This window comes from Anomaloglossus baeobatrachus, chromosome 5 (assembly GCF_048569485.1).
Source record: "Anomaloglossus baeobatrachus isolate aAnoBae1 chromosome 5, aAnoBae1.hap1, whole genome shotgun sequence".
Taxonomy (NCBI): Eukaryota; Metazoa; Chordata; class Amphibia; order Anura; family Aromobatidae; genus Anomaloglossus; species Anomaloglossus baeobatrachus.
In genome coordinates, this window is record NC_134357.1 from 332,546,495 (window position 1) to 332,607,442 (window position 60,948).

General features: G+C 45.3%; 1 protein-coding gene across 1 annotated transcript; it reads right to left on the reverse strand.

Annotated features, from left to right (window-relative positions):
- Positions 1-32,997: 32,997 nt before the first annotated feature.
- On the reverse strand, positions 32,998-60,284 carry MANBAL (mannosidase beta like). Its single transcript, XM_075349815.1, has 3 exons — positions 60,179-60,284; positions 51,818-51,983; positions 32,998-36,266 (listed from the first exon to the last, which is right to left on the reverse strand). The coding sequence occupies exons 2-3, from the start codon at positions 51,965-51,967 to the stop codon at positions 36,159-36,161; spliced, it is 258 nt and encodes an 85-aa protein (XP_075205930.1). The 5' UTR covers positions 51,968-51,983; positions 60,179-60,284; the 3' UTR covers positions 32,998-36,158.
- Between the last annotated feature and the right edge of the window lie 664 nt (positions 60,285-60,948).

Here is a 60,948-nt window from a genome sequence, read left to right on the forward strand (position 1 = left end):
GGGTAAAGAACGTGCAGTACCCTGTGACGCCCTGACTAGTCCAGGAGTGTCACATATATAACATATATGATATACAACTAAAAAAACCTGACAGACTAGTACAGAGGTAGAGAGGACCCTGGGCTTACAATCTACAGGGAAGTGGAGCCAGTAGGTCGGAGGATGAGACTGAACAATGTTCAGAACAAGAATTTTCCACATTCATATAAGTATCTAGCTAAAAAATATATGTTTTATAGTTTTACATGATGAAGGCTCTCACAAAATATCGACACTTTGGGCACAATTTGGCCTGTTTCACTTAGGGGTGTGTTCACTTTTTTTGACAGCGGTTTTGATATTAATAACGGTATGTTGTTATTTAGAGGGTACAACAAATTTACAGTTATATAAGCTATTCACTGACTACATTGTATCAAAGTATCACGTTTTTAGTGTTATCCCATGAAGAGATATAGTAAAAATGTGAGGGTTTACTCACTTTTGTGATATACTGTATGCGTGCCTTGCTCAACTTGTAATAAATCTGCAGTGAGATTAAAGCAGTGTCATAACATCTCACACAGTAGTAAAGAGCAGGCAGATTACACTTAAGTGAGATCTAATGGTCCTGTTATTTCTGCAGGGCGATTTACAAGTTGCCTGAGCCCTAGAAGACATACAGTTAGGTCCAGAAATATTTGGACAGTGACACAATTTTCGCGAGTTGGGCTCTGCATGCCACCACATTGGATCTGAAATTAAACCTCTACAACAGAATTCAAGTGCAGATTGTAACGTTTAATTTGAAGGTTTGAACAAAAATATCTGATAGAAATTGTAGGAATTGTACACATTTCTTTACAAAGACTCCACATTTTAGGAGGTCAAAAGTAATTGGACAAATAAACCAAACCCAAACAAAATATTTTTATTTTCAATATTTTGTTGCGAATCCTTTGGAGGCAATCACTGCCTTAAGTCTGGAACCCATGGACATCACCAAACGCTGGGTTTCCTTCTTCTTAATGCTTTGCCAGGCCTTTACAGCCGCAGCCTTCAGGTCTTGCTTGTTTGTGGGTCTTTCCGTCTTAAGTCTGGATTTGAGAAAGTGAAATGCATGCTCAATTGGGTTAAGATCTGGTGATTGACTTGGCCATTGCAGAATGTTCCACTTTTTTGCACTCATGAACTCCTGGGTAGCTTTGGCTGTATGCTTTGGGTCATTGTCCATCTGTACTATGAAGCGCCGTCCGATCAACTTTGCGGCATTTGGCTGAATCTGGGCTGAAAGTATATCCCGGTACACTTCAGAATTCATCCGGCTACTCTTGTCTGCTGTTATGTCATCAATAAACACAAGTGACCCAGTGCCATTGAAAGCCATGCAGGCCCATGCCATCACGTTGCCTCCACCATGTTTTACAGAGGATGTGGTGTGCCTTGGATCATGTGCCGTTCCCTTTCTTCTCCAAACTCTTTTCTTCCCATCATACTTTTCCAGAACTGAGCTGGCTTCATGAGGTGTTTTTCAGCAAATTTAACTCTGGCCTGTCTATTTTTGGAATTGATGAATGGTTTGCATCTAGATGTGAACCCTTTGTATTTACTTTCATGGAGTCTTCTCTTTACTGTTGACTTAGAGACAGATACACCTACTTCACTGAGAGTGTTCTGGACTTCAGTTGATGTTGTGAACGGGTTCTTCTTCACCAAAGAAAGTATGCGGCGATCATCCACCACTGTTGTCATTCGTGGACGCCCAGGCCTTTTTGAGTTCCCAAGCTCACCAGTAAATTCCTTTTTTCTCAGAATGTACCCGACTGTTGATTTTGCTACTCCAAGCATGTCTGCTATCTCTCTGATGGATTTTTTCTTTTTTTTCAGCCTCAGGATGTTCTGCTTCACCTCAATTGAGAGTTCCTTAGACCGCATGTTGTCTGGTCACAGCAACAACTTCCAAATGCAAAACCACACACCTGTAATCAACCCCAGACCTTTTAACTACTTCATTGATTACAAGTTAACGAGGGAGACGCCTTCAGAGTTAATTGCAGCCCTTAGAGTCCCTTGTCCAATTACTTTTGGTCCCTTGAAAAAGAGGTGGCTATGCATTACAGAGCTATGATTCCTAAACCCTTTCTCCGATTTGGATGTGAAAACTCTCATATTGCAGCTGGGAGTGTGCACTTTCAGCCCATATTATATATATAATTGTATTTCTGAACATGTTTTTGTAAACAGCTAAAATAACAAAACTTGTGTCACTGTCCAAATATTTCTGGACCTAACTGTAAGTATTATCACTAACACATCTCTAGATAGGCAGTATGGGGTCAAAACAGTACAGAAGAAATGAACATGCTGTGAGAGGAGGAGTGATGGAAGGATTTGTAATGTGACACAGCTAAACTCAGCTGTACTGTGTCATTATATTTCACGCAAAGAGACTTGTTGTTTGTTAGCTATGGGGCTCATGTTCTATGTTTTTCTGCTCTGCAGCCACTATTACTTCATGTGTCCAGCTGAACATAAAACATTTGGTAAAAGCTCTTCTTTAATTTACCCATGTGGGTCCGTGTCAAATGCATTTGTAAAATCCCAAATCGCTGTATCCACAACTACTCCTCTGTAAAGGCTTTTGCTCACATCTTTGTAAAAGACAGCTTTACCATATACCCATATTTAGTAATATAATAATAATAATAATAATAAAAAAATAATATATTTATTAATTTATATAGCACTATTAATTCCACATCGCTTTACATACATAGGCAACACTGTCCCCATTGGGGCTCACAATCTAGAGTCCCTATCTGTATGTCTTTATATTATTATTATTATTATTATTATTATTATTTAGTAGTAATAGCACACTATCAAAATAAAGAAGTTCATATCAAATACTTATGATAAAACCATATCTTTATTATATATTAAAAAAATAAATAGACGGTATAAGTATAGAAATAACATGTTAACAGAAATACAGAAAAATAGGATGGGAAAACACCGGAACTAAAAATATACACCTGCACTTTATATGTCCACCACAAGATGGCAGTGTATAACCACAAGTGAAAATAATATAAATATTTGCTTAATGTCAAGGAGAAACTATATAGAAATTGGGGTAATAAAGCAAAGCCAAGGGATTGATAAAGGACACTTTTCGACTTGACAAACATGTAAGGTTCCAAGACAATTCTCCCCTAAATGCTGATAACTATAGTAAAAAAGTAGTAACCACCCCTTTAAAGATGCACATGACCAGGTGTGACCACAGTAATATAGTCATCGTGGCTTGAAATGCGTTTCACTTGGAAATTGTTTTTTTGCACTTCAGATTATACACTGCCATCTCGTGGTAGACTTTGAAATTGCCGGGTTTATATTTTTATCAAGGTGTTTTACCATGTTATTTTTCTGTATTCTTGTGATACTGTGTGGTCTCTATAGGTTGTCAAGGGCAGACACTGACATTGGAAGGTCCCTGCAGTACTTTTGTCTGGGCTCCCCTATGTCAGGACTCACCTACATATACACACATTTACTATAATTTTCCCATTAGGCACACATATATAAAATTTTCACATCCTAATACATTATATAAGCATTAACATATTAAGTAAACATACATAATTGAAACATTTACACAAGCATACATAAAATACACACGTACACGTAACACAAGAATATAGTCATGGTCGAAAGTGTTGGCACCCTTGAAATTGTTCTAGAAAATGAGTATTTCTCCCAGAAGATTATTGCAATTACACATGTTTTGTTATACGAAAGTGTATTTCTGTTGTGTGTTTGGAACAACACAAAGAAAAACAGAGGAAAAAAAGGCAAATTGGACAAAATTTCACACAGAAGCCCAAAAATAGTCAGGACAAAATTGTTGGCACCATTTTCAAAATTGTGGGGAAACAACTTTGTTTCAATCATCTGTGTTACCGGATTTGTCACGCCTGAGCATATGGATAAGTGTGGAACCACTGGACCACAGGCGGAGCCAGGCTCACCCTTATGTAGAAGGGGATTAACTAAGCACGTACCAGGTGCTCACCAGAGCCTATGATGTTGAGGTTGGGCTTGGCTGCTGGTAGACGCCAGGGGCCACTCTCAGGACAGTAGTGATGGGCAGTCCGGCTCTTTTTAGTGATCCGGTTCTTATGGCTCCGTTCACCAAAAAGAGCCTGATCTTTCAGCTCGTTCTCGGCTCCTTCTTAAATATGTGTTCACCTGGGGTGAACACATATTTAAGATTACAGTAACGCCGCCAAAGCCCCGCCCACCCTGACTAAGCCCCACCCACTAGCAAGCGGCCAATTAGATTGCTGAGTAGGCGTGGTTTAGACGCGGGTGGGCGGGGTTTTGACGGCGAAAAGAGCCATTTAGATATTTTAGTGGCTTACACTAGTGATCCGGCTCCTGTCGTTCACAGCAGGGAGCCGGATCTTTGTGTCGGATCGTTCGCGACCGACACATCACTACAGGACAGGGTCTGGGACTGTGGTAGCTGGGCAGAGCTTGATTGACAGCAGCAAAGAAATGGAGACACAGGCAGGACGGGTACTAGGACTCAGGAAAACAGGATAAAGACTGGTACTGGGACACACAGTGGACTCTGGAACTTGGGCAGGATTGGAACTGGTATAAAGGCAGGATACAGGAGATGTTGGACCATTGATATTCCAGTCCCTTGATACGCCAGACACAGTCCAAGCGGAATTCAGGCAGGATACACACTGGTGCCAGGAGTCATGAGAGAACTCAGGAAACAGGCTGGTCAGTTTTTTCAGGAATAGACTTCAGGAACACAGGCAGGACTGGAACAGGTGCACTGACAGGACACATGAGACACTGGACTCTGGATATGCCAGAGCCTGGATATGCCAGGCTCTGGACTCAGGCAGGGCTCCGAATTCAGGCAGGGCACCAGATCCTGGATATGTCGGTCTCTGGATATGCCATACACTGGATTCGCCGGACGCAGGACACACCGGATTCAGGCAGGACTCCGGACTCAGGCGGCATACCGGACTCAGGCAGGACTGGCACAGAAACATAGGCACAGGAACATAGCCTGGTACTAAAACAAGGGAATGGACACAGGTGTGGCTATAGGTCAGGTAAAGAAACACAGGCTGGACAGATTCAGGTACAGGAATACAGGTTTTAAAGGTCCAGGATCATGGACAGGGACACAGGCTGGGTGAGTCCAGGAACACAAAGCAGGTCAAGTACAAAAACACAGACTGGAAGGGTTCAGGAATAGGAACAGGTCATGTACAGGAACACAGGCTGGACAGATCCAGGAACACAGACAGGACAGGTACAGGAACACAGGCTAGACGGATTCAGGAACATAGAATAGAATACAGGCTGGATGGGTCCGGGAACATGAAATGAGTCAGGTAAAGGAGCAAAGGCTAGACTGTTTCAAGAACATAAAAACAAAAAAAAAAAAAAAAAAGTGAGCCGGAGTATGAGATGGTATACATGGAACTTGTGAGACCATGTTCACACTGGCCATGAGACAAAGAGAAACCAAGGAACCAAGAAACCAACCACAGTCCCCCTGACTGTGTGTGTCCTGTTGGGACCCGGTCACTCTCAGCCCTTAGCCACATTGAGGCCTATTTTAGACCCATGGTAAGGTTTTAATATTAGAGAGTGTAGGTACTATCCCAACTGGGTACACCTTGACGTTTGGTGGGATAGCTTTATGCTTTTTTTGATCAAAAACAGTGTTTACTAAGTACCCTATGTTTATATGCACTATGCTTTTATTTAGTTACAGCAGGGTATGTTTTCACAATTTTTTCCTTGGTTTCTCTTTGTTTCAAGAACATAGCAGGCATAGAACTGATTACAGGCAAGACTGGAGCTGAATACAAATAAGGAATAACGTTTGGAACTCCATTCTATGTCTGAACTGGGTGCAAAAACCTAAAAAACATCACTATGGGGAGATAAGGTATGCACACCAGTGACTATGTAAGGGGAATACATGTAATAGCAGAAACTGCTGTGTGAATACTGACATGAAAAATTCAATAGCTGTATGTGAGAAAGAAATGTGAAAAATGGATCTGCATTACTGCCATGAACATATGAACAAAGAGAAATTTAGCTACTGAATTGATCAATGCAATAGAGCCCCAACACTACAGCAAAGTATTTCTCTACGTTGGGGTCCCTAGCTTGTGTGTGTCCTCTCATGCAGTTAAAAAACTTACCGTGTATGGGAAGCTGAGACCAAGGCTATATATACGTATCATGTAGATTGGCAATAGGTGTGAGTGGGGTGGGTTCACAAACGAAAAACTACTACCAAATAAGGAAGCCTGATGAAATGTGGTTGCTTCACAGCTAAAGGCATTCTACTCACCTCAGTTGCTGCCTGGAGCTGACCGGAGCGGCGGTGAGTAGCGCGATCAGCTGAGCTGTCACTGAGGTTACCCGCGGCCACCGCTGCATCCACCGCTGGATCCAGTGACAGCGGGTAACCTCAGTGACAGCTCAGCTGATCGCGCAGCTGTCTTCAGTTGCTGTGTGGAGGTGACCGGAGCGGCGGTGTATTCTGCAGCTCCGGTCACCTCCATGCAGCAGCGCTGGAAGCGACGCTGGAGCATCCTGGCTTCCGCCGGACATGGAGGGCTTTTTGGGGCTGATTAAAGTGGTTAACCAGGGTATATGTTTGTGTTTTTTATTTCAAATAAATGATTTTTTCGGGTGTGTGTGTTTATTTACTGTAATTTACAGATTAATCATGGAAGGTGTCTCATAGACGCTTAACATGATTAATCTAGGACTTATTGGCAGCTATGGGCTGCCATTAACTCCTTATTACCCCGATTTGCCAACGCACCAGGGCAAATCGGGAAGAGCCGGGTACAGTCCCAGAACTGTCGCATCTAATGTATGCGGCAATTCTGGGTGGCTGTTGGCTGATATTGTTAGGCTGGGGGGCTCCCCATAATGTGGAGCTCCCCATCCTGAGAATACCAGCCTTCAGCCGTATGGCTTTATCTGGCTGGTTTTAAAATTAGGGGGGACCGCACGCCGTTTTTTTTAATTATTTAATTATTTATTTCACTACACAGTATAGACACGCCCACCGGCTGCTGTGATTGGGTGCAGTGTGACACCTGTCACTCAGCGTGGGGGGCGTGTCTCACTGAAACCAATCATAGGCGCCGGTGGGCGGGGTAAGCAGGGAATACGAGATTGTTTAATGGGCGGCCAGCTTTTTCAAAACAGTAAAAGCCGCCGGAGCAGTGTGAATGCCGTGCAGTGCCGGAGATCGGGGATCGGTGAGTATATGAGAGAGGGCTGCTCAATTCAGTTACTCAGGAGTTTAGCGGTCACCGGTGAGTCCTTTAATGGTGACCGCTAATCAGGACGTGACACAGACAGAGCCGCAGCATGTCAATGAAGTCGGGTGAGGTTAACCCGAGTTCATTCTGATCGTGCGGCTCTGTCTGTGTCTGCTGTCATCTGCCATTCACCGCTGCTACATGGCTGTCTATGTCTGCTGTCAGCGGCCATGTAGCAGAGCTGAATGGCAGATGACATAGTAAAAACGCATCCCTACACATTACACGTGCTTGTCAAGTCAATAAATAAAAAAAAAAAAGGTGCCCAATGCATACGTCACAGAACACATGATCTAAAGGATGGCACACAAAATTGATCAATTTAACATAGACTACTAACGCACGTGTGACAGCAAATGAACGACCTACGTGCAATCTCATAAGATCGCATATGCGACCTGGGCGTGTCACATCGCATACGAGATCGCACACCTAATTGTAAGGTGTAAAGCTGGCTTTAGACCTCATTCAGACATATTTGCAAGGTTCCAGAAAAAATGGTACTGGTGTCAGTGTGTCATTAATGTTTTTCATATATGGGTAAATAAATTACAAAGCTTCTCCTATCCTTTGCAATGTTAAACATGGACAGCAGACAGATTCCATCCATGAGCTGTAAATGTTTTTCACAGACCCGTATACTTGTATTGGCACTTTTGCTGCTGTAAAAAAAGATGGTCATGTGAGCAGCTCCATAGTTTATAATGAGTACGTGTTATATCTGTGAAAAAGAACAGCGACATCTATCTTGTTAAACAGCAGCAACACAAGTTTGTGTAATCCCTTTCTAATTCAACTTTTTGTTTTTGCATTTTCTTTAGTTTCTTCCCTTATTCCTAGAGCTTTACTATTAATTATTTTTATAATTTAATAGTTTTAAGAAATGTAAACCTTTTCAAATATATATATATATATATATATATATTAAAAACATTTTTGCTTGTGTCACCATTTTTGTGAGGCCCATAACTTTTTCATTTTTCAGTTGATAGAGCCTTTTTGGATCCTTTTCTGTGTGGCACACTGTAGTTTTGATTGCTTTTTACTGCATTTTTTTTATGAGAGCAGTTCAGACCTAAAAAAAATTATTCGAGTGTCCCTATTATTTCTATTTACAGTATTTACCATATGAAAAATTTAAATTTATATGAACGTAACGATTTTCAGTTTGGGAAAAGGGGGTGATTTTAATTTTTGTATTATTTTTACATTTTTTACACTCTTTACATTCTCCTGTGGCAAATAAACCTGTCAATACTTGTAAATTTGCTATTTACAATGAAACCCAGCCTATAGGAGTACCAAGATAGCAGTAATGGTACCGTCTGTAGGTACAACCAACAAACCCACAACAGTCAAAGAACTGTGGAAGAGATTGCAAGAAGGGTGGACCAAAATCCCACCAGAGCAGTGTGAGAGACTAGTGATGTCCTGTGGACAGACACGTGCTGAAGTCATTCAAAGCAAAGGCCTGTACACTTACTATTGATTGGTGATTGTTGTCATCTTCAGAAAACATATTTATAATCTTTCTCTGTGCTACTGTCATTGCTTTTCTCTAATTATGATCATCACATTTTGGGCAAAATAAAGGTTTTATGTTGATAAACTTTGGATCTTTTGTAAAACACTATTCTAGTAGCATGGTGTACCCCTTACAAAAAAAACTTTCAAATGTTGATCAATGTAGAAGATTACATTATTTCTGGGGAAAAAAGCAAGTGATCATACATTGTTCTCTAATAATCTAAGTGATCATAATTATGATCTCCAGTGTATATTAATGAATTTTTTTTTTTACAAAACTAAGAAGGTTAAAGCTGTCCAACGTCCTTGTTATACACCCAAGTCCTTTTATCATAAGGTAAAGTAGCCTCTTGTTCATATAGAAAAGTTTGTGTCATATCACATTCCTCAATGGAGGTTATGTACTTTTACCATTATGTTTATGATCATCTTAACTAATGTTACTAGTAGGCTTTAATGTCTACATAGAAACAAACATGTTAACATTTAGCCATGATAAAATATACTTGAAAACTAAAAATAGGAACTTCCAAGAAAAATATACCTAAAACCGCACAGAGCATTAGCGCAGAACAGAAAAATTAACATGACAATTTCTCAAAGAATCCTTTAAGTTCCTAAGTGGTTTGCTGCATACAACTATTGTTGCTCTACATAAAACATGGAATGAAGTCTTCAGTGTTAGATAATTCTAGCTTATCCATTTATTTCTTATTTTCATCCACATAGCAACCCTAAATGCTTGACATAATGATCTTAATTAACGTATTTGGGGAATGTGATCATTGTCTCTAGACCATCTTGTGAGTAGGGCAATTGGCATCCAAAATACATAGAGAATGATAATACAATAGGCATTTTTTTTTTTTAAATCAAAAAAGCACTAGTAGTAAGTAGTAACAAGCCTGATGTATTTTGGAAACAAGTCATGTGGACCGATGAGGTTAAAATAGAACTCTTTGGCCACAATGATTAAATGTATGAGTGGAGAAAAAAAAGGGCACAGAATTTCAGGAAAAGAACATCTCGCCAACCAAAAGGCATGAGGGTGGATCAATCATGCTTTGGGGTTGTGGTGCAGCCAATTACACGGGAAACATTTCACAGATCGAGGAAAGAATGGGTTCAATGAAATTTCAACAAATTCTTTATGCAAACATGGCACCATCTGTAAAAAAAAAGAACTTGAAAAGAGGATGGTTACTACTAATGGATAATGATCAAAAACACACATCAAAAGCCAAAATAGACTTCCTCAAAAGGCACAGGCTAAAGGTTTTACAATAACCCTCACAATCCCTTGATCTGAACATCACTGAAAATATGTGGCTAGACCTCAAAAGAGCATTGTATGCAAGATGACCCAGGAATCTCACAGAACTGGAAGGTTTTCCCCCCAAACAAAAATTAAAAGACCCTTAGCTGGCTACAAAAATCATTAGGAGCTGTGATACTTGCCAAAAGGTGGTTATACTAGGTACTACTAACCATGCGAGATGCCCAAACTTTTGTATTGACCCATTTTCTTTTTTTATTAATTTTAAAATATAAAAAATGAATTTTTTTTTGATGTTGCCTAAAATACAAAGGAAATGTATCATCTTTACCTTTACACCTTTTAGACATCACTCCATCTTGAACTTGCCTAACTGTTCACAATAACAGTAATTTTGACCATGGGTGCCAATATTTATACATACCACTGTATATATCTCTAGCGCATTTAAAACTTGCACAACAACATTTAGATGAGCCTGTGAAATACTGGGACAATGTAGTCTGGTTAGATGAAACCAAATTTGAACTCTTTGGATGGTGTGTACATACACAGTGGCTAAAATAAGTATTGAATATATCACCAATTTTCTAAGTAAATATATTTGTAAAGGTGCTGTTGAAATGAATTTCTCACTAGATGTCGGTAATAACCCATCCAATCCACACAGGCAAAGAGATGAAATCATAGATGTCCATAAACGTAGCGATGTATAATAATGAGAAATAACACAAGGAAAAAGTATTGAACACGCTTACTGAAATTTAATTAATACTTCACACAAAAGCACTTGTTGGTGATGATAGCTTCAAGATGCCTCCTGTATGGAGAAACTAGTCGCATGTATTGCTCAGATCTGATTTTGACCCATTCTTCCACACTGTCTTCAGATCCTGAAGGTTCTGTGCGCTCCTTCTATAAACTCCGAGCTTTAGTTCCTTACATACATTTTCAATTGGATTCAGGTCACGTGATCCGCTTGGCCATTCTAGCAGCTTTATGTTTTTTTTCTGAAGTTATTTAACAGTTTCCTTGGCTGTGTGTTTATGATCATTGTCTTGCTGAAATGTCCAGCCTTGTGTTATCTTCATCATCCTGGTACATGGCAGATTTGACTCAGTACATTTGTCCATTCATCCTTCTTTTCTGAATTACATGAAGTTTGCCAGTTCCATATGCTGAAAAACAGCCCCAAACCATGTTGGTCCCACCTCGAAACTTCACTGTTAGGTGATTTTGGGGTGATATGCAGTGTGTATTATGGCATCTAAAGAGTTCAACTTTGGTCTAATGTAACTAGACTATATTCTCCTAGCATTTCACAGGCTTGTCTATATGTTGTTGAGCAAACTTTAAGAGCACTTGATACTGCTTTTTGATAAACAAGGGAGTCTTGCGTGGTGTGCATGCATATTGGTTATGGAGGTGAAGTGTGTAACGTCCCACAGGGTGGTAGCCATGGGCAAGGAACTGGTTTGAGAAAGCTCACTGGTTTTACCCATCATGAGATGTTTCATTTTTGACATGTTGGTAATAAGACATCTTATTGTAGGTCATCAGTTGAACCAGCTGATATTTTTCACAAAGTGGCAGGATTACTAGGATTACTTGCTTTCTAGTTACTGATGGATTTCAGGACTTTCCATTGCTTTTTACAACTTTCTTTCTTTGTGTTCAATTATTATTACACATTACTAAATAGATAAACATCTATGGTTTGAATTCTTTGCCTCTGTGGATTGGATGAGATGTCATCTACATCTGATGAGAAGTTCACGTCAATAGCACCTTTTAGAAATAGATTTACTAAGAAAATTGGTGACGTGTTTAATATTTTTCCCCTGTTGTGTGTGTGTGTATATATATATATATATATATATATATATATATATATATATATATATATATATATATATATAGCGTGTGTTCATGTAGTTCATCATCCAATTTTTTCCCCTTTACCCTCCATCTTGATTCGTAGAGCTGTTCCTACATTTTATTTCTATAGAAACCTATGATGCATTAGCACAGCATCGCATGACTAGCTAAAGCCAGTACCAACTATGAATATCCCACTTTCCATACCCTCGTGAATAAGCAAATAGATTATAAGTAAACAGGATCTCCTACATTATAACTGTGTCAGGCACGTGCATTCATCATCATTATCTGTGATAGGAGCGTTTGTCTTCACTCTGTGGTATGGTCCATGAAGTTTCATTATACAGGAACTTCTATTGACAGATATTATGATCAGTTCAGAGTAGATAAAACCATGTAATTCCCAGAGTTGTCATGTGATCACATAACCTAACTGAAGAGAAATGTACATTGATTTTCCAGATCAACTAAGGAACAACTAAATAAGGTAACCCTTGAAGGCTAATGAGAAGATGAATTAAGAAAGTAAAATAAATTGCAACTTAGCTAAAGCCAAAACAGTGATATCAAATGACTGTTTCTGACTCAAGATTGCTTACGTGCAACAAAAAAATTAAAGTGTAATCCTCATTTTAATTTTCACTTCATAAATCAATAGTACACATGAAAATAAGCAACTCTGTAATACATCTTATCTGAGAAATCTGCTTCTTTCTCTGCCAGAATTGATCAGTCATTATCAAAATATTCATTTCTGAGATAAAATGTATTTTCAGTGAAGACTTTCCCATTACTGAGATAGAAGATGGCAGCTGTTACTGATGAGAGTTTATGATGGTGGGAGGAGCTACAGGCAGAATGAGGAGCTAGAGACAGAGGGAGGTGCTATAGGTAGAGCTCCCCTCCTCCTCCCTATATAGAATCTCATCAGAGAACAGGAGAAGTGGACAACTGTTGCAAAATATCAAAAGCATTTTATTAATTCAAGTGAATAAAAGTGAGATAAAGACTTCAAGCTTCCTGAAAACATCCGTCTGGAGGTGATCGGTATGGGCCACCTCCATCAGGATGTCCATTCTTTTAGAGTCAAACTTTTAGCTTAATTTGAGGTTTTTATCATTATGTCTAAGCTGATCCATGAATACCCCGAGCTGCTCCGTTGTGCCCTGCCACAAAATAAAGAGGACATCTATGTACCTGAGCTAGCATTGCACATGGGCATCGGCCTGGGCACCTCTGCTGCCAAAGATATCCTTCTCCCAGAAGCCAAGGAACAAATTAGTGTATGAAGGCACACAGGTTTATACTCCTTTCTGAAGAAGTGTGAGTACCAAGCGAAACGAGCGTCATTGGTGGGGGGCTCCCCTGCCTTTTTGCCTGCACTCAATAACCTTTATACTTTTGATACGTTTCATTTATTGAGACCTTGTCCAAAGCTAAACTATCTGCATTATTGTACACTGTGGCCATTGTGCCTACTGTATATGCTTGCTGTATGATTTATGTCATCACTTATGCCTATTTATATGTATTGAACATGCTGTATATTCTGGTCTGCTGTGTCTAAGTTGCCAGCAGTTGTGCTGTCCTACTCTTTGTCTCACTTTTATTCACCTGAATTAATAAAATGCTTTTGCAACAGTTGTCCACTTCTCCTGTTCTCTTGTGAGTTCTTTCTGTGGGAGTTTCTACATCTTTAGGAATCACGAATTGGGTGCTATATATATTCTGTCTGTATGGATTTTGTTTTATAGAATCTCATCAGTAACATCAGCCATTTCCTATTTCAGTAATGGGAAAGCATTCACTGTATACAGATTTTAACTCTGAATTCAGAATTTTGATCATGTCTGATCAATTCTGGCAGAGAAAGAAGCAGATTTGTCTGATAAGATATATTACAAACTTACTTATTTTCATCTGTACTTTTTATTTATGAAATAAAAATGTAAACGAGCGTTACGCTACAAGTATGCTCCTGATTATGTATATGAAATGTTCCTCTTACATGTTCAGCAATTTGTGCTACAGACTCCTACATTTTTCTCTTCTAAATATGCTTTTTATTCTAAAGGCCCAGTCACACTAAACAACTTACCAGCGATCCCAACAATGATACAACCTGATAGGGATCGCTGGTAAGTTGCTAGGAGGTCGCTGGTGAGATGTCACACTAAGCGACGCTCCAGCGATCCCACCAGCAACCTGACCTGGCAGGGATCGCTGGAGCGTTGCTACACGGGTTGCTGGTGAGCTGTCACACAGGCAGATCTCACCAGCAACCAGTGACCAGCCCCCAGCGCCGCATGGAAGCGATGCTGCGCTTGGTAACTAAGGTAAATATCGGGTAACCAACCCGATATTTACCTTGGTTACCAGCGCACACCGCTTAGCGCTGGCTCCCTGCACACCTAGCAACAGTACACATCGGGTTAATTACCCGATGTGTACTCTGCTACGTGTGCAGGCAGCAGGAGCCGGCTTCTGCGGACGCTGGTAACCACAGTAAACATCGGGTAACCAAGAAGCCCTTACCTTGGTTACCCGATATTTACCTTCGTTACCAGCGTCCGCCACTCTCAGCTGTCAGTGCCGGCTCCTGTTCTCTGCACTCCTAGCCACAGTACACATCGGGTTAATTACCCGATGTGTACTCCAGCTACGTGTGCAGGGAGCAGGAGCCGCCACTGGCAGCTGAGAGCGACGGACGCTGGAATGAAGGTAAACATCGGGTAACCAAGGTAAGGGCTTCTTGGTTACTCGATGTTTACTGTGGTTACCAGCGTCCGCAGAAGCCGGCTCCTGCTGCCTGCACATTTAGTTGTTGCTCTGTCGCTGTCACACACAGCGATGTGTGCTTCACAGCGGGAGAGCAACAACTAAAAAATGGCCCAGGACATTCAGCAACAACCAACGACCTCACAGCAGGGGCCAGGTTGTTGCTGGATGTCACACACAGCAACATCACTAGCAACATCGCTGCTACGTCACAAAAGTTCTTCCTTAGCAGCGATGTTGCTAGCGATGTTGCTTAGTGTGACGTGGCCTTAAGAGAGGGAACAATAGGTGACAAGCTTCTCTGGTCCCACTTCTCTACAGGTATAGGATATGTACACATGACATTAATCACACGGTTTTCAAGAAAAGCTGGCATCTTTTTTTTTTTCCTTACACAGCTTCGCTGGCGGTTTTGGCAGCATATTTTGTGGTGTTTTTTTTATATACTTTTTGTTTAACGGCTTTCATCTTGACCTCGAACCATGAAAACTTGATGAATGAACGATCTGTAGGAAGGTCAATCTCGTGCAAGTCTATATAGGTCAACTAGGGTCTTCTCTGCCGTTAATTTGATTGTAACTAGCCATCGAGTTTCTGGTCTTCCTCTTCTTCTATTCTTCCGACAATTATGTTCTCCAGTGACTGCTCACTTTGTATGATGTGGCCAAGGTACGCAAGTTGTAGATGGGTGATCCTTGCTTCGACTGACATGTCTGGCTTGATTTGTTCCAAAATTGCCTACACTAGCAACTATAAAAAGTAAAAGTGTGGGCGGCTTCTAAATGAAGCTGCGAATAACAATTATATTACTTCTTTATACCACTTCACGGTTTCTGAACCTTGATGTCGTTTTACAATGCTGTGCATTATATTCTTTTTTTTTTTTTCGGCTCAATTATCCTGCACTTTATCAGGCAGAATCCGCCTGAAAAAGACGTCACAACATCTTCTACGGAAACAAAATCCATCCCACCCTGCATGCAAGTATAGTCATGGTTATGGGTAACTATTCAGAAATACACACAGAAAAGTATGTCTATATGGGTTCAAGACTTTGGACCTCAGTTTGGCTGATTAATACCTATAGAGCATAGTATTAGACTAGTAAGTATCAAGTAATAAAAAAGTAGACAAGGCAGAATGCATTTTTTTTTTTTTTAACATGAGGGCTTATGCAAGATGTGTCTTGATTCAAGGTTGAGAAAAGGAAACTGGTTGTAGTGCCGCGCTATTCACCACTCCAGAATTTATGATTCATTAATGCCTTTATTTTCATGCACATGTCAACGCGTTTCAGGAGTACTCAGCTCCCTTCATCAGGACAACAGGCAAAAGAACATCAAATCTTTTGATGTTCTTTTGGCTGATGTCCTGATGAAGAGAGCCGAGTACTCCTGAAACGCATTGACCTGTGCATGAAAATAAAGACATTAATAAATCATAAATTCTGGAGTGGTGAATAGCGCTGCACTACAACCTGTTTCCTTTTCTCAATCTTGAATCACTACACCCAGGGCTGCAGCTTTTCCACCTGTGGCTACATACGAGTATAGGGGTTGTGACTGGCACAACTCCTATAGGTGACTTCTTTACTTTTATTACCTTAAGGTTTTGTTGGATAAGACCCTATTGCGCTTCTCTTCCAAAGCCCATACTGCAAGATATGTCTTAGAACAGCACTGTGTCTGAGAAGCCCAGAGACTAAACTACACAAATGAAACAAGATGTGTCCTAGAACAGCACTGTGTCTGAGAAGCCCAGAGACTAAACTACACAAATGAAACAAGATGTGTCCTAGAACAGCACTGTGTCTGAGAAGCCCAGAGACTAAACTACACAAATGAAACAAGATGTGTCTTAGAACAGCACTGTGTCTGAGAAGCCCAGAGACTAAAGTACAGTCATGGCCAAAAGTTTTGAGAATGACACCAAAATTATATTTTCACATGATCTGTTGCCCTCTGGTTTTTAATTGTGTTTGTCTGATGTTTACATCACATACAGAAATATAATTGCAATCATATCATGAGTACCAAAAGGTTATATTGACAGAATGAGTTAATGCAGCAAGTCAATATTTGCAGTGTTGACTAGAGATGAGCGAACCGGTCGCGGTTCGGCTCGAGGTTGGTTCGCCGAACGGACCTCCCGTTCGAGTTCGGTTCGTCGAACGTTCGACGAACCGAACTCGAACTGCATAGGAAACAATGGCAGGCAATCACAAACACAGAAAAACACCTAGAAAACACCCTCAAAGGTGTCCAAAAGGTCACAAACAACTCACAACACATGGGAAAGTGACAAGGACATATACTCATGCGAAAACAAAAGAGCTGGACAAGGAAAAAGAGTAGGACACACAGATATATGAGTATATGCAAGGAAACATCGATTCCATTATTGTGCAACTTGAGCCCTGCTCATTTTAGGCTTCCAATGTTGATAAATTGCCTGAGCTCGCCACGTACGTCTTGGGGATCTTGTCGTGTCCTGCAGCCAGCGTTCTCTCGGAACCTGTCTTCAGTGCTGCTGTGGGTCTGCTGGCAGATAAGCACACGTGTCTGTCCACTGACAATGTGGACATGGCTCTCAGAGGACTTTTCTTCCCCTGGGTCAGCCAGGGGACGGGAAAGGCACGCGTATTTTTGAGAGTGCTTCATGCAAAGCATCTTTTTCTTTTTCAAAAGGGGGCTCAACCGATGCCAGTCAAGTGGGGTGTGTGTGGCCCAGTTAGTGGCAACGAGGGAGACTGTGGTTGGAGTCCCCTCGCTGTGTTTCTAAAAGAACCAAGATGAACAAGTCATGGCTCTCAGAGGACTTTTCTTCCCCTGGGTCAGCCAGGGGACGGGAAAGGCACGTGTATTTTTGAGAGTGCTTCATGCAAAGCATCTTTTTCTTTTTCAAAAGGGGGCTCAACCGATGCCAGTCAAGTGGGGTGTGTGTGGCCCAGTTAGTGGCAACGAGGGAGACTGTGGTTGGAGTCCCCTCGCTGTGTTTCTAAAAGAACCAAGATGAACAAGTCATGGCTCTCAGAGGACTTTTCTTCCCCTGGGTCAGCCAGGGGACGGGAAAGGCACGCGTATTTTTGAGAGTGCTTCATGCAAAGCATCTTTTTCTTTTTCAAAAGGGGGCTCAACCGATGCCAGTCAAGTGGGGTGTGTGTGGCCCAGTTAGTGGCAACGAGGGAGACTGTGGTTGGAGTCCCCTCGCTGTGTTTCTAAAAGAACCAAGATGAACAAGTCATGGCTCTCAGAGGACTTTTCTTCCCCTGGGTCAGCCAGGGGACGGGAAAGGCACGCGTATTTTTGAGAGTGCTTCATGCAAAGCATCTTTTTCTTTTTCAAAAGGGGGCTCAACCGATGCCAGTCAAGTGGGGTGTGTGTGGCCCAGTTAGTGGCAACGAGGGAGACTGTGGTTGGAGTCCCCTCGCTGTGTTTCTAAAAGAACCAAGATGAACAAGTCATGGCTCTCAGAGGACTTTTCTTCCCCTGGGTCAGCCAGGGGACGGGAAAGGCACGCGTATTTTTGAGAGTGCTTCATGCAAAGCATCTTTTTCTTTTTCAAAAGGGGGCTCAACCGATGCCAGTCAAGTGGGGTGTGTGTGGCCCAGTTAGTGGCAACGAGGGAGACTGTGGTTGGAGTCCCCTCGCTGTGTTTCTAAAAGAACCAAGATGAACAAGTCATGGCTCTCAGAGGACTTTTCTTCCCCTGGGTCAGCCAGGGGACGGGAAAGGCACGCGTATTTTTGAGAGTGCTTCATGCAAAGCATCTTTTTCTTTTTCAAAAGGGGGCTCAACCGATGCCAGTCAAGTGGGGTGTGTGTGGCCCAGTTAGTGGCAACGAGGGAGACTGTGGTTGGAGTCCCCTCGCTGTGTTTCTAAAAGAACCAAGATGAACAAGTCATGGCTCTCAGAGGACTTTTCTTCCCCTGGGTCAGCCAGGGGACGGGAAAGGCACGCGTATTTTTGAGAGTGCTTCATGCAAAGCATCTTTTTCTTTTTCAAAAGGGGGCTCAACCGATGCCAGTCAAGTGGGGTGTGTGTGGCCCAGTTAGTGGCAACGAGGGAGACTGTGGTTGGAGTCCCCTCGCTGTGTTTCTAAAAGAACCAAGATGAACAAGTCATGGCTCTCAGAGGACTTTTCTTCCCCTGGGTCAGCCAGGGGACGGGAAAGGCACGCGTATTTTTGAGAGTGCTTCATGCAAAGCATCTTTTTCTTTTTCAAAAGGGGGCTCAACCGATGCCAGTCAAGTGGGGTGTGTGTGGCCCAGTTAGTGGCAACGAGGGAGACTGTGGTTGGAGTCCCCTCGCTGTGTTTCTAAAAGAACCAAGATGAACAAGTCATGGCTCTCAGAGGACTTTTCTTCCCCTGGGTCAGCCAGGGGACGGGAAAGGCACGCGTATTTTTGAGAGTGCTTCATGCAAAGCATCTTTTTCTTTTTCAAAAGGGGGCTCAACCGATGCCAGTCAAGTGGGGTGTGTGTGGCCCAGTTAGTGGCAACGAGGGAGACTGTGGTTGGAGTCCCCTCGCTGTGTTTCTAAAAGAACCAAGATGAACAAGTCATGGCTCTCAGAGGACTTTTCTTCCCCTGGGTCAGCCAGGGGACGGGAAAGGCACGCGTATTTTTGAGAGTGCTTCATGCAAAGCATCTTTTTCTTTTTCAAAAGGGGGCTCAACCGATGCCAGTCAAGTGGGGTGTGTGTGGCCCAGTTAGTGGCAACGAGGGAGACTGTGGTTGGAGTCCCCTCGCTGTGTTTCTAAAAGAACCAAGATGAACAAGTCATGGCTCTCAGAGGACTTTTCTTCCCCTGGGTCAGCCAGGGGACGGGAAAGGCACGCGTATTTTTGAGAGTGCTTCATGCAAAGCATCTTTTTCTTTTTCAAAAGGGGGCTCAACCGATGCCAGTCAAGTGGGGTGTGTGTGGCCCAGTTAGTGGCAACGAGGGAGACTGTGGTTGGAGTCCCCTCGCTGTGTTTCTAAAAGAACCAAGATGAACAAGTCATGGCTCTCAGAGGACTTTTCTTCCCCTGGGTCAGCCAGGGGACGGGAAAGGCACGCGTATTTTTGAGAGTGCTTCATGCAAAGCATCTTTTTCTTTTTCAAAAGGGGGCTCAACCGATGCCAGTCAAGTGGGGTGTGTGTGGCCCAGTTAGTGGCAACGAGGGAGACTGTGGTTGGAGTCCCCTCGCTGTGTTTCTAAAAGAACCAAGATGAACAAGTCATGGCTCTCAGAGGACTTTTCTTCCCCTGGGTCAGCCAGGGGACGGGAAAGGCACGCGTATTTTTGAGAGTGCTTCATGCAAAGCATCTTTTTCTTTTTCAAAAGGGGGCTCAACCGATGCCAGTCAAGTGGGGTGTGTGTGGCCCAGTTAGTGGCAACGAGGGAGACTGTGGTTGGAGTCCCCTCGCTGTGTTTCTAAAAGAACCAAGATGAACAAGTCATGGCTCTCAGAGGACTTTTCTTCCCCTGGGTCAGCCAGGGGACGGGAAAGGCACGCGTATTTTTGAGAGTGCTTCATGCAAAGCATCTTTTTCTTTTTCAAAAGGGGGCTCAACCGATGCCAGTCAAGTGGGGTGTGTGTGGCCCAGTTAGTGGCAACGAGGGAGACTGTGGTTGGAGTCCCCTCGCTGTGTTTCTAAAAGAACCAAGATGAACAAGTCATGGCTCTCAGAGGACTTTTCTTCCCCTGGGTCAGCCAGGGGACGGGAAAGGCACGCGTATTTTTGAGAGTGCTTCATGCAAAGCATCTTTTTCTTTTTCAAAAGGGGGCTCAACCGATGCCAGTCAAGTGGGGTGTGTGTGGCCCAGTTAGTGGCAACGAGGGAGACTGTGGTTGGAGTCCCCTCGCTGTGTTTCTAAAAGAACCAAGATGAACAAGTCATGGCTCTCAGAGGACTTTTCTTCCCCTGGGTCAGCCAGGGGACGGGAAAGGCACGCGTATTTTTGAGAGTGCTTCATGCAAAGCATCTTTTTCTTTTTCAAAAGGGGGCTCAACCGATGCCAGTCAAGTGGGGTGTGTGTGGCCCAGTTAGTGGCAACGAGGGAGACTGTGGTTGGAGTCCCCTCGCTGTGTTTCTAAAAGAACCAAGATGAACAAGTCATGGCTCTCAGAGGACTTTTCTTCCCCTGGGTCAGCCAGGGGACGGGAAAGGCACGCGTATTTTTGAGAGTGCTTCATGCAAAGCATCTTTTTCTTTTTCAAAAGGGGGCTCAACCGATGCCAGTCAAGTGGGGTGTGTGTGGCCAAGTTAGTGGCAACGAGGGAGACTGTGGTTGGAGTCCCCTCGCTGTGTTTCTAAAAGAACCAAGATGAACAAGTCATGGCTCTCAGAGGACTTTTCTTCCCCTGGGTCAGCCAGGGGACGGGAAAGGCACGCGTATTTTTGAGAGTGCTTCATGCAAAGCATCTTTTTCTTTTTCAAAAGGGGGCTCAACCGATGCCAGTCAAGTGGGGTGTGTGTGGCCCAGTTAGTGGCAACGAGGGAGACTGTGGTTGGAGTCCCCTCGCTGTGTTTCTAAAAGAACCAAGATGAACAAGTCATGGCTCTCAGAGGACTTTTCTTCCCCTGGGTCAGCCAGGGGACGGGAAAGGCACGCGTATTTTTGAGAGTGCTTCATGCAAAGCATCTTTTTCTTTTTCAAAAGGGGGCTCAACCGATGCCAGTCAAGTGGGGTGTGTGTGGCCCAGTTAGTGGCAACGAGGGAGACTGTGGTTGGAGTCCCCTCGCTGTGTTTTACATGCTTTTAGAAGGGCATGACATGGCTTGGAGGTTGACTTTCATCATATGCAAACTGTTGGCTACCAAAATGCTGCCTTTCCAACAACTGTGGTTATAGGCAATGAGGAACATACTGATGAAGATGAGACGCAGATACCCGATTGGGATGACAACTTAAATATTCGGTCAGGGCAAGAAGAAACTCGGTCTGAGGGGGAGGGGAGTGCAAACACAACAATTGATGATGAAGTTCTAGATCCCACCTACTGTCAACCCACAGTCAGACACTCGAGGAGGTCAATAGAGGCGGTGGAGGAGGATGCAACCGACGTCGAAGTAACCTGGCGCCTTCCTGGACACAGTCGGAGCACTGGTAGCACGTCTACAACTGCATCCTCAGCCACCACTCTGCCTCTGAGCATTATTCGGGGTGGATCAACAGGTCGCATGGCCTCTAAGCCTTGCCTAGCCTGGTCCTTTTTTGACATAAAAAAAGATCGGCCAAATTATGTGATCTGTAACATTTGGCATGGTTATCTTAGTAGAGGTCAAAACCTCAGCAGTTTGACAACTTCTTCCATGAATCGTCACATGAATAAATATCATATGGCCTGGTGGGAAGCTCACCGTGCTGCAATGCGGCCTAGTGGAGCCAACCATCCACCGCCTGCCCCTTCCAGGGCATCCGCGCGCTCGTCATCTTCTAGGACTGTGGGGACAGCTGTCACACCTGTTTTTCCACCCACAACTTCCACCACTGTAACCGCAACAGGCAGTTTGCTTGGTAGGTCGTCAGTTGGTTTGGAAGGGGAAACAAGTGAGTGTGTACAGCTCTCTCAGACATCGATAGCACCAACTTTGGATGAAGGCAACATCATGTCTCCGCCTGCACTTTCCTCACAAAGCTTCATTTTTCCAGGGACACCCTACTCAACACCGTCTACACACAGCAGCCAGATCTCTGTCCCTCAGATGTGGTCAAATAAAAGGCCACTTCCTGCGACCCATGACAAAGCGAAGAGGTTGACTCTATCCCTCTGTAAGCTGTTGGCTACAGAAATGCTGCCTTTCCGCCTAGTGGACACACAGGATTTTAGAGACCTTATATCTGTCGCTGTGCCCCAGTACCAGATGCCTAGTCGCCACTACTTCTCTAAGAAACGTGTGCCCGCGCTACACCAGCATGTCGCACACAACATCACCGCTTCCTTGAGAAACTCTGTGTGTGAACGGGTGCATTTCACCACCGATACTTGGACCAGTAAGCATGGACAGGGACGTTACATGTCGCTGACTGGGCACTGGGTAACTATGGTGATAGATGGTGAAGGGTCTGCTGCACAAGTCTTGCCGTCCCCACGACTTGTGTGTCAATTCTATGTCTGTCCAAGTTCCGCCACAGCTTCTGCATCCTCCACCTCATCTGTGTCCTCCACCTCCGCCCCAAGCCTGCCTGGTCAGGCCACCAGCGTTCTCACTGCGCAGAAGGAATCACGCACCCCTCATTACTATGCTGGCAGCAGAGCGCAACGGCATCAGGCGGTCTTTAGCTTGACATGTCTTGGGAATAAGAGTCACACAGCTGAGGAGTTGTGGTCAGCTCTGCGGTCCGAGTTTAATAAATGGTTGTCTCCACTCAACCTGCAGCCTGGTAAGGCCGTGTGCGACAATGCTGCAAACCTGGGTGCGGCCCTTCGCCTGGGCAAGGTGACACACGTACCTTGTATGGCTCACGTGTTGAACCTTGTCGTCCAGCAATTTTTAACACACTATCCCGGCCTAGATGGCCTTCTGAACAGGGCACGAAAACTGTCAGCTCACTTCCGCCGTTCAAGCGCCGCAGCAGAGCGACTTGCATCGCTCCAGAAGTCTTTCGGCCTGCCGGTTCATCGCCTGAAATGCGATGTGGCGACACGCTGGAATTCAACTCTCCACATGTTACAGCGACTGTGGCAGCACCGGCGAGCCCTGGTGCAATACGTCATGATGTATAGCCTGGGCCAACGAGATGCAGAAGTGGGGCAGATCACCCTGATGGAGTGATCTCAGATCAAGGACCTATGCACCCTTCTGCACAGTTTCGACATGGCGACGAATATGTTTAGCGCTGACAATGCCATTATCAGCATGACGATTACAGTCATTTACATGCTGGAGCACACGCTAAACACTATTCGTAGTCAGGGGGTGGGACAACAGGAAGGGGAGGAACTACAGGAGGATTCATATGCGCAAGACACAACAACATCACCAAGGTCCAGACGTTCATCATCACCAACGCGGCAGGCATGGGACCATGGGGGACAGGGATCAACAAGGGTGCATGGTAGCAGGCGACATGTTGAGGAAGGTGCAGGAGGACATGAAGATATGGAGGACGAACTGTCCATGGACATGGAAGACTCAGCAGATGAGGGGGACCTTGGTCAAATTTCAGTTGAAAGAGGTTGGGGGGAGATGACAGAGGAAGAAAGAACGGTTAGCACCTCTATGCCACAAACACAGCGTGGACTTGGTCCGCATGGCTGCGCAAGACACATGAGTGCCTTCTTGTTGCACTACCTCCAACATGACCCTCGTATTGTCAAAATTAGAAGTGATGATGACTACTGGCTTGCCACACTATTAGATCCCCGGGACAAGTCCAAATTTTGTGACATAATTCCACCCATAGAAAGGGACGCACGTATGCAGGAGTATCAGCATAAGCTGTTACTCGATCTTAGCTCGGCTTTTCCACCAAACAACCGTGCAGGTGAAGGGAGTGATTCTCCCAGTTGTAACTTGACAAACATGGGACGGCCTCGTCATCTTCAACAGTCTACCCGTACCAGTAGGACCGTATCTGGTGCTGGTAACAGCAATTTTATGGAATCTTTTCATAATTTTTTTAGACCCTCCTTTGCAAGGCCACCAGAGACAACAAGTCTGACACATAGTCAACGGATGGAGAGGATGATACAGGAGTATCTCCAAATGAACATCGATGCAATGACTTTGCAAATGGAGCCTTGCTCCTTTTGGGCTTCAAATCTAGAAAAATTGACAGAGCTCTCCAGTTACGCCTTGGAGATTTTGTCGTGTCCAGCTGCCAGCGTTGTCTCTGAACGTGTCTTCAGTGCTGCTGGGTGTGTGCTGACAGATAAGCGCACGCGTCTGTCCAGTGACAATGTGGACAGACTGACGTTCATCAAAATGAACAAGTCATGGATCCAGAAGGAATTTACTACCCCTGTGTCATCCTGGGGAGAGTAAATGCTTGTGGATTTGGAATGTGCTTGATGCAAATCAAAACATCCTGTTTGCAACTAGGGCACAACTGCTGCCACTGATGGGGTGTCTGTGTGCCCAATTTTGGGAAAAAAGGTAGACTCCGCTTGGAGTAACCCTTGCTTGCTGTGTTTTTTAAAAATGATACAAGATGAACAGATCTGAAGGCAAGATGAAGGCAACATCATGTCTCCGCCTGCACTTTTCTCACAAACCTGCATTTTTCCAGGGACACCCTACTCAACACCGTCTACAGACAGCAGCCAGATCTCTGTCCCTCAGATGTGGTCAAATAAAAGGCCACTTACTGCGACCCATGACAAAGCTAAGTGGTTGACTCTATCCCTCTGTAAGCTGTTGGCTACCGAAATGCTGCCTTTACGCGTAGTGGACACACAGGATTTTACAGACCTTATGTCTGTCGCTGTGCCCCAGTACCAGATGCCCAATCACCACTGCTTCTCCAAGAAAAGCATGCCCGCGCTACACCAGCATGTCGCACACAACATCATCACCACTTCCTTGAGAAAATCTGTGTGCGACAGGGTGCATTTCAACACAGATACTTGGACCAGTAAGCATAGACAGGGTCATTACATGTCACTGACTGGGCACTGGCAAACTATGGTGAGAGATGGAGAAGGGTCTGCTGTACAAGTCTTGCCGTCCCCACGAGTTGTTTCAATCCTTGTTCTGTATGTAGAAGTTAATACACTGCTTCTGCCTCTTCAACCTCGTGTGGGTCCTCTACCTTGGCGCAAACCCTGTGTGGTCAGGCCACCCTTCCTTGCAACTGCGCACAAGGACTACCACACACCTCCTTACTATGCTGGCAGCAGAGCTCAATGCCATCAGGCAGTCAAAGTTTTACTTTGAAATGTATGGGAAATGTGAGTCACACCGCTATTCCAGAGAATAGTAGTCAGGCAGGGTCAAAACATTAATTGAGGAACAGGAACAGAATGGGACGGCCAGGACTTAATCAGAAAACAAGCAGAGGTGAAATGCGTATCGGCAAACAAGGTACATAAACAGCAAGCAGGAAAAGTAGTCAGGTAACAAGCACACAAAATCATAAAACTGAACTGGGGGTAAAATTAACCAGAGGTTCATAGCTATGTCTGGCAGTGGTCTGCAGACAGGATGGGCATAAAAAAGGGTGTGGTGTCTTCCCATTGGTTGTAGCTGAATGATGGTATTTCATCTGTGAGATACCCACCAGCTACATTCAGCCAGAGATTCTGCATCTGTCAAGGTAATGCAGCCCAGTGGGTGAGCATAACCTGCGTCCACCTGCGCCGCTGGCATCGACTACTCTCCCATCATCAGCACTATTCCTGAAAGGAACACGTTGTCACCTGGCAACCGGAGTACAAATTGACGGAGCGGAGTACATTGGTGACTTAACAGCCGTGTGCGGCAATGATGCAAACCTGGCTGTGGGCCATCGTCAGGGCAATGTGACACACGTGCCTTGTATGGCTCACGTGTTGAACCGAATTCTCCAGCAATTTTTAAAACACCATCACGGCCTACATGGACTTGTGCAGCGGGCACGCTCACTATGTGCTCACTTCCATCGTGCGCACACAGCAGCTCAACAACTTTCATCACTCCGGAAGTCTTAGGGTCTGGCAGTTAAACGCCGGAAATGCGATGTTCCGACACGCAGGAATTGGAATCTGCACATGTTGCAGCGTGTGTGGCAGCACCGCAGAGCCCTGCTGAAATACGGTAAGACATATAGCCTGGGATAACTTGATCCAGAGGTGGTGCAGATCACGCTGCTGGAGTGGTGTCAGATCAAGGACCTATGCACCCTGCTACACAGTTTTGAAATGTCGACGAAGATGTTTAGCACTGGCAATGTCATTCTCAGGGTGACAATTCTGGTCATCTACATGATGGAGCACACTGTAATTATTATTCAGAGTCAGGTGTTGGGACAAGAGGAAGGGGAGGAAGTACAGGAGGAGTCATATGCGGAAGGGATAACAAGATCTACGAGGTCCAGATGGTCAGCGGCACCTATGCGGCAGTCATGGTGAGGGAGAGGGATTAACAAGGGCGCATAGTATCAGCAAAAAGTGTTGATGAAAGTGCAGGAGCCCATGAAGAAATGGAGGACGAACTGGCGATCGGCATGGAAGACTCAGCAGATGAGTGAGAGCTTGCTCACATTTCGGTTGTGCGAGGTTGTGGGTAGAGGACAGAGGAAGTATGCACGATTCTCACCTCTCTGCCACCAACACACCAAGGACTTGGTCCTCCTGGATGCACAAGACACATGAGCGGATTCTTGCTGCACTACCTACAACATGACCCTCGGATTGTACGAATTCAAAGTAATCCAGAATACTGGGTTGCCACACTGTTAGATCCCCGGTACAAGACAAAATTTGCCGAACTAATTCCTGCCATAGAAATAGACGCACGTATACAGGAGTATCTGCAGAATGTGGTACGCAATCTTAGATCTACTTTTCCACTAAACACCAGTGCTGCACAGAGTGAATCTCAACGCTTTGTCATGGATAGGAGGAAATGGTCTTTTACTTGTCCACATCGGAGGGACCGAGGGATGGCTGCTGTGCTGAGATGCCGTTGAGTACGGTGTCCCTGCACAGTTGCACTTTTGGTCATATCCCAAAATGAGTTGGAAAAGGACAGATGCTGTTGGAAAGGGGAACAGGTGTGTTGGAAAGGGGAAAAAAATTTTGGTCCGTGGATTTGGTGGTTAAGCAACTGTAACATTTGCTGAAGAAACAACATCTGTTACAGTGGGACTGGCAGATTTGGATAAAGTGGTATATAATCTGTGACCGCTATATAACGAAAATTAATAAGAAAAGAAAGAGAAAGGTATATATCCCCATCAGCAGTCAGTGTCCACCGTGCTCCCAGTTGGAAAAGGAGAGGTTGGCAACTGGAAGGTTTGGTGGAGGATACAGAGCTGTGTGGCTATGAAACTAATAGTAGCCTGAACCGAGTTAGACGCCATTCGGATCTGGAGACTGTGAGCCCTGTTAGCGTCACAGGGTCCACATGCCCACCCAGCCCAGGAACTCCCTGTTAACAACACAGGGGCCATTGAGTACGCTGACCGTGTGCGTAGGGGCCACACCTGTGGACAGCAGGCGCATCAGCAGCAGCAGGCCTGTTAATGCCACTGGGCTGCACAAGCAGGACTGTTAGGACAGGAGCTGGTCTTAACCGTTCTGCGTTACCAACTGTGGTGGTGGCCTGCATCCACCACCCTATCCCTGCCTACCTCTGGCCTAAAGCCGCAATGGGTTCAACACATGGAGGTGTGCTCTTTCGGAGCATAATAGAAGACTGTGCACCTCCTTGTTGGCTCCAGCCCCTTTGATAACCTGGGTCCGCCCCAAACCATGGTGAATCACAATGCACCTCCTATAGACAAAAGTAGAGTGACACGTCATGAGTGGCATAACTAGCGTCCTATTTGGAAACGCAACTTCAATGATGACCTCATGGCTGCCATGACCCAAACACCTCACCAGTCATCGTCTGACCATCAATAATGCGATGACAAGTCATAGGTGTGGGCCTCTGCAAGCCATTTGGGAGGACACCTGATGCCCTGTGGTCTATATGGGACCCCCACATCAGGGCCAGGGCCAAAGAGTTCATTACCGGACCTAGTCTCTGATGCAGGAAGTGCCTGAGCATGCTCAGTAGCATGAAATACAGTCTCTGAAAAAAGACTATCAGCTTTAGCATGGTGTCTAGGCACAAAACAGGGCTTAGACCCGGCACGGAATGCAAGCACCTGTGCAAAGAGGCTTTTCACACTTAGTGTGGGAGCATGCGCTGGATCCCGAAATGAAGACTTAGCGTCAGGAATGGCACAGTCAGGCTGAGCATACTCACTAGGCGAAACACTGTAATTATGCTGCAGCTGGGGTACATCGGCACACGCATGCGCACTTGCTGCCTCTCCACACTTAGACGTGGAGGGGAAATTTGTCTTGGAGATGCTGTCTATGAACAGAAGGAAAAGCTAAAGGAAGCCTGACTTTCTATCCCTCCGAATTATGAAATGCAGCAATGAATTCCATGAGTTTGCTATAACATTAGCGTAGCAAAATGTGCATGAGGGTGTGATGTAGAGGTGCTAGAAATAGCTTGTCACCAGTGGGGCACTAATGGAATACAACAGCCAGTTCTATGATGCCACAAAATGGCAGTATTTTGTGCTATCATTATAGCTTATTAAAAACAGAGCACGAGGTTGTCATGCAGAGGTGCTGCACATAGATTTGCAGTAGTGTGAATTGACAAAAGTCCAATAGCCACGTTTAGGATACAACTAGGTACAGTGAGTGTTTGCTAGTATAATGGCTGAGTTTAAAAAAGTTAGAGTGTGCAATGCAGGCAGACGTGCTGCAAATAACGTTCCAATACTATGAATTGACAAAAGTACAATAGCCACGTTTAGGATACAACTAGGTACAGTGAGTGTTTGCTAGTATAATGGCTGAGTTTAAAAAAGTTAGAGTGTGCAATGCAGGCAGACGTGCTGCAAATAACGTTCCAATACTGTGAATAGACAAAAGTACAAAAGCCACGTTTACGATACAACTAGGTACACTGTGTGTTTGCTAGTATAATGGCTGAGTTTAAAAAAGTTAGAGTGTGCAATGCAGGCAGACGTGCTGCAAATAACGTTCCAATACTGTGAATTGACAAAAGTACAATAGCCACGTATAGGATGCCACTAGGTACACTGACTGTTTGCTAGTATAATGGCTTAGTAACAATGAGTTGTAGTGTGCAATGCAGGCAGACGTGCTCTGCAAATGTCTTTGCACTAGTGGGACTATAGCAAAGTCCAATAGCCACGTTTAGGATGCCACTAGGTACACTGAGTGTTTGCTAGTATAATGGCTTAGTAACAATGAGTTGGAGTGTGCAATGCAGGCAGATGTGCTCTGCTAATGTCTTTGCACTAGTGGGACTATAGCAAAGTCCAATAGCCACGTTTAGGATGCCACTAGGTACACTGAGTGTTTGCTAGTATAATGGCTTAGTAACAATGAGTTGGAGTGTGCAATGCAGGCAGACGCGCTATGCAAATGTCTTTGCACTAGTGGGACTATAGCAAAGTCCAATAGCCACCTTTAGGATGCCACTAGGTATACTGAGTGTTTGCTAGTAAAATTGCTTAGTTTAAAAAAGTTGTAGTGTGCAATGCAGGCAGACGTGCTCTGCAAATGTCTTTGCACTAGTGGGACTATAGCAAAGTCCAATAGCCACGTATAGGATGCCACTAGGTACACTGAGTGTTTGCTAGTAAAATTGCTTAGTTTAAAAAAGTTGGAGTGTGCAATGCAGGCAGATGTGCTCTGCTAATGTCTTTGCACTAGTGGGACTATAGCAAAGTCCAATAGCCACTTTTAGGATGCCACTAGGTACACTGAGTGTTTGCTAGTAAAATTGCTTAGTTTAAAAAAGTTGGAGTGTGCAATGCAGGCAGATGTGCTCTGCAAATGTCTTTGCACTAGTGGGACTATAGCAAAGTCCAATAGCCACGTATAGGATGCCACTAGGTACACTGAGTGTTTGCTAGTATAATGGCTTAGTAACAATGAGTTGTAGTGTGCAATGCAGGCAGACGTGCTCTGCAAATGTCTTTGCACTAGTGGGACTATAGCAAAGTCCAATAGCCACCTTTAGGATGCCACTAGGTACACTGAGTGTTTGCTAGTAAAATTGCTTAGTTTAAAAAAGTTGTAGTGTGCAATGCAGGCAGACGTGCTCTGCAAATGTCTTTGCACTAGTGGGACTATAGCAAAGTCCAATAGCCACAGATAGGATGCCACTAGGTACACTGAGTGTTTGCTAGTATAATGGCTTAGTTAGAATGAGTTGGAGTGTGCAGAGGACAAGAGGGTACAGTGCCAGGATTGTGGGGCTCTGGGTAGAGGAAAGGAAGCCTGCCTTTCTATTCCCTCCTAATGGTGAAATGCAGGGAGGAAATCCCTGACCTGGGCTACACAGACGCTGTGGCTGTTTGCAGGACCTGTCACCTATGGCTCTCTGACCCTGCCGCTTTGAGCCCTTAAAAGGACTGCTAGAAAGTGCTCTCCCTAAGCTGTCTAACGCTGTGTATGCAGCGCATACAGCTGTATCGGCTATAGGACTCAGGAGGACGGAGCTGCGACACTGATGTCTGACACCAAAGACGCAGAAGGCAGATAATGGCGTTCGTGAAGAAAATGTCCGGTTTTATAATGCAGGGACATGTGACATGCAGATCCTATCACACATGCCGTTGCTTCTCTGGCTCAAAGTCCACTTAGCTGTGTGTGTGTCTGTGATTGGCTGACATGCTGGCCCGCCCCACAAGACGCGAGCGCTTAGGGAAGGAAGACAAGAAAAAAAAAAAAAAATGGCGATCGCCATTATAGAAACAGCAGTGATCTGAAGGCGCTGTTCACGCACACTATACACTGAAATGTGATAATAGTTTGATTCACAGAGTGACTTACACTATTACAGCAGAAACCAAGCTATGATTTAGCTGTTTTTTGGCTGCTAGAACCGTTCTCGAACGTTTCTAGAACTATCGAGCTTTTGCAAAAAGCTCGAGTTCTAGTTCGATCTAGAACATGCCCCAAAATCACTCGAGCCTAGAACTGGAGAACCACGAACCACGAACCGCGCTCAACTCTAGTGTTGACCCTTCTTCTTCAGAACCTCTTCAATTCTCCCTGGCATGCTCTCAATCAACTTCTGGACCAAATCCTGACTGATAGCTGTCCATTCTTGCATAAGCAATGCTTGCATTTTGCCAGAATTTGTTGGGTTTTGTTTGTCCACCCGTCTCTTGATGATTGCCCACAAGTTCTCAATGGGATTAAGAACTGGGGAGTTTCCAGGCCATGGACCCATAATCTCTATGTTTTGTTCCATGAGTCATTTAGTGACCTTTGCTTTATGGCAAGGTGCTCCATCATGCTGGAAAAGGCATTGTTGGGCGCCAAACTGCTCTTGGACAGTTGGGAGAAGTTGCTCTTGGAGGACATTCTGGTACCATTCTTTATTCATGGCTGTGTTTTTAGGTAAGACTGTGAGTGAGCCGATTCCCTTGGCTGAGAAGCAACCCCACACATGAATCGTTTCAGGATGCTTAACAGTTGGCATGAGACAAGACTGGTGGTAGCGCTCACCTCTTCTTCTCCTAATAAGCTGTTTTCCAGATGTCCCAAACAATCGAAAAGGGGATTTATCTGAGAAAATGACTTTACCCCAGTCCTCAGCAGTCGACTCCCTGTACCTTTTGCAGAATATCAGTCGGTCCCTGATACTTTTTCTGGAGAGAACTGGCTTCTTTGCTGCCTTCCTTGAAACCAGGCCTTGCTCAAGCAGTCTCCGCCTCACAGTGCGTGCAGAAGCACTCACACCAGCCTGCTGCCATTGCTGAGCTAGCTCGGCACTGCTGGTAGTCCGATCCCGCAGCTGAAACAGTTTTAAGATACGGTCCTGGCATTCGCTGGTCATTCTTGGGCGCCCTGGAGCCTTTTGGGCAACGATGGAAGCTATCTCTTTGAAGTTCTTGATGATGCGATAGATTGTTGACTGAGGTGCAATCTTTGTAGCTGCGATACTCTTCCCTGTTAGGCCATTTTTGTGCAGAGCAATGATGGCTGCACGTGTTTCTTTAGAGATAACCATGGTTAACTGAAGAGAAACAATGATACCAAGCACCAACCTCCTTTTAAAGTGTCCAGTGGTGTCATTCTTACTTAATCATGACTGATTGATCGCCAGCCCTGTCCTCATCAACACCCACACCTGTGTTAATGGAACAATCACTAAAACAATGTTAGCTGCTCCTTTTAAGGCAGGAATGCAATGATGTTGAAATGTGTTTTGGGGGTTGAAGTTCATTTTCCTAGCAAATATTGACTTTGCAAATAATTGCTGTTAAGCTGATCACTCTTTATGACATTCTGGAGTATATGCAAATTGCCATTAGAAAAACTTAAGCAGTAGACTTTGTAAAAATTTTTTGTAATATTTGTAGCATTCTCAAAACTTTTGGCCATGACTGTACACAAATGAAACAAGATGTGTCTTAGAACAGCACTGTGTGTGAGAAGCCCAGAGACTAAACTACACAAATGAAACAAAAAAATTACAAAAAGAAAAACAAATACATATTTTATTGTTCACAATTGCTAATTTAACAATATAAAAAAGGGGAGGGATTGAAATGTTACGATCAATAAGGACCAGAAGTGTACCCAAGCACATGTATGTCAGTATATTATTATAGATTTTTAAACAGATTAAAGGATTATTCCCATACCCAAGATCCTATCCCAATATTATAATAATATTAAATACTTCCAATTAGAAATGTAGTATAGTTCTCCTGATATAGCCATGTCTCTTACCTCATGTGCAGGGCATTGCCCTGCACATATCCATTTTGCACTATCCATGGTTATGTCCACTCATACAATGCCAGTTTTTTGCTTGTGGTTGTAACCATGGATACCTAAGCTGCAATGCGCTTTAGATGAGTTAAGAGACATGGCTAAATGAGGGGAACTATACTACATTTCTAATTGGAAGGATTTGCTAATATTATGACGCCTACTATATATTAGGTTAGGATCTTGGAGATGGGAATACCCCTTTAAATAAATAACCTATAAACATTTTTACTTTACTTTTATGTTTTCTACAGGATATATGTATTTCATGGTTGTTTTTGACAGGGGTAATATTATCCTAATCAGTTGAATGAAAAAAGATCATGATAAGGGTAAGTTCACACAGTGCGTTTTTCGCGGCGTTTTTGCGCAGTTTTCGGGTGCGTTTTTGCTCAGAAAACTGCATGACTTTGCTTCCCCAGCAAAGTCTATGAGTTTTCATTTTTGCTGTCTGCACACAGCGTTTTTTTTCAGCTGCGTTTTTGTGGTGCCACAAAAACGCAGTAAGTCAATTATTCCCGCGTTTTTCACTGCGCTTTTCATCCATTGAGTGCAATGCGATGTTGAAAGACGCAATGAGAAATGCAAATAGCTGCGTTTTGGTGCGTTTCTAAGACCAAAAACGCAGCTATAAACGCAGGAGGTGGGTAGTAAAGTGACGTGTATAGGAAGAGGATTCCTTCTGTCAGTATATACAGAAGCGTGAATCCTCCCGGTACCGTCACCGCCGCTTCCACCTCCCGTCCTGGGCATGTATGCTGCCGTGCGGCGCCATGTCTGGGCGGGAGGTGGAAGCGGCTGCGAAAACAAAAGTGAACAGTAGAAAAAAAAAAAAAAAAGTTATACTCACCTGTCTGCAGACTCCCGGTGCAATGCCCGCTCCCCTCTCACGGTATCGCCGCTCCGGGTGTGTGCAGTCTCCCCAGGCAGTACGATAGATGCAGGACCTGGCGTTGGATCACCTGATGCAGTCACCTGACGCATCAGGTGATCGTAAGTCTCGGGCTGACGCCAGCGGCCGGCCGGCTTCACCTATCAGCGGATGCGTCAGGAGACTTCATTCCTGATTACCGGCAGCAGCTGCAGCGATCGGACGGGATCAAACTCCGCTGCAGGAGCTGCCGGTAATCAGCACATAAGTGAGTATTTTTTTTTTTATTTTTTTTGCACCGATGCATCATCTGATTGTATAAACGGCTTTTAGACAATCAGCTGATGTGTGATGTGCTTCAGCCCCTAGAACCTGACACATCTGATCGCTTTGCCTTCCAGCAAACCGATCAGATGATATTGGATCCGGATTGGACGGCGCGGGACCCTTGACCCAGGATTACTGCGGAGGGGGGTTCTTTATTTCAATAAAGATGGGGTCAATAATTGTGTTGTGTTTTATTTCTAATAAAAATATTTTTCTGTGTGTTGTGTTTTTTTTTTATCTTTACTAGAAATTCATGGTGGCCATGTCTAATATTGGCGTGACACCATGAATTTCGGGCTTAGGGCCAGCTATACAGCTAGCCCTAACCCCATTATTACCCAGAGAGCCACCCGGCATCAGGGCAGCTGGAAGAGTTGGATACAGCGCCAGAAGATGGCGCCTCTATGAAAGCTCCATTTTCTGGGGTGGCTGCGGGACTGCAATTCACAGCGGGGGTGCCCAGAAAGCATGGGCACCCTGCACTGTGGATTCCAATCCCCAGCTGCCTAGTTGTACCCGGCTGGACTCAAAAATTAGGCGAAGCTCACGTCATTTTTTTTTTTTTAAATTATTTCATGAAATTCATGAAATAATTAAAAAAAAAAAAAGGGCTTCCCTATATGTTTGGTTCCCAGCCGGGTACAAATAGGCAGCTGGGGGTTGGGGGCAGCCCGTACCGGCCTGCTGTACCCGGCTAGCATACAAAAATATGGCGAAGCCCACGTCATTTTTTTTGTTTGGGGGGGGGGGGGAAAGGAATCCTGCATACAGTCCTGGAAGGAGGATGCTGAGCCTTGTAGTTCGACAGCTGCTGTCTGCTCTCCTGCATACACTATTGGATGGAGGATGCTGAGCCTTGTAGGTCTGCTCCCCCCTGACTCTCCCTCAAGCATACAGTCCTGGATGGAGCATGCTGAGCCTTGTAGTTCTGCAGCTGTCTGCTCTTCTGCATACACTAGTGGAGAATGAAGAACACATTGAAGAAGGAAATGACATCAGACCTTTTTTTTTGTTCACTGATAAAAAAACGCATAAAGACGCAGTGAGCAAAAACGCAGCAAAAAAAACCGCACCAAATCGCGGCAAAACGCGTGCGTTTTTTGACGCGAGTGCGTTTTTGTGTGTTTTTTGCTGCAAAAAACGCACAAAAACGCAGCGTCAAAAAAACGCAGCGTGTGAACCTAGCCTAACACTGACTCATTTATCCAAATTGTGCTGTCCAATTATTTTTAAACTATAACTCTGGCAAGTTGTCAGGGCATGTTGTGAGCTGTAGGTTTGCAATGTGATCTGAAAGAAGCAGACAGAAAAAAATGCACGGATTTGGGATAGTCGCATACTAGGTAAGTAACATTAGTTGGGAGGGGGTAGACCAATTTCTACTGTAATCTGTACAGTAAAATAATCTGATTTCAAGAGACAAATATCCAATGAATTGCACCTTGTGGCATAATTTCTCAGCGATCTGTAGTGTAAATAATGTCAGGACATACCTCTTAGTATACATTGATGGGAATAGTGATACAAATACACATAATGCCCCTATAATAACACTCAGCAAAATGAAAAACAGGAAGTGTTGTCATAGGAATAAAGATTGTGTGGCAGTCTGATCAGTCCAGGTAATGAAGGAAACTTTAGAAAGAGAAGGTTAAGTCTTTTCTGATGTTCATCGCTTTTTCTTTGTCTCTTTCTTTTGCTTTTTCCCCGCGGTCACCGGTGCCGTCTTGGGTTTTTTCACCACTTCTGTGATTTTTGCTTCTGAAGTCTCAGTATCCTGTGTAATCAACACAACACCAAATATTAATAATACGAAGGCAGATGTACAAATACCGCAAATGTAGACCTAATCTATGAACCCCATAATTATTGAGCTTCTAGAGGAAGTCTGTAACTTAATAAACATATGTAAAGCAGACATGAATGCTATGTGCAATGGCTGCCAGTATATATATATATATCTATATATATATATCTATAGATATTATATATATATATATATATATATATATATATATATATATATATATATATATATATATATATATAGATATATATATATAGATATATATATATATAGATATATATATATATAGATATATATATATATATAATTGCCTTATTCTGTCTGTCTGGCTCCAAAATTGTCGTTACCGCGACAAGCGTCTCATTGGCAGCTCGCCCCGGCTCCGCCCCCCAGACAGATTGGCCTCTCGCCCCGGCCCCCTGCACGCATTGGCAACTCGGCCACGCCGCGCCCCCCTCACGCATTGCACGCTCGCTCTGGCCCCGCCCCCCGCACGCATTCCCCGAACCGACATGGAGCCCCGACTTCCAGGTGAGTGCTGTACCCCCGGGAGCCCACACCAGCGTACGCCGGCAACCCAGCCAACACATACCCTCGCATTGCTGGGGTTGCCGGCGTACGCTGGTGTGGGCTCCCGTGCGTGCGGGGGGCGGGGTACGCTGGTAACCATGGTACACATTGGGTAATATTGTGTAGCATGGTTACCATCGTACACCGGCTCCCAGGTGAGCGCATCAAGGTCCTGCAGCGGCGGAACACACACACACGAACACACATAAGAACAGACACACACACACACATCAGATCGCATCCACACACTCACAACATCCAGTGATATCGCTTACTTCTCGGCGGCGATACTGTGCGTGCAGTGACCTTCCAGGACCTGCCGGAGGATCACATGGCCGGAAGCATGTGGTATCTCCGGATGTTGTGAGTGTGAGCGAGTATGTGCGATATCGTCAATGTGTGTGTGCGTGTATGCGATCTGGTGTGTACGTGTATGCGATCGGGTGTATGCGATCGGGTGTGTGCGTGTATGCGATCGGATCTGTGCGTGTATGCGATCGGATCTGTGCGTGTCGGCAGAAGGCAGAGGAGCACTGCGTGCAGCACAGCTGCTGGGACAGCCCACCGGAGGGCACAGGCAGAAGTGGGGTGTGAGTGTATGCGATCAGATGTGTGCGTGTATACTGTCTGATGTGTGACTGTGGAGCACGATGGGGGGTGCACAGTATGGGGGATGGAGCACGATGGGGAGTGCGCAGCATGGGGGATGGAGCACGATGGGGGGTGCGCAGCATGGGGGATGGAGCACGATGGGGGTGCGCAGCATGGGGGATGGAGCACGATGGGGGGTGCGCAGCATGGGGGATGGAGCACGATGGGGGGTGCGCAGCATGGGTGATGGAGCACGTTTGGGAGTGCGCAGCATGGGGGATGGAGCACAATGGGGGAGCGCAGCATGGGGGATGGAGCACGATGGGGGGGTGCACACCTCCCCCCAAAACACACACACACACACACACACACACCGCCACACACGCACTGCACAACACACCACACACACACACACACACACACACTGGGAACCACAAACACCGCCCTACACAGACACCCACACACACAGACAACGCCGCACACACACAACACCCAAACACCGCGGCACACACAAATATACGCACATACCGCACAACACACACATTGCACAAAACATACCTCCCCCCAAAACACACACACCCACACAAACCGAGCAACACACACACACAACGCTACAGACACACAGCGCTCCACAAACAATGCAACACACACAATGCAACACACAAACAACACCGCTCTCACCCCCCTTCTGCAGCGGGACACAGAATTTATCGGCCGGCGCTGGAGTCAGCTGACTCCTGATCTCACAGCCCGCACACGCTGCAATGGCTGCAGGTGGGCTCATTCACATGACCGTTCCGTTTGTCCTGGTCAGTTCCTGTTTTTTTGCGGCGCCACGGACAGGACCATCTTTTCAATGTCTTTTGTGTAGGATCGGATGGTACACGGTAGCACTTCCATGTGCATCCGATCCTACAAAAAAAAAACCACATCGGATGCCGTATGTCCGCTCCGTTATTATGGAACATGTCCTATTCTGTTCCGTAATAACGAACCGTGACTCAACACAAGTCAATGGGTCCGCAAAATTCCCGGAAGCAACACGGAAGCACTTCCATGTGACTGCCGTTGGGTGCCCGTGCAGTCAGTGTCCCGATCCAGCCCCGCGGCTGCCTGCCCAGCAGTGTCAGCAGCTGCCCGCACTGCAGTGTCAGCAGCCGCGGGGATGACAAGCGCTACCGTCAGGAGGTTAGTAAGTTCATTACCTACGATGATGAAGTCCTGCCCTCCTGACGTCAGCGGTCGTCACTGCCTTCTATGCCCGCCGCTTGTCACATCACCTCTCGCTGTCGACCCGAGACTGTGACTAGTGGTGACGTCACGGGCCGCTCTCGATACTTGGTTTGTGAAGGCGGCGGTCATTGAACTCGGTGACAGCGCTGCTGTCAGGAGTTCAGCGATCATCGCAGGTAATATACCTCGCTAACCTCCTGACAGCAGCACTTGTCATGCCCTGCAGTGACCTGGGCTGACCTATTGATGTTAGCTCAGGTCACTGCACGGCTCTCCCAGCAAATAGGGAACATTCTGTTCTTCATTGACTGGGACATTGACTATGGTATGGATCATCGTGGGACCCCCTTGTATTACACCAGACCTGGATTTGTTTTTCTTTCTAATAAATTGGTGAAAGAGGGAATGTGTTGGGGAGTGTTTTTTCAAATAAAAATGTGTTTGTTGTCTTTTTTTTGTTTTATTACTGCCTGGGTTGGTGATGTCGGGTATCTGATAAACGCCTGACATCACTAACTCCAGGGCTTGATGCCAGGTGACATTACACATCTGGTATTAATCCCATATATTACCTCGTTTGCCACGGCACCAGGGCAACGGGATGAGCTGGCGCGAAGCACCAGGACTGGCACATCTAATGGATGCGCTACTTCTGGGGCGGCTGCAGCCTGCTATTTTTAGGCTGGGGAGTGTCCAATAACTGTGAACCTCCCTAGTCTGAGAATACCAGACCACAGCTGTCCGCTTTACTTTGGCTGGTGATCCAATTTCGGGGGACCCCGTGTTTTTTGTTTTAAATTATTTAGTTAATTTAAAATAACAGCGTGGGGTGCCCTCTGTTTTGGATTAGCAGCCAAGGTGAAGCTGCCAGTTGTGGTTTGCAGGCTGCAGCCGTTTGCTTTACGCTAGCTGGCTACAAAAGATAGGGGGACCGCATGTCGTCATTTTTTTTTATTTATTTATTTTTTTGGCTAAATACAAGACTAAGCACCTTAGTGCCACATGAAAGTCACAAAAGGGTGCCAGCTTAGAATATGCAGGGGGTAGGAAATTATATATGTCCTTCTTATCTATCTATCCAGCCCTCTATTCATTCATTCATTCATCCCTCTATCTCTATATCTATCTATCCATCTCTATATCTACTCATCTATTTATCTTTCTTGCTGCTTCCGTTTTTTGCGGTCCGCAAAAAAAACGGAAGGCACACAGATGTCACACGAATGCCACTAGGATGCATCCGTGAAAAAAAAAGGACCGTTTTGTGGCCCGCAAAAACTGAATGGTCATGTGAATGTAGCCTTAACAGCAGTCACTGTCTGCTGCCGATCACATGTGACCGTGTGCGGGCTGTGTTTACAGGAGTTCAGCTCAGCTGACTCAAGTGACGGCCGATCAAGCTGGGGCCACACGGGGTTTACTGCGATCCCCTCGCATTACACTCGGCTCGCGCTCAGTACAGCAGAGCTGAGTGTCATGTGTGTGTCCCTGCGACTGAGGTCCGACTGTGCGAGCAGACCTCAGCTGCGGGGGGCGGTCCGCCACTCGAGGGGTAGGCCAGCACTGAGGAGGGGTGGAAGGGATTTCTCTCCCTCTCTCCTCCGTAGTCCACCGATGTACCGCAAGTGCAGTGCGATTTTTCTCTCACTACATAAACTTGAATGGGTAAAAGAGAGAGTCTTGCATTACAGTTGTAGCATGCTGCGATTGTTATCTCGGTCCAATTAGGGCTGAGAAAATAATCGCTCATGTGTGCTGACACACAGGCTAATATTGGTCCGAGTGGAATGCGATGTTTGATCGCACTCCACTCGCACTGTTTTTCTCGCCGTGTGGCTTAGACCTTACTTGTTCTATGTCCCCCTGCATCCATCGCAGCGTGTGCAGGCTGGAGTTCAGCTGAGTTCAGATGAGCTGACTCCAGTGCTGGACTGAACTCAGGTGACCTCACAGCCTGTACACGCTGCGATAGTTGCAGGGGGACACAGAACAAGTAATCGGCCGACACTGGAGTCATCTGATTACTTGGGATGAATTGAGCAGTAAAATGCTCTGATGCTCGATGGGCGAAGCCCATGTCGATTTTTTTTTTTAAAAAAATCATTAAAAATAAAAAAAAAACAAAAAAAAAACTCATTGTTTGTGGGCTCCCGCTGCATTTTCTATTGCCAAGGGTAACCCAAGCAGCTACTGGCTGCTAACCCCCGCTGCTTGGTGTTACTTTCACTGGCAATAGAAATCCAGGGAAGCTTTTTTTTTTATATATATATAAAGGTTTTTGCCTGAAAAATTTTTTAAAAAAATGACGTGGGCTTCGCCATATTTTTGTATGCTAGCCAGGTACAGCAGGCAGCTACGGGCTGCCCCCAACCCCCAGCTGCCTAATTGTACCCGGCTGGGAACCAAAAATATAGAGAAGCCCTTTTTTTTTTTATTTCATGAATTTCATGAAATAATTAAAAAAAAAAAATGACGTGGGCTTCGCCGAATTTTTGAGTCCAGCCAGGTACAACTAGGTAGCTGGGGATTGGAATCCGCAGTGCAGGGTGCCCAAACTTTCTGGGCCCCCCGCTGCGAATTGCAGTCCACAGCCGCCCCAGAAAATGGCGCTTTCATAGAAGTGCCATCTTCTGGCGCTGTATCCAACTCTTTCAGTGGCCCTGGTGGCAGGTGGTATGCTGGGTAATAAGGGGTTAATACCAGCTATGTTTTACCAGCTGGTATAAAGCCCGAGATTCTTAATGTCAGGCCAAGTTTGACCTGGCCATTAAGAATCTCCAATAAAGGGTTTAAAAAAAAAAAAAGACATCACACAGAGAAAAATACTTTATTAGAAATAAATACACAGACACAGTAGGGACTCCATGTTTATTACTCCCTCTCACCCCTCCACGATGGAGAGATTTCTGTACTGACCATGCCAGGAGAGAGCGAGGGAAAAGAGAGAGAGAGCGAGGGGGGGGAGGAAAAGAGAGCGAGGGGGGGGAGGAAGAGAGAGCGAGGGGGGGGGGAAAAGAGAGCGAGGGGGGGGGGAAAAGAGAGCGAGGGGGGGGAGGAAAAGAGAGCGAGGGGGGGAGGAAAAGAGAGCGAGGGGGGGAGGAAAAGAGAGCGAGGGGGGGAGGAAAAGAGAGCGAGGGGGGAGGAAAAGAGAGCGAGGGGGGAGGAAAAGAGAGCGAGGGGGGGAGGAAAAGAGAGCGAGGGGGGGGAGGAAAAGAGAGCGAGGGGGGGAGGAAAAGAGAGCGAGGGGGGGGAGGAAAAGAGAGAGGGGGGGAGGAAAAGAAAGCGAGGGGGGGGAGGAAAAGAAAGCGAGGGGGGGAGGAAAAGAAAGCGAGGGGGGGAGGAAAAGAAAGCGAGGGGGGGGGAGGAAAAGAGAGCGAGGGGGGGAGGAAAAGAGAGCGAGGGGGGGGAGGAAAAGAGAGAGGGGGGGGAGGAAAAGAAAGCGAGGGGGGGGAGGAAAAGAAAGCGAGGGGGGGAGGAAAAGAAAGCGAGGGGGGGGAGGAAAAGAAAGCGAGGGGGGGAGGAAAAGAAAGCGAGGGGGGAGGAAAAGAAAGCGAGGGGGGGAGGAAAAGAAAGCGAGTGGGGGAGGAAAAGAAAGCGAGGGGGGAGGAAGAGAGCGAGGGGGGGAGGAAGAGAGCGAGGGGGGGAGGAAGAGAGCGAGGGGGGGAAGAGAGCGAGGGGGGGGAAGAGAGCGAGGGGGGGGAAGAGAGCGAGGGGGGGAGGAAGAGAGCGAGGGGGGGGAAGAGAGAAAGGGGGGGGGAGAGAGAAAGGGGGGGGGAAGAGAGAAAGGGGGGGGGAAGAGAGAAAGGGGGGGTAGAGAGAAAGGGGGGGAAAGAGAGCGAGGGGGGGAAAGAGAGCGAGGGGGGAAAGAGCGCGAGAGCGAGGGAAAAGAGGGGGGAGAGGAGAGGGGGATAAGAGGGGGGCAGAGAAGAGGGGGAAGAGGGGAGGGGGAGAAGAGTGGGGGGAGAGAAGAGGGGGGGTGGGCAGAGGTGCTCTGTCATTAACTGTCTCCACTCTGTGACTTCTGGTGCAGGTGACAGAGTGCAGACAGTTGGTCCCATGCAGCAGGATAGATGGCAGAGCACAGCGGTGACATGCCTGTCAGTGTCTTGCTGCGTCCTGCAGTGCTGCTGGGAGGAGCAGATGATCACACTGCCCAACACCGGCCGCTCTCCTGACATCGCAGCAGAGCGGGCGGGTGGAGAGTGTGATCAGATACTTACGTGCAGGGGGGGGATTTCAGCTGAAGAACCCCCCCTATACTGCACTCTGGCGCCCCGTGCCTCACCATCTGCAGGACGCTTAGCCGGCTCCACACTGACGTCCTCCGGCTCCTCCCCTCGATGCTGGGCTGTGCCGTGCGGTAGTCACCGCCCACAGCCCTGTCACTCAATCTGAGTGGTGCCAGCCTCCTCTGACGTACCCGACAAGTTTGAGAGCCCGGAATTGCCGGGACGTCAGAGGATACTGGCGGCCACAGCTCCAGGGGGTCATGTGACAGGCACTGAGCGTGCAGGATAGCGCCGCTCAGTGCCAGAAATGGAAACAGAAGCCAATGGAAAAAACGCCTAGAATGGTAAGTAGAACTCCTACAGAAAATAAAAAAAATGGGTGAACCACCCCTTTAAAATAGGCCATCAATAACTGATTGGTGGGGGTGTGACACTCAGCACCCCCGCCGGGCGGAAGTAATCTTAAGCCCCCGTCACATTTAATGACTTACCAGCGATCGCAAAAAAGATGCGACCTGGTCAGGATTGCTGGTAAGTCACTGGGAGGTCGCTGGTGAGATGTCACACAGTCAGACCTTACCAACGATGCAGTAACGATGAGCGACCTATATAGGAGGTCATTGTTAGGCGTCAAACACAGCAATGTGTCCTGCCCAGCAAGACATCACCTTTGAAGAAAATGGTCCGGACCCTTCTGCAACGACTAGCGATCTCACAACAGGGGCCTGATCGCTGGTAGGTGTCACACATAACGAGATTGCTGGTAAGATCGCTGCTGCGTCACAGAAACGGTGACGCAGCAACAATCTCATTAGCGATCTCGTTTTGTGTGACGGGACCTTTAGCCTGCAGGAACACAACAAGCTCCATCAAAACTATAGCGACTCCGGTTGGGTACATCCAGATGTTCATTCGGAGGTGGATCTGTAATAACCGGGTATAGACACTAAATAAATGGAGCTACTGTATTTCAGCAGAATCCGAGAACGTTTGATTTCTGACACTGGTAACAGCTGATCGGCAGCAGTGCCAGATGTCATACCCCTACCAATCAGATATTGATGGCCAATCCTATGGATGGGGCATCACTAAAAAAGTAGTGGCCAAACTCTTTAAGGCAGCGCTCACATCAGCGGTATTTTGCCGCAAAACCGTATCCGTCACAAATGTGGTACAGTCCTATTCATTGCCAATGGAATCGCGGCAAGATGAGGTCACATGCTGTAGCGTGCTTCATACACCACCGCATGTGACCGCATCTTGCCGCAATTCCACTGGCAATGAATAGGACTGTACCACATTTGTGATGAATCCGGTTTTGCGGCAAAATACCGCTGATGTGAGCGCGTCCTAAGAGAAAACTTGCTTATCACATGATAACTGCAAGTCAATAAAACCTCAGCGATATCAATCTGTCTAGTTAGGAAGCTAAAGCAATTGGGAATTCATTTCACCTGTTCTGCTGTAAATGAAAGTGACAATAGTAGCACTAAGAGAGTCAATGCCCAAAAATGAATGGTTTTACAGGTGGTTGCCTCAGACAATTACTTTCTCTGTATTCTTCATGATTCAAGTGTAGTTTTGCTAATGTCCTTGTCACTATTGGTAGCCTGAGTCCGCACCTGGTGCCAATCCACATTGCACATATAGCCCAGACCCTCCAGTATAGCCCATTCATATGTTCCAGAATGTTTAGTTGCATCTCCCAGTATAGTCTCAAGAGTATTGAGCAGATATCCGGACACAAGGATAGCCGAACATGGCAACAGAAGGGCATCAACCCAGCAGCAGGATCAGTATCTGCTCTTTTATGTGAAGAAGGACATGAGGAACACAACCAGAGCCCTACAAAATTACAGTGTAACCAGTGGTCTCCATGTTTTTGACCAAACTGTCAGAAACGGACTCCATGAGGGTGATGTGAGGGCCTAAAACCTGTAGTGGGATCTGTGCTCACAGCCCACCACTGTACAGCTTGAAATAACATTCACTAGGGACCACCATTGTCAAGTCTGCCTTTGGCGTCCCATTCTCTTCACAGATGAGAGCAGGTTCACACTGAGCATATGTAACTGATACAAAATAATCTGAAGATGCCATGGTGAATGTTATGCTGCCTGCAGCATCATCCATCATGAGTGGTTTAGTATTGGATCATTGAAGCTCTGGGTGGGCATATCCTTGGCAAGGACTACTGTTAGGTACCTGGATGAAGTCTTCAGCCATTGAACGCCCTTATGATGGTGCAGTGAATTCTAAGTTACTCCTGGTGCAGGACAATGCCCAGCCCCATAGCCACATTATGTAGGTAGATCTTGGATGACAAATATATTGATGCCATTGGTTGGCCCCTATGTTCCCCAGACCTGAATCAAATTGAAAACCTTTGGGACATTATATAACAGTGAATCTGAAGCTGCTAAATGGTGTAAATAGTGCATGAGCTCACTGCTTCCCTGACCTGGGTCTGGGAGGAGAGTCCCCAGGACATATCTGTCTCATTGGATGCATGCACAGATGTTGTTAGGAATGCACAGAGCAATATGGAGGCCATACACACTACTATCTCACACTGGATCCATCTGGGATCTATTTTTTTACTTTGATTTTCAAGGTGATTAGAATCCAGCTCTCATCTTGTTCATGATTTTGATTCCCATTGATTGCTGATGCGCCATTTTGTTCTCAATGAATTACACAATAAATATCAATAAAGACTTTCATTCTTCAAGATCAATTGGATGACTTAAATGTTCACTTAATTATTTTGAGCTGGATATATCCCTAAATTACCCTATTTTCTGTAATGTAACCAGTATAGGAACAGTGGACTACCTAGCCACAGAACAATCCAACTGATGGGACCCCTGGCCTCAGCTAAACTGAGGACCCTAACCCCTTCTTATCCAGATGAGTTGATAGCCAAGCATGTACACTGCTGTTATATATAGCCCTATTATATTATTTGGCTGTTTCTGTGCTCCCTACACAGTTGTATTATGTAGAAGGGCACATGCCCGGCCACCAATCCATACAACTCAACATCAGTACAGGCCAGCAGAATAATTACTACAGTTCATTTTGGAAATGTAAGGCTATGTGCGCACGTTGCGTATTTGCATGCAGTTACGCTATGATCTGCACCGCAGCGTAACTGCATGCGTCCTACGTCCCCAGCACAATCTATGAAGATTATGCAGGAGCCGTGCGCACGTGGCATATTAGAGCGCAGCGCTTTGGCTGCTGCCCGAAGCGCGCGTTCTAAGAAGTGACATATCACTTATTCCGTGTGCTCTGCATGCATCCCCCGCTCTGTCTATGGGAGGGGCTGCAGTCAGAGCGCATGGAATCGGCTTTTTTTTTTTCTCATTACGGACTCTTTCTGCAGCGATTTGAAGCGCACGTGTGCTGTTCAAATCGCTGCAGAAATTTCTGCAGGGACAGAACGCAACGTGCGCACATAGCCTTAAAAGAGGTTTGCTCACAACTACAAGATCCTTCTATGTAATGATATAGGTCTTCACTTTACATTTTCTAATAAGGAGTATTTAACAATGCATACTTTACTGTGCCTTCTGTCATTACTGTCAGGCCATAATGTGGCCCCCTAATAGCAGTCGAGCATGCAATCCTCCAGATCAGAGCATACAATCATGGAAGGTCGGCTTCTCACATGAACTTGCATGGCTAATTTATGTGCTATGTCAGTTGTCTGACAATGTTCCTAATAAGGACAAGGAGAGGAGAAAAAGACGATCAAAAGCCCAATAAAAAGAGAATCAAGATTTTTCAAAAACCAAACAGTTTTTTATTTTTATATTTTTCAAAATATCAACGCAAGTGAATATGTGGACACAACATATGCATCAGATTATAGATAGCGGACCCTGCACGTTGCCATTATCATATGGCCAATACTTCAACAGAGGGGGCGTGACGAAGGAAGAAAAGCCGAAACACGTGTCGGGAGTCTCATATTATAGCGGTAATTAGATTCTACATTTACCTTGTACGTTGCTGTTGTGTTACAGTGAGAATCATCTTATATGTCCAGCCTATGCACTGGCGCTGTGACTGCTGTGATTTCTGCCTCGTATGTTATATTGTCTAGTGGCTACGATTGTTATCATTACTGTCTTATATATATAGCAGGATATGTCAGTTGCGTGAGTACGCACTATGTAGTGACATCTGCTGGTGGTTTGTGAGAATTGCATCTTGCACCGGGACTGACTTACAAGTTGAATCCGGTACATGCATACTATTTTATATATTCATCTTATACATTGTTACTGGGCTTTTGTCTTAAAGTATACTATACCGCTCAGCGGTTGTTTCAGCCATTTCTTATTGTCCTGTTGATTGCAGCAGGGCATATTGGTGGATACACAATCGCAGCTAAAACAATGTATAATGTAGTGATAATTGCTGACTGCCTGCAATAAAATACAATTTGTGCTAGGACTGATCTAGAATTGAATTTGGTACTTGTATATTAGTGCCTTTCGATTTATGGGATATATAGCAGCTAACAGTGCATATTGTTTGGTATATATATATATATATATATATATATCTTTTGAGACTATATGGATGTATGTATAGATAGAGCATTACGGATAATATACCTTTGATATATATGTTGTTGGTTATGACAATATCAACTATTAACATGTCTAATATTTAATGGATATTGGTATATATGTATATAGTCTCTTTTGAAGTATTGGCCATATGATAATCGCAATGTGCAGGGTCCGCTATCTATAATATGATGCATATGTTGTGTCCACATATTCACTTGTGTTGATATTTTGAAAAATATAAAAATAAATAAAAAACTGTTTGGTTTTTGAAAAATCTTGATTCTCTTTTTATTGGGCTTTTGATCGTCTTTTTCTCCTCTCCTTGTCCTTAAATGTATTACACGATTTATGCCCATATATAATATAGTCCTATTTCAGAATGAATTTATGATGTATACCATATAGTAATTGGTGAAAATGTATGATATATCACTGTTCTCTCTTTTCAATAATGTTCCTAATAAGCTGTGGTGTGAATGCATAGATAGTGATCATCCCTATTGATATTGCAAACAATACAACCAGGGTTCCTGACGCCTGGCTGCATTGGGCAACCTCTATAGAGTATAAATTGCCTGTGCTAAAGCCAGTACTGAATTAGGGTACCTTCACACTTTAGCGATGCAGCAGCGATCCGACCAGCGATCTGACCTGGTCAGGATCGCTGCTGCATCGCTACATGGTCGCTGGTAAGCTGTCAAACAGGCAGATCTCACCAGCGACCAGTGACCAGCCCCCAGCCAGCAGCGACGTGCAAGCGACGCTGCGCTTGCACGGAGCCGGCGTCTGGAAGCTGCGGACACTGGTAACTAAGGTAAACATCGGGTATGGTTACCTGATGTTTACATTAGTTACCAGCGCACACCGCTTAGCTTAGCGCTGGCTCCTTGCTCTCCTAGCTACAGTACACATCGGGTTAATTAACCCGATGTGTAATGCAGCTACATGCGCAGAGAGCAGGGAGCCTCGCACACTGCTTAGCGCTGGCTCCTTGCTCTCCTAGCTACAGTACACATCGGGTTAATTAACCCGATGTGTACAGCAGCTACATGTGCAGGGAGCAGGAGCCGGCACTGGCAGCATGAGAGCTGCGGAAGCTGGTAACTAAGGTAAATATCGGGTAACCACCTTGGTTACCTGATGTTTATCTTGGTTACAGCTTACCGCAGCTGCCAGATGCCGGCTCCTGTTCCCTGCTCGCTTCATTTCGTCGCTCTCTCGCTGTCACACACAGCGATCTGTGTGTTACAGTGGGAGAGCGCCTTTGAAGAAAACGAACCAGGGCTGTGTGTAACGAGCAGCGATCTCGCAGCAGGGGCCAGATCGCTGCTCAGTGTCACACACAGCGAGATCGCTAATGAGGTCACTGCTGCGTCACAAAAAACGTGACTCAGCAGCGATCTCGGCAGCGAGCTCGCTGTGTGTGAAGCACCCCTTAAGGTCCAGTCACACTAAGCAACTTACCAGCGATCCGAACAACGATAGGGATCGCTGGTAAGTTGCTAGGAGGTTGCTGGTGAGATGTCACACTGCGACGCTCCAGCGATCCCACCAGCAACCTGACCTGGCAGGGATCGCTGGAGCGTGGCTACACGAGTTGCTGGAGAGCTCACCAGCAACCAGTGACCAGCCCCCAGCGCCGTGTGGAAGATGCTGCGCTTGGTAACTAAGGTAAATATCGGGTAACCAACCCGATATTTACCTTGGTTACCAGCGCACGGAGCTACACGTGCAGAGAGCAGGGAGCAGCGCACACTGAGCGCTGGCTCCCTGCTCTCCTAGTTACAGCACACATCGGGTTAATTACCCGATGTGTGCTGCAGCTACATGTGCACAGAGCAAGGGAGCAGCGCACAATGCTTGGCGCTGGCTCCTTGCTCTCCTAGCTACAGCACACATCGGGTTAATTAACCCGATGTGTCCTGCAGCTACATGTGCACAGAGCAGGAGCCGGCACTGACAGTGAGAGCGGCGGAGGCTGGTAACAAAGGTAAATATCGGGTAACCAAGGACAGGGCTTCTTGGTTACCCGATGTTTACTGTGGTTACCAGCCTCCGCAGAAGCCGGCTCCTGCTGCCTGCACATTTAGTTGTTGCTGTCTCGCTGTCACACACAGCGATCTGCGCTTCACAGCGGGAGAGCAACAACTAAAAAATGGCCCAGGACATTCAGCAACAACCAACGACCTCACAGCAGGGGCCGGGTTGTTGCTGGATGTCACACACAGCAACATCGCTAGCAACGTCACAAAAGTTGTTCGTTAGCAGCGATGTTGCTAGCGATGTTGCTTAGTGTGACGGGGCCTTTAGGCTATTCCTGCTCCACAGGCTGCACCATTCATAGGATCAAAAGGCCAGCAAGATACCTTATCTATGCGCATTACAGGGTTGACAGGAGTGCTGACAGATGACATTTCACAATAGTTCTTTATACCTGGGACCCCTGCAGCCAAGGCCCCTGACGAGTACATAGATAGTGTATATTGTCTGCACTGTACATCACCAATGAATAAAGGGGCCAGCAATTCTGACACCCTGGGAACTGTGTATAGGCTATACATTATCTGGACTGAGGTACAATGCAGGTAATCATAGTCTATACAGGTTCCCCAAGGTGTTAGGAGCAATGGCTGCACTGTTCATAAGCTCAAAAGGGATGTGCAGTGCAAGCAATACACACTATATGTGTAATGTGTCAGGAGAGCTGGCTGCACTCTTCATAGGATCAAAAAGGCAGCCAAGCTTGTTTAGTTTCAGCAAGTCTCATGTGTATGGGAGCAACAGGCAATCATCGGTGGAGATGTCAATTGGGATGTCCGATTTCAACCACAATCTATATCCTTTATCAGTATGTCTTTGGCGTGTTGGAGGAAAATAGAGAACACCCATTCAAACACAAGGAGAACATACAAAGTCCTTATAGATGTTGTCCCTAGTGGGATTTGAGCCCAAGACCCCAACTGTAACCACTGTGCTACCCATATCACATAGTCTCCCGGAGATAAGCGGCCACCAGACATGTGTGGCGACAGCTTTCTCATAGAGAACACAGAAGTGCTCGGAGGAATGAGCACTCCTGTGTATGAGAACCGGCTGAGATGGCCTTCAGATAAGCAATATGCTGAAGCATCATTCGGCAGACAGCCATCTACTGTGTATAAAGCCAAAATAGGAAATAGAACTCCATTTCAAACCACCATAAATCATGGCAACCTCACCATATCAAAACCTAAGAACCAAAATTTTGAGCTTGCACAACCGTCATATAAATCATCAACAGAAATTCTGCATATATTAGATATCTTTATTACATCATAAGTACAAAAATAAGTGCTGGTACCCACAGACATTAAAATTCCCTACCCCATAAAAACATCCTAAAACAAAAACTGGTGCAGTGTGGAACAATACTTGTAATTAATCAATGAAAGAGTTAAATATTACACATTTGAGAGCTCTGGGTATAACCATGATCAACCATATAACATATTTGCTGGTCCAAATCACTCCATAAATAGTATAAAGTGCATAGTGCAAAGGAGGTAGGATGGCTGGCTCGGTATAGTTAAGGGCACAGGGGGAACAGTATCATCACTTGTCCTGAACACACATAATATGCATATATACCTCTTCAATAAGATTTATGAAGGGAACACCGAGGTCAGATTTTACAGTCAGCCACCTATAATCCAGCAGGTGAAATTGGAACCAGGACCCAGAGATCAAGACCACACTGCCCAGCACCTCGACGCGTTTCGCTTCCGCTTCGTCAGGAACTTATGTACTTATGATGTAATAAAGATATCTAATATATGCAGAATTTCTGTTGATGATTTATATGACGGTTGTGCAAACTCAAAATTTTGGTTCTTAGCCATCTACTGTGTATAGCCTGTCTAAGACGTGATAGTGGACAAATGCTCCCAGCAAAACGGACAGGAATCTTCTGTTGACTGATGTCCTCATTTATGGTATGGAAACATAGAATGCTTTATAGTGTATATGGCTCCCATGTAGGCTAGGTTATTTTTTTCCTTAAATCATGTTCGTGGGAAAGCTTCTTTAACAAGACTGGTCTGTGGACATGGTACATACATAGAGTTTTGTTAATACATCATTATAGGTATTTTACCTCTGTATTTGTAGCCAAGACAAGGAGTGGGTGATAAATGCAGACGTGGTGACATGTTTCTATGATACGTTTCCTCTGATTGTTCCACTCCTGGTTTTGGCTTACAAATACTGATGTAAAAAAACTCACCAAATACTCAATATGTGCTCATGGCCTTAGACATTAGTTCAGGTTACTCACCATTTCTTGTGACTTGCTTCCAGGGAATATAATTGCCAAAATGCAAATGAGCTGGAAAATTGCCCCACAAAAGAGTCCATAATGAAGCAAAGTCTCTAGGATGGTCGGCTCTGGAATGTCCGGTGGCGAGAGATCCAGAGGTTCTGGCATTGTGCTGGATGCCCACCTAACAGCATGGAAGATAAGTTATACACATGGATTTACCTTACACATATCCACATTCTTCCTATGACTGCTGATTAATGAACAGTGTTACTAAATGGAATGATCTCTAGAAGGTGAGGGTGAGCAGGAGGATGCTGTGGTTTAGGTTGGCACAATCTCACCTGAGCTAAACCTGCCATGATGGGAACCTTGATCTATTAGGTGATCGTGATGAATTTTTGGGTTTTTTTTGCAAGTGATTATTCTGAAAGTGCTCAAAAATTGCAGGTTGGTTTTCTTTTTGCCATAAGTATGTGATAATCATGGTAAAAAAAAAAGCTACAAAAGTGGAATGCGTGAATACTAGTGATGAGTGAGCACTACCATGCTCAGTACTCATAACGTACAGTTAAACACTCAGACGGGTTCAACTCTTGTCCCCAGGTATAATGAAAGTCAATGGGGAACACAAGCATTTTTCTGGGAAATCCTCCAGAAAAATCCTCAAGTTCCTCATTGACTTCCATTATAGTCGGGTACTCTAGTCGTGCCAATCTGAGTATCCAACTACTCGTTACGAGTACCAAACACCCAAGCATGGTAGTGCTCGCTCATCACTAGTGAATACCCAATTAATGAAATATGATCTGCTGGACATGGTGGTTAGAAATTGTGTACAAATGGCTGACCCTTTATATTTATTGCTTATATATTCCACAGCGCTATCTACTATATCAATTAGTACCATAAATAAATGAATAGAAAGGTGGCACGCATGTACTGCCAGTACTCCATTCTGAATGGGCCTTCAAGAGTCATGTTCTCAGGAGAAGTAGTGGGAATAAGGCTGGGGCCACACAGGGATACTGCAATCCTCACATGACACTCGGCTCATGCTTGCAGTACAGCAGAGCCGAGTGTCATGCGAGTGTCCCTGCAACTGAGGTCCGATCGTGCGAGCGGACCTCAGCTGCGGGGGGGCGGGCCAGTGCTGCGGAGGGGAGTGAGGAATTTATCTCACTCTCTCCTCCGTAGCCGGCTATTGCCATTCTCACCCTGCACTCGCGGTACACCGGTGTACTGCGAGTGCAGGGCGATTTTTCTCTCACCCCATAGACTTGAATGGGTGCGAGAGAAACCAGGATCGCATTGCACCCGCAGCATGCTACGATTGTTTTCTCAGTCCGATTAGGGCTGAGAAAATAATCACTCATGGGTGCCACATAGGCTAATATTAGTCCGAGTGGAATGAAATTTTTTATCGCACTCCACTCGCACCGATTTTCATGCCGTGTGACTTAGGCTTACTTCTTTAAAAGTTTCACCCAAAAACTCTAATCTACAGTCATATCTTGATTGACTGAACTCCATCAGTCTCTGAATTTTCCAGCCATGCTGGGCAGTACAGCACTAAACGGCAGCCACAGACAGGAGCCGGCAACGACAGTGCACGCTGTGTAAGTGGGCAGCTGCAGTGTCACTTCTCATAGCTGTTCCACTCTGTGTCCACTGCCTGGTACTGTGCTGCACTCAATCGGCAGTTCCATACCTCTGTAGTGATACTGCAGTGTCAATGTACACATCAGTCAATCTGTAGACCGTGATAAGCGTGCACACTGACACTGCAGTATCACTATAGAGGTATGGAACTCCTGATCGAGCTCAGGAAGGCTCGCTTATGTTTTGTCTCTCAACGTACAACAAAGTGATAAATATGCAAATTGTATTTGCATAAAACATATACATATATTATATTTTTTTCATTCCTGGCAACACAATTACTAATATCTACACTACAGGTATGATATATATATTTTTTTTTATAGGAACTAAATGCCCTAAGTCTGCATAAGTGGTTTAGTTGGCATTTTGGGGTTAACAGACAGCTAAACAGACGGTTAAAGGGAACCTGACAGCTGACAGATACAGCCTATGGATCGGTAGTACGTATCAGACATTGGCTGTATTATTTCGCTCATTTGTCTTTGACTCTGAAATGCTGCGGTGTTTCACAGAAGAACATACTTTAAAAGATGCCGAAGATCAAGCCGCACTGGACATTAATCAGACAAGCCGGTCCATGGTGGTTTCCCCCTTCCCACTACCAATGACTGACATGTATCTCCTGATTCACGCACAGCGGGAGACCTGTCACTCCAGGGTAGCGGGTGGGGAGAAGCCACCAGGTACCTGCCTGTATGACTTGTATCCCTTGTGGTATGGTCCCCGTTGATTTTTAAATTATATTTCTCTGTGAAATACAGCTGTTTCAGAGTCAAAGATACATGACTGCAATCATACAGCCAGTGTTTCTCCAAAAATAAGACCTACCCTAAAAAAAAGCCCTAGAAAGGATTTCTCGGAGCATGCTCAAAATTTAAACCTTAAACAAAAAAAAAAAGCCCCAGTTGTGGTTCCATAAAGAAGTGTCCAAGCAGCTAAAACAGTTAAAGAATACAACAGGACTATTTATCAATTAAAGCAGACATCCCCAAAAGAGAAGTAAGAAGAGAAGGGTGGGACTCCGCACCGATTCCACAAAATAAAATTCAGAAACTTTATTTTATCATCTAAAAGGTTATAGTACAAAAAATTCCAAGAGATACATCATTTGGCTTGACTCGTTTCGGACAAAAACAGATAAAAACAGTCCTTAATCATGGCTTATGATTAAGGACTGTTTTTATCTGTTTTTGTCCGAAACGCGTCAAGCCAAATGACGTATCTCTTGGAATTTTTTGTACTATAACCTTTTAGATGATAAAATAAAGTTTCTGAATTTTATTTTCTGGAAGCGATGCTGAGTCCCACCCTTCTCTTCTTACTTACCTTGTATCACGGACCTGCCTGTCTGGTGGACTGAGAGCATCCAGCTGGAACCTGGGACGCATATATACGGGTGAGCTGAAAAGTTTTTTCCTTCCATCCCCAAAAGAGAGCAGTCGCACCCCCCCAAAAAAAAAAAAAAAAAAATTGCACTCACCAGACCCCAAACAATTACAGTTGGCAAGTGCCAATGGTGAATGGACTCTCACACCGAGATCTACGTCGCTATCAGGTACCTTACCATTCCAGCTGCTTTGCAGAGCAGCTCTCACAAACAGATTGGGTACCAGTATCTCTCCAGGTGAGTGATACGGCTTCCAGGCACCAGGGGGAGCCAACTGCTGTAGAACACATAGGAACCTGACAGCGACGCAGATTTGTATGTGAGAGCCCATTTTCTTTCCAACTCTAATTGTTTGGGGTTTGATAAGTTCAATTCTTTTAGGGGGTAACATAGCAGTACATAGAGAATAATACATTTAAGCAGATAATTTAAACCTTTGTATTTATGGTCTGTAGCCACCACCATAGGAATAACAGTTCAGATAAGAAAATGTGCATCTGTACCAGTAATAGGATTAACACAAAATGTTGATGCTCTAGAATGTTATCACATGATTATATTTTTTGAACAAATGTTGATTTTTTCTTTTTTGTTCAAGAATAAGTTTGGATTATTGCTTATGGAGAAATATAAGGCATCCCCTGAAAATAAACCCTAGTGCATCTTTCAAAGCAAAAAATCATATAAGACCTTGCCTTATTTTGGGGAAACACAGTATATACTGCTGCGGATAGGGCAGTACGTATTAGCTGCCAGATTCACTTTGAAGCACCACTCCAGCATTTTTTTTTATTGCACCACTGGAGTGGTGCTTTAAATCTAAGCCCCCTGGCCCCTGTCTGATACTCCCCTCTGGCGTTTTCACCATCTATCACCGCCACTCCTGTCGGTCTCGGCGACTTGTGACTTGCTAGCAGCTCTAGTGTTTCCGGGAGCACTAGTGTCGCAGCTCAAAAATCAATACATCTCTATGACAGCCTCGTTCTGGCTCTCATACACTTGTATTGAGAGCTTGTGACATAACTTTGGGCAGTCAGAAGTTATGGGAATAGAGCAACACCAGAAAAGCACGAAAACGCCGGAGGGTAAATAAAATACCGGTGGCAGGGGACTTATATACCGAGCAGCCATACTGCTGACACCTGACTGAGCCCATTAGAAGTCCATTGAACAACTCCCATGACTGTTTTGTCTTGGGTTATGGTCAATATAATGGGCAGTCATACTCGGTGGCCTACTGTCAATGGCGGCAGTCCACACAGCCACTGTGAGTCACGTGATTCAGGGGAGCCCGCTGCCAGAACCAGCGCTGGCTGACTCCCCCCACTCATCATTGCTCTTTCAATTTTATCAGCATCACAGGTGCCAGTATAGTTGAAAGCAACAATGAAAGAGGGAACGCTCCAGTCCGAGCCCTCCTCCATCATTCCCCACTGTGTCTGAGTTCTGACATCTAATCGCAGCGGGCGTGGTGAAGTCACTACTGAGCGCCAAAGTGCCGAGACATGCTGAGCTTCAGAACACAACACGGAGAATGGAAGCAGCGGGGGATGGAGGATAGGTGAGTATTATTTATTTTATTTTTTTAATCAGTGAGTACATGGTGGCAAAAGAACTATGAGGGTGCATTAAACGGTATGAAACAGTATGGGGGAATCATCATGACATATGGAGGAGTACAGGGGGTGCATTATACTCAGTGGAATTACATGGCGGCTACCTTACGGTACATGGAGGACTATGCGGTGCATTATATTATATGGGGGACTATGAGAGTGCATTATATTATATGAGGGACTATGGGTGTGTGCAATATAATACATGGAGGACTATGGGGTGCACGATAATATATGAAGGGGTATGGGGATGCATTATACTATATGGAGGACTATGGGGTGCATTATAATACATGGATGACTATGGGAGGCATTATAATACATGGAAGACTATGGGATGCACTATAATATATGAAGGGGTATGGTGGATGCATTATACTATATGGAGGACTATGGGGTCCATTATACTATATGGAGGACTATGGGGTGCATTATAATACATAGAGGACTATGGGGTGCATTATAATACATAGAGGACTATGGGGGGCATTATAATACATAGAGGACTATGGGGGGCATTATAATACATAGAGGACTATGGGGGGCATTATAATACATAGAGGACTATGGGGGGCATTATAATACATAGAGGACTATGGGGGGCATTATAATACATAGAGGACTATGGGGGGGGCATATTAATACATGGAGGACTATGGGGGGGCATTATAATACATGGAGGACTATGGGGGGCATTATAATACATGGAGGACTATGGGGGGGCATTATAATGAATTATACTATATGGAGGACTATGGGGCTACATTACAGTAAATGGAGGACTATGGGGTTGCATTATACGATACAAAGGACTATCGAGTGTCCTTTTTACTATATGGAAGACTATGGGGTGCATTATACTATATGGAGGACTATGTGGGGTCCATTATACTAAAAGGAAGGCTATGTGGGGGCCATTATAATGTTTGAAGGGCTTTGTGGAGGTCATTATAAAATTTGGAGGACTATGAAGGAGCCTATACTTTAGGAAGTGCTCTTTGAGGGCCATTAGGGTAAGTTCACACAGTGCGTTTTTCGCGGCGTTTTTGCGCGTTTTTCTGGTGCGTTTTTGCTCAGAAAACTGCATGACTTTGCTTCCCCAGCCTATGAGTTTTCATTTTTGCTGTCTGCACACAGCTTTTTTTTTTTAGCTGCGTTTTTGTGGTGCTCACAAAAACGCAGCATGTCAATTATTTTTGCGTTTTTCACTGCATTTTCCACCCATTGAGTTCAATGAGATGTTCAAAAACACAATGAAAACAGCAAATTGCAAATATAGCTGCGTTTTAGTGCGTTTTTATTACTAAAAACGCAGCTATAAACGCAAGGGGTGGGTAGTAAAGTGACATGTACAGGAAGAGGATTCCTTCTGTCAGTAAATACAGAAGAGTGAATCCTCCCGGTACCGTCACCACCGCTTCCACCTCCAGTCCTGTGCATGTCAGCTCCCGTGCGGTGTCATGTCTGGGCAGGAGGTGGAGGCAGCTACGAAAACAAAAGTGAACAGTAGAAAAAAAATATGTTATACTCACATGTCTGCAGACTCCCGGTGCCATGCCTGCTCCCGGTACCGCCGCTCCGGCTGTTTGCAGACGGCCGGGACACCTCCGATATCTGCAGGACCTGGCGCTGATCACCTGATGCGGTCACCTGACGCATCAGCTGATCGTAAGTCTCGCGGTGACGCCGGCGCCCGGCCGGCTTAACCTCTCAGCGGATGCCGACAGGAAACTTCATCCCTGATTACCGGCAGCTCCTGCAGCGATCGGACGGGATCAGACTCCGCTCCAGGAGCTGCCGGTAATCAGCACATAAGTATTTTTTTTTTTTGCACTGATGCATCATCTGATTGTATAAACGGCTTTTATACAATCAGCTGATGTGTCATGTGATTCACGTCCTTTAACCTGACACATCATCTGATCGCTTTGCCTTCCAGCAAACCGATCAGATGATATTGGATCCGGATTGGACGGCGCGGGACCCTTGAGCCAGGATTACTGCGGAGGGGGGGTTCTTTATTTCAGTAAAGATGGAGTCGCTAATTGTGTTGTGTTTTATTTCTAATAATAATATTTTTCTGTGTGTTTTTTTTATCTTTACTAGAAATTCATGGTGGCCATGCCTAATATTGGTGTGACATGAATTTCGGGCTTAGGGCCAGCTGATAATATACAGCTAGCCCTAACCCCATTATTACCCAGCGAGCCACCCGTCACCAAGGCAGCTGGAAGAGTTGGATACAGCGCCAGAAGATGGCGCTTCTATGAAAGCGCCATTTTCTGGGGTGGCTGCGGACTGCAATTCACAGCGGGGGTGCCCAGAAAGCATCTGCACCCTGCACTGTGGATTCCAATCCCCAGCTGCCTAGTTGTACCTGGCTGGACTCAAAAATTGGGCGAAGCCCACGTCATTTTTTTTTTAATTATTTCATGAAATAAAAAAAAAAAAAAAAGTGGTTCCCTATATTTTTGGTTCCCAGCCGGGTACAAATAGGCAGCTGGGGGTTGGGGGCAGCCCGTACCTGCCTGCTGTACCTGGCTAGCATACAAAAATATGGCGAAGCCCACGTCATTTTTTTGGGGGGCAAAAAACTCCTGCATACAGTCCTGGATGGAGGATGCTGAGCCTTGTAGTTCTGCAGCTGCTGTCTGCTCTCCTGCATACACTATTGGAGAATGAAGAACATATTGAAGAAGGAAATTACATCAGACCTTTTTTTTTCCCCAACAATCTTTAATGGCAAAAATGCAGCAAAAAACGCACCAAATCGCAGCAAAAACGCGCGCGTTTTTTGCCGTGTTTTTTTGACGCGTGTGCGTTTTTGTGGTTTTTCTCGCAAAAAACGCACAAAAACGCAGCGTCAAAAAAACGCAGTGTGTGAACCTAGAACCTAGCCTTATACTGTATGCAAGCAATTATACAGTGTGACGTTTACTGTATGTAGGTCCATTATACTGCATGGAGGGCTGTGTGGGGGTCACAGTTGGGGATCATACTGTGTTGGGGGTCCCCATTCATTGTTGTGGTGGGTACAGTAGAGTCATCATACTGTGCGTGTGGAGGGTACTGTGGAGGAATTCACTGTGGGGGTATCGTGCGGCACTATTGTTGGCATCATACTTGATGGGTGCAATGAAAGGGGAATTTAGGCGCTCAATAGGACGAATATTACTTTGTAAGGTCTTCAAAGTTGAGCGATATGCTCTCATGTAACCCAGCCGAATATATATATTTATTTGAGAAGGGGGGGGAATAAAAAAAATTTCTGCTATGGGGCTGCAGCATTTCTATGTACGCCCCTAGCCATACTGCTGGCACCTGACTGAGCCCATAGAAGTCCATCGGCTCGTTGGGCACTGGTTGGTCTGTCATACACAGGATTTGGCAGCCATTATGAACGAGATCACAACACTAGTGTCTGTGCCATCAGGCAGGACAGTCTGGTTACCAAGGCAACAGACCAACACCAGAAGCTGCACCAGCATGTAGTGGTCTGTGACAGGTGCCACGAGCATAAATATAGGGCGTCTATAGGAAAATGTGCAGCCTGTACTACATGGTGGAATATGTTGGTGATATATATATAAAAAAATCATGTGAACAGATTTCAGTAGCTGACAAGTACCGGATTATTATAACCATGCATAATAGCAGCACGTCCTCATACACAGTCACCCACTTTACAATATACTGTATTATTACACTCACAGACAAAGGCAGCCGCCGGCCCGGCAGATCACCAGGAAGGGATTGTACAACAGCAGGAAATGACGAGCGGCTATGGATTGGGATAGTGACGGGAGAAGCCATTGTGTCTGCTCTCATATCATACTGGTAACGGGATTGGTCTTCATAAAAATGGCGGCCGCTCCCCTGGGTCTGTGCTCCGTGCTGCTCTACTGCTACCAAGTATAGCGCTGCACAGACTCTACCTACTGTACAATGGCAGCCCTGTGCACGGTGACGGGGTGTGCTGGGAGTTGTAGTTCCATTGAATATTGACATAATATCGATTTACCCTGTAAATGTTACACTGTGTATAATGGCTAATTATATGTGACAACAACAGATAAAACAATGAGAAATATGAAAGAGGGAAAGCGACAATGGACTATATGTCCCGAATATTTCTCACTAGTTATAGTGAATTTGGCGCTACTTGTGAGGTGTGGGACTTATCCTCATGTTGGAAAGAGCTCACACCTCATGGATCATTGTATGGCTCGTCACAGCCATAACCATTCAAAAAACAGTAAGAAAAAACCTAATAAAGTCATGAAAATCACCTCATAAAGGACAGTGCAGTAATGTCAGTATAGGCTAAGCCATAGCCATGTCCGTGGTGGGCGCCCACTAGTTAATACCACGTTTCCCTGAAAATAAGACATTGTCATATTATTTTTTGCCCCGAAAAAAACCCTAGGGCTTATTTTGGGGGTAAACACGGGTTGGGGGTAAGTTTACCCCCAAAAAAGGCA

Coding starts and splice junctions, on each gene's coding strand:
- MANBAL (XM_075349815.1), bottom strand. CDS start 51,967: ATGCCAGAACCTCTGGATCTCTCGCCACCGGACATTCCAGAGCCGACC. Junction 36,267..51,817: donor GAAGCAAGTCACAAGAAATG/GTGAGTAACCTG, acceptor TTGATTACACAG/GATACTGAGACTTCAGAAGC.